We start from the raw sequence: 72,089 nt of genomic DNA on the forward strand, positions 1-72,089 counted from the left end.
ACTCTCCTTGGTAGACCATACCGGCCAAAAAGTACACACACTAACGGCCATGATTGTCACCTTCAGTGACTAATAAGCTTACTTTTACACTGCCCATCCTGGGCTCGACCCACAAGAATTGTATGCTTATGTTATAGTCGCAGAAACTAAAATGCTGCACAAAGACATGGCTGACCTGCTTGGGGAGATATCTGGGTTCAAGAGGTGAGGGAGGCTATTGAGTCCCTGGCAAGGGGGAAAGTGCCAGGGACGGATGGGTTACTAGTTGAATTGTTATTTGAACCGCTTGTTTAATGTTTTTTCTACAAACTGTTGCTTTCCAGATAGTTGGCGTGCAGCTGAAGTTGTGTTAATCTTTAAAAAGGGGAATAGACTGATACCCTCTAATTATAGACCAATTAGTCTTATGGACACGCTGCAAAAATTATATGCCAAACACTTGTTATTTCGGATCAACGACTGGCTGGAAGACTCCAAAATAATCTCCAAATTCCAAGCTGGGTTTAGGAGTAAGACCAGCACCATAGATCAAATATTTCGATTCTGTTGTTTGATCTGGAAGTACGTGCATATTAGGAAAGGTCACTTGTACGTAGCTTTCGTTGACCTAAGAGCTGCATTCGATCTTGTCCCTCGCAGCTTGCTCTGGAAAACGTTAAGTGAAGTAGGCCTACCAGGGTGCCTCCTGGCACAAATAGTCGAGTTGCACGCTGGAAACTTTGCAAACATCAGGTGGGGTCCAAATGGTGAGCTGACGCGCAACATTCCATTTGAACGCGGGGTTCGCCAGGGGTGCGTCTTGGCCCCTACCTTGTTCTCTCTGTTTGTTAATGTTGTCCCAGACTATTTGAATGGTTGTAATAATGATTCCCCGCAGCTAAATGGAGAAAGGGTGCCAGTGTTGCTCTTCGCAGATGATACTATTCTCATATCTCAGACCAAGAAGGGACTCCAGGCACTCCTTAACTCCTTCAGCCGATACTGCATGACAAAGGGTTTGGAAATTAATGCATATAAAACTAAATGTATGTCATTAAATCCCAGTAAACCAGACAGAGGGTTCCTGACCTTGAATAGTCAGAAACTAGGAACTGTGGAAAACTTTTCTTATTTGGGAGTTGCACTTGATTCGAAACTAAGTTGGAAAGCCCAGATTGAGAAAAGTAAGATATCATATGCCCACAATGTTAAACCGATTATATGCAAACTGAATGCTAGCACAAGTAAAAGTGTAACCCCTGTTTTAGAACTTTTTAAATTCAAAATTCAATCTGCTGTGTTATATGGAGCAGAGATATGGGGACCTTGGGCAAAAGATAGTTTCCAGAGCCTGGACAATAAATTTATGCGAGCCATTGTAAGGGTCCAAAATAGCACACCTTTAATACCCCTCCAACTTGACCTGAATTTTAGAAGAACGGATTATTTTGCCATTTTAAGACCACTAATATTTTGGGTTAGGTTATGGACCACCCCAGAACTGGTAGAATATAAAAATGGTCTACAAGAACTGTTGAAACTTGATTCTTTTAATTCCATCCAGTGGCTTGTGCATATTAAAAAATGGTTTACTCTCCTGGGCTTATACTCAATGTGGGAGACTCCTGACAACTTGCCGGCCTTTTCTAAATTAATAGTTAAGCGAGCCTTCTGGACTCACATGAGCGTCAAACTGGTAGATGGAAGTAGAGTTGGGTCCGCAGTTCAAGATTTCCTATCATTCAAGGATGAGTTTCGTTTTGAATCATTCTTGGACGAAATAGAGCCACCTATCGCAAAGTCCCTCTATTTAAAGTTTAGATATGGGATACTTATGCTTAACCATAATACAGAACGATGGTCACAGAAAAGACTGGGAGAACTGAATGTTAAAAGTGGGTATTGCCCTATGTGCTTAAACGCCTGTATGGAGAATGAGGCTCATATGTTCTTTATATGTAGTGCGTACATGAAGGCTAGAAAAAAATGGCTAAAACCCATGTGTAACCTTCTAGGAACCAGATCCTGTTCTATAGCCTATAGGATCATGAAAAGCAATCCAACCCAGTACATAGTATTTAGCATAAGCAGGTTCCTCTACTCTGTTTACATTATTCGTAAGAAACATGGTCAGGTACTCTGAGTAGGACCCTTGTATATGTTTACACAATTTTGTAGCTAAAATGAAATATGTCTTAAAAGGAGATTGTACAAATCATTTTTAACAATACTTTTTATTGACTGTTGTTATGTATGCTGCTATGATTGTTTACTTTTATGTGTACATGTGTCTTTTATGGCCAAATTGGCCGAAATAAAGAATAAATAAATTAAGAATTGTTATTGGCCTTCTTGGACAAATTAGTGACCCAATTAACTAAACTACAAATCCGTGAGGGAAAGTGGTGCCCTGCTTGTCCCACTCCTTAAACGGGGCAATGAGTAGGATCTGGTCTCCTCCTACAGGTTACTATCAATATTAAATGTGGACTACAAGTTACTAAGCAAGAACCTAGTCACTCGACAGCTGCCTTGGGTCCTGACGCTGATACACACAAATTGACAAGCAGCACAGTCCCTAAAATCACACAGCTTGTTCATATTTTACACTCCTTAAACCAGGAGCACCCAAAGGCCACTAGCGGTCGACATAGAGTAAGAATTCGACTTCATATTTTGAGACTTTCTATACATCGCCATGTCCTGTATGGGTCTTGGTAGTGGCTTGCGAAGATGATGGTTCTTCCCCACATGTTATATTTCTCCACTGCGATCTCCTTATGTGTGCTTCAGGCTGTCTTCCAAGAAATAGATGGGTTGCTGTTGACCCCGTTGTGTGGTGGTGGAATGCATGGGGTTTAATCGACCTAGCTCAAACTCCCCACTACCGAGGGCAGGTTAGCAGTCCCAGACTTTGAGCTTTATTACTTGGCCGCCCAGCTTGCATGGACAATGCTATGAGGGGAGTCTCCAGGGAGCACACCTGGGGCCAAGACTATAGAAACCCCTAGCTTCGAGGCCCTGTTTCATTTGCTTCTTCATACCACGAGAAGGCAACAGAATACTGGGGAGGGGGTGGAGGGGGGGGGGGGGTTCTACTCGCTACTTCCAAACACTCCTAAGCCGAAGTGCTTCAGTGAGCAAACACTCAAAAAATCCTGCTGTTGGCATTAACTGCTATACATCCGTTAGGAGATTGGAGTGGGTTGTGGGACTGGTCAGGTTTGAACATTAGCACATTGGAGCATCTGCTGAAAATGACACGCTCAAAGATCTCCAGGCCCATACTGATGAGTTTGTCCTCCCCCTCATTTCTTTTCATATGGCTCCATTAGACTGGAAACTTGGCTCTGAAGAACATCTGGCACACATGACGTTCAGATCACCTGCACGATGACTGGTAAAACCAGGGCGATTCCATCATTCTATAGTGCATTATTGCAGCAGACCAAGACTGACTTAAGAGAACTGGGGACTCGCTGGACTTTGGACATCCTTGACCCCAGTGGGGGTTCTAGCATTTTTGGAGCCCGGGAAAGAAAGGGAATGTGCGAGGCCCTTCAAATTTGCATACAACTTAACACATTCAGAGGTGTTTCCACCATTATGGATGGCCCTGCTCCTGAAGTTGCGTTATGCAGACCCCACCTGAGCTGCAGCCCCTCCCTCACAGCCCCCTACAAGCACCTCTTTTACAACTCATAAAGGGCTGAAGGTGTGAATTTTACTTGTAGGCTGATGGGGTTAAAACTGCTGGGGCACTTAACTATGGGAGAGTGGTGCCCTAAGGTGCCTCTGTTTGCACCGCAGGGTAGGAGGCCTGATTGCAGGATAAACCTGCAGAATGTGTCTCCTTCAACAGGAGACCATAGGAGGAGGGCCCTGTCCCCATGTCTCGCTTCGCTGCACCACAGCACAGAGGCACCTCCTATGGGCTCAACTACAGCGAGATGCCTTGCTCTCAATTAGATGAGCAAGAGGCCTGGTGTGCCATGTCCTGGCTGTGGCATAATGGTGCGGGCTTTATGTTGGTGGGCTGAGTGTGGGGCCCCTCCAGCCCTGCCTTGCCCGATAACAGACAAAAACTGGGATAGCATCTTAGTCACCACTCCACACATATCCAGAAACATCAGGTTCAAACTTATACAATGTTACTTCCTCCATAGGGTCTACCTCAACATGAAGATAATCAATGCAATGTTCCCCGGGGCACACGTGACATGCCCCAGATGCTCCACAGAGGGGGCAGACTATTTCCATATGGTTTGATCTTGCCCAGAGAGCCACTCGTACTGGGACTCTATGACACAATGCACTCCCATAGCCAATTCTGAAAAGCCCAATCTATTGCTTGCTGGGACTTTTTCTCAGACCCCGGGCAAAGATAATAACGATTAAAATCATAGACCTGGCATTGTTCATGGCATGACGGCAACTAGCAATGGGTTTACAAGCCCTCTGGAAACTAGCTTTGTTGTGTGACTGCCTGAGCGTCAGGGCTGGACTGGCCGTAGCGGGCATTGGGCATTTTCTCCAGAGACAGGAAGGGTGAGGGGCAGTTTTGCAGCTGTGGGGGCCTTTTTAGTTACTGGTTACTTATTATAGTAGCAAAAGCAGCAGTGCTTCACACTTGTACACTTGCACGCTTCGCCACACCCTGTGTGGGTGGCTGGCCCTACAAAAACATGAGGGCTGTTTCGGGTTCCGAGTCCGGCCCTGCCCAAGATAGAGGATTCACATTTTGCCCCCAAGAATGAGGAGGGAGACTCCGATTGATTTTGAAAACCTTACCACTAACTGAACTTTCTTTGCATACTTACATATTCCCCCTTCTGCCTGAGTATTGTGCTCCCTCCCACCCCTTTGCGCTCTCATTCTCAATGCAGCAGCAAGGATTCCACCCCGGCCATCTGTTCCATTGGACTCCTTTATCCCTTTCACCCCAGCAAGTTGATTATTTTAGCTGGGTTTTCTTTTTGCTGTTCTTTATTTATCTCTTGTGTTGCTTTTCTTGCACCAGTGAGTAAACCCCATACACTGAACCACCTCTGTTTGGTATGCATCTTGGGAACTCCGCTAGTCGATTAGGGCACCCTTATGTTGAGCCCTACTCTTTTTTTGCCAATGCACATCAGTTTCCACACACCCTTTCTGGATCAGCAAAAATGACCTAAAATTATTTTAATATGTGTACTCTATTTGCTGTGTACGTAGAGTTTCTTACTGTAAACATGACTGCCAGAAATAAGGAGTTATACGTCGAGGAAAGATGAACACATGATGCAAAACTTTCAGAAACCTCAAGGAAACCATTCCAGCAGTGACTTCTAGGTAGATTCACATCATTTTTTATTATTTTTTTTATGTGTTTTTTGCTGCAGTTCAACAGCTGCTAATAGTTTGCTATTCTCCCCTTGCAAGTAATTGGGTGGAGGGAACATCTGGAAGACCATGGATTTTTCTGAATCTCCGCCTAGGAGCAGAATGTGCTGGTCAAAAGGCCTCATGAAAAGGAAACACTGAGGTCAAGTTTCAAGCGATACCTCAATGCATTTCCTAGGATGTTAACTTTTCCTTTAGCCATTCTTTTGCAATACCTTTTCGACTCTGCAGACACAAACAGAGAACGTATTCACAACACGAGTAATGAAGTTAGATTACTTATTTATTGAGTGTGTTAATTTGTAAAGATTACATTGTGTGGGGTGATTGGCATCACAATTTTGGCTTTTAAAACCAATTCTGAAAATCATATTTTTTAACAATTTTTCACGTGAAACAGATTTATGTTGTGACATTTTGCAAATGAAATTGATCCACGTTGTTAATATCCATTTTCCCTATAATAGAGGGCTCGAGCAACAACATCACTCGCATAATCTTTTCCAGTGGTGTAGGTGTCCACGTTTTGGTTCACGACACTTCCAGGGCCAGCATTATATGCAGCAATTCCACCTAAAAAATTAAAAACATGAGAAAACAGGAAAGTGAGCACAAAACATTTTCTGGGAATTTGTTAATATGTAGACCGAACCATTAGAAAACATGAACAACACACAAGTGTAGAGTCTTATATTTCTTACAAGCTGATATGTTGTTGGTGGAGAGATACTTTTGTTCTATACACTGTTAAGGTATGTTTGTCCCACTACAACTTAAAACAAGCATTGGCATAGACAATAGGTCTCGCCTTTGGGACATTATAAGTGTTTAGCCATGCAACAGTTGATGTTGTTGCACCAAGGATATTGTGCTGGATAACTAAACACTTATAAGGTCCCAAAGGCGAGACCTATTGGCTATGCCAATGTTTGTTTTATTAATACCGTGTGTACATCCGCGAGGACCTGCATGCAAAATATAATTTGCGTATAGATGAGGGATGAAGCCTTGCTTGAACCATTCATGGTGTGTTAAAATGAGTTAGGAGCCTTTAAAATCTATCTGTTAAGTAATAGTGGTTGGGAGTAAAGTGGATGAGCTAGTTTAGAACACAAATTGAAAATGCGGTCCAAGTCCAAAGTACCACAGAATGTGTCAGACAGGTACAGATGCAAAATGTGCCTTCATCGTATGCAATTTACAAAAAGGGGGTGGTGATGAACAGAGTGTCTGAGTTAAACAGACCACTCTTACCCAGTCCAAAGATCAGGGCTTGATCCATCACCGTTATTTATCTCACTGCCCCATCCCAGCTCAGAACCTGGCTATATGCAAATCAGTCTGTCCCTGGCCCAGTGCATCATGGGAACAGGGCAGACTAAACTACCAAGCCAATTCTTCACCAGAAAGGAGACAAGCTACCGGGGACCGGTTTCTGGCATTTCAGCCTTCTTCGGCCCGGCTTGCTTGAATCCTGATGGAGCAGTGAGAAAGGGACTCATGTCTGAGTATACCCTGCCACACCTATAGTGGCCAAAAACGATTTACAAAAAGGGGGTGGTGATGAACAGAGTGTCTGAGTTAAACAGACCACTCTTACCCAGTCCAAAGATCAGGGCTTGATCCATCACCGTTATTTATCTCACTGCCCCATCCCAGCTCAGAACCTGGCTATATGCAAATCAGTCTGTCCCTGGCCCAGTGCATCATGGGAACAGGGCAGACTAAACTACCAAGCCAATTCTTCACCAGAAAGGAGACAAGCTACCGGGGACCGGTTTCTGGCATTTCAGCCTTCTTCGGCCCGGCTTGCTTGAATCCTGATGGAGCAGTGAGAAAGGGACTCATGTCTGAGTATACCCTGCCACACCTATAGTGGCCAAAAACGATTTACAAAAAGGGGGTGGTGATGAACAGAGTGTCTGAGTTAAACAGACCACTCTTACCCAGTCCAAAGATCAGGGCTTGATCCATCACCGTTATTTATCTCACTGCCCCATCCCAGCTCAGAACCTGGCTATATGCAAATCAGTCTGTCCCTGGCCCAGTGCATCATGGGAACAGGGCAGACTAAACTACCAAGCCAATTCTTCACCAGAAAGGAGACAAGCTACCGGGGACCGGTTTCTGGCATTTCAGCCTTCTTCGGCCCGGCTTGCTTGAATCCTGATGGAGCAGTGAGAAAGGGACTCATGTCTGAGTATACCCTGCCACACCTATAGTGGCCAAAAACGATTTACAAAAAGGGGGTGGTGATGAACAGAGTGTCTGAGTTAAACAGACCACTCTTACCCAGTCCAAAGATCAGGGCTTGATCCATCACCGTTATTTATCTCACTGCCCCATCCCAGCTCAGAACCTGGCTATATGCAAATCAGTCTGTCCCTGGCCCAGTGCATCATGGGAACAGGGCAGACTAAACTACCAAGCCAATTCTTCACCAGAAAGGAGACAAGCTACCGGGGACCGGTTTCTGGCATTTCAGCCTTCTTCGGCCCGGCTTGCTTGAATCCTGATGGAGCAGTGAGAAAGGGACTCATGTCTGAGTATACCCTGCCACACCTATAGTGGCCAAAAACGATTTACAAAAAGGGGGTGGTGATGAACAGAGTGTCTGAGTTAAACAGACCACTCTTACCCAGTCCAAAGATCAGGGCTTGATCCATCACCGTTATTTATCTCACTGCCCCATCCCAGCTCAGAACCTGGCTATATGCAAATCAGTCTGTCCCTGGCCCAGTGCATCATGGGAACAGGGCAGACTAAACTACCAAGCCAATTCTTCACCAGAAAGGAGACAAGCTACCGGGGACCGGTTTCTGGCATTTCAGCCTTCTTCGGCCCGGCTTGCTTGAATCCTGATGGAGCAGTGAGAAAGGGACTCATGTCTGAGTATACCCTGCCACACCTATAGTGGCCAAAAACGATTTACAAAAAGGGGGTGGTGATGAACAGAGTGTCTGAGTTAAACAGACCACTCTTACCCAGTCCAAAGATCAGGGCTTGATCCATCACCGTTATTTATCTCACTGCCCCATCCCAGCTCAGAACCTGGCTATATGCAAATCAGTCTGTCCCTGGCCCAGTGCATCATGGGAACAGGGCAGACTAAACTACCAAGCCAATTCTTCACCAGAAAGGAGACAAGCTACCGGGGACCGGTTTCTGGCATTTCAGCCTTCTTCGGCCCGGCTTGCTTGAATCCTGATGGAGCAGTGAGAAAGGGACTCATGTCTGAGTATACCCTGCCACACCTATAGTGGCCAAAAACGATTCACAAAAAGGGGGTGGTGATGAACAGAGTGTCTGAGTTAAACAGACCACTCTTACCCAGTCCAAAGATCAGGGCTTGATCCATCACCGTTATTTATCTCACTGCCCCATCCCAGCTCAGAACCTGGCTATATGCAAATCAGTCTGTCCCTGGCCCAGTGCATCATGGGAACAGGGCAGACTAAACTACCAAGCCAATTCTTCACCAGAAAGGAGACAAGCTACCGGGGACCGGTTTCTGGCATTTCAGCCTTCTTCGGCCCGGCTTGCTTGAATCCTGATGGAGCAGTGAGAAAGGGACTCATGTCTGAGTATACCCTGCCACACCTATAGTGGCCAAAAACGATTTACAAAAAGGGGGTGGTGATGAACAGAGTGTCTGAGTTAAACAGACCACTCTTACCCAGTCCAAAGATCAGGGCTTGATCCATCACCGTTATTTATCTCACTGCCCCATCCCAGCTCAGAACCTGGCTATATGCAAATCAGTCTGTCCCTGGCCCAGTGCATCATGGGAACAGGGCAGACTAAACTACCAAGCCAATTCTTCACCAGAAAGGAGACAAGCTACCGGGGACCGGTTTCTGGCATTTCAGCCTTCTTCGGCCCGGCTTGCTTGAATCCTGATGGAGCAGTGAGAAAGGGACTCATGTCTGAATATACCCTGCCACACCTATAGTGGCCAAAAACGATTTACAAAAAGGGGGTGGTGATGAACAGAGTGTCTGAGTTAAACAGACCACTCTTACCCAGTCCAAAGATCAGGGCTTGATCCATCACCGTTATTTATCTCACTGCCCCATCCCAGCTCAGAACCTGGCTATATGCAAATCAGTCTGTCCCTGGCCCAGTGCATCATGGGAACAGGGCAGACTAAACTACCAAGCCAATTCTTCACCAGAAAGGAGACAAGCTACCGGGGACCGGTTTCTGGCATTTCAGCCTTCTTCGGCCCGGCTTGCTTGAATCCTGATGGAGCAGTGAGAAAGGGACTCATGTCTGAGTATACCCTGCCACACCTATAGTGGCCAAAAACGATTTACAAAAAGGGGGTGGTGATGAACAGAGTGTCTGAGTTAAACAGACCACTCTTACCCAGTCCAAGGATCAGGGCTTGATCCATCACCGTTATTTAGCTCACTGCCCCATCCCAGCTCAGAACCTGGCTATATGCAAATCAGTCTGTCCCTGGCCCAGTGCATCATGGGAACAGGGCAGACTAAACTACCAAGCCAATTCTTCACCAGAAAGGAGACAAGCTACCGGGGACCGGTTTCTGGCATTTCAGCCTTCTTCGGCCCGGCTTGCTTGAATCCTGATGGAGCAGTGAGAAAGGGACTCATGTCTGAGTATACCCTGCCACACCTATAGTGGCCAAAAACGATTTACAAAAAGGGGGTGGTGATGAACAGAGTGTCTGAGTTAAACAGACCACTCTTACCCAGTCCAAAGATCAGGGCTTGATCCATCACCGTTATTTATCTCACTGCCCCATCCCAGCTCAGAACCTGGCTATATGCAAATCAGTCTGTCCCTGGCCCAGTGCATCATGGGAACAGGGCAGACTAAACTACCAAGCCAATTCTTCACCAGAAAGGAGACAAGCTACCGGGGACCGGTTTCTGGCATTTCAGCCTTCTTCGGCCCGGCTTGCTTGAATCCTGATGGAGCAGTGAGAAAGGGACTCATGTCTGAGTATACCCTGCCACACCTATAGTGGCCAAAAACGATTTACAAAAAGGGGGTGGTGATGAACAGAGTGTCTGAGTTAAACAGACCACTCTTACCCAGTCCCCGGGAGCTTGTTTCCTTCCCAGTGTAAGAATTGGCTTTTGTAGTTTGGTTTGCCCTGTTCCCATCATGCACTGGGACAGGAACAGACTAATTTGCATACAGCCAGGTTCTGAAACTGGGATGGTGCAGTGAGCTAAAAAACGGTGTTGGATCTAGCCCTGATCTCTTGACTGAGTGAGAGCTTTCTGCTTAATTCAGAGACTCTGTCCCTCACCACCCCTTGTTGTAAATATTTTTGTCCACCCTAAGCGTGGAAGGGTATTCTCAGATGTGAGACCCTTGCTCATTGCACCATCAGGATTCAAGCAAACCGGGCCGAAGACGGCTGTAATGCCAGAAACCGGTCCCCGGGAGCTTGTTTCCTTCCCAGTGTAAGAATTGGCTTTTGTAGTTTGGTTTGCCCTGTTCCCATCATGCACTGGGACAGGAACAGACTAATTTGCATACAGCCAGGTTCTGAAACTGGGATGGTGCAGTGAGCTAAAAAACGGTGTTGGATCTAGCCCTGATCTCTTGACTGGGTGAGAGCTTTCTGCTTAATTCAGAGACTCTGTCCCTCACCACCCCTTGTTGTAAATATTTTTGTCCACCCTAAGCGTGGAAGGGTATTCTCAGATGTGAGACCCTTGCTCATTGCACCATCAGGATTCAAGCAAAGCGGGCCGAAGACGGCTGTAATGCCAGAAACCGGTCCCCGGGAGCTTGTTTCCTTCCCAGTGTAAGAATTGGCTTTTGTAGTTTGGTTTGCCCTGTTCCCATCATGCACTGGGACAGGAACAGACTAATTTGCATACAGCCAGGTTCTGAAACTGGGATGGAGCAGTGAGCTAAAAAACGGTGTTGGATCTAGCCCTGATCTCTTGACTGGGTGAGAGCTTTCTGCTTAATTCAGAGACTCTGTCCCTCACCACCCCTTGTTGTAAATATTTTTGTCCACCCTCAAGCGAGGAAGGGTATTCTCAGATGTGAGACCCTTACTCATTGCACCATCAGGATTCAAGCAAACCGGGTCGAAGACGGCTGTAATGCCAGAAACCGGTCCCCGGGAGCTTGTTTCCTTCCCAGTGTAAGAATTGGCTTTTGTAGTTTGGTTTGCCCTGTTCCCATCATGCACTGGGACAGGAACAGACTAATTTGCATACAGCCAGGTTCTGAAACTGGGATGGTGCAGTGAGCTAAAAAACGGTGTTGGATCTAGCCCTGATCTCTTGACTGGGTGAGAGCTTTCTGCTTAATTCAGAGACTCTGTCCCTCACCACCCCTTGTTGTAAATATTTTTGTCCACCCTAAGCGTGGAAGGGTATTCTCAGATGTGAGACCCTTGCTCATTGCACCATCAGGATTCAAGCAAACCGGGCCGAAGACGGCTGTAATGCCAGAAACCGGTCCCCGGGAGCTTGTTTCCTTCCCAGTGTAAGAATTGGCTTTTGTAGTTTGGTTTGCCCTGTTCCCATCATGCACTGGGACAGGAACAGACTAATTTGCATACAGCCAGGTTCTGAAACTGGGATGGTGCAGTGAGCTAAAAAACGGTGTTGGATCTAGCCCTGATCTCTTGACTGGGTGAGAGCTTTCTGCTTAATTCAGAGACTCTGTCCCTCACCACCCCTTGTTGTAAATATTTTTGTCCACCCTAAGCGTGGAAGGGTATTCTCAGATGTGAGACCCTTGCTCATTGCACCATCAGGATTCAAGCAAACCGGGCCGAAGACGGCTGTAATGCCAGAAACCGGTCCCCGGGAGCTTGTTTCCTTCCCAGTGTAAGAATTGGCTTTTGTAGTTTGGTTTGCCCTGTTCCCATCATGCACTGGGACAGGAACAGACTAATTTGCATACAGCCAGGTTCTGAAACTGGGATGGTGCAGTGAGCTAAAAAACGGTGTTGGATCTAGCCCTGATCTCTTGACTGGGTGAGAGCTTTCTGCTTAATTCAGAGACTCTGTCCCTCACCACCCCTTGTTGTAAATATTTTTGTCCACCCTAAGCGTGGAAGGGTATTCTCAGATGTGAGACCCTTGCTCATTGCACCATCAGGATTCAAGCAAACCGGGCCGAAGACGGCTGTAATGCCAGAAACCGGTCCCCGGGAGCTTGTTTCCTTCCCAGTGTAAGAATTGGCTTTTGTAGTTTGGTTTGCCCTGTTCCCATCATGCACTGGGACAGGAACAGACTAATTTGCATACAGCCAGGTTCTGAAACTGGGATGGTGCAGTGAGCTAAAAAACGGTGTTGGATCTAGCCCTGATCTCTTGACTGGGTGAGAGCTTTCTGCTTAATTCAGAGACTCTGTCCCTCACCACCCCTTGTTGTAAATATTTTTGTCCACCCTAAGCGTGGAAGGGTATTCTCAGATGTGAGACCCTTGCTCATTGCACCATCAGGATTCAAGCAAACCGGGCCGAAGACGGCTGTAATGCCAGAAACCGGTCCCCGGGAGCTTGTTTCCTTCCCAGTGTAAGAATTGGCTTTTGTAGTTTGGTTTGCCCTGTTCCCATCATGCACTGGGACAGGAACAGACTAATTTGCATACAGCCAGGTTCTGAAACTGGGATGGTGCAGTGAGCTAAAAAACGGTGTTGGATCTAGCCCTGATCTCTTGACTGGGTGAGAGCTTTCTGCTTAATTCAGAGACTCTGTCCCTCACCACCCCTTGTTGTAAATATTTTTGTCCACCCTAAGCGTGGAAGGGTATTCTCAGATGTGAGACCCTTGCTCATTGCACCATCAGGATTCAAGCAAACCGGGCCGAAGACGGCTGTAATGCCAGAAACCGGTCCCCGGGAGCTTGTTCCTTCCCAGTGTAAGAATTGGCTTTTGTAGTTTGGTTTGCCCTGTTCCCATCATGCACTGGGACAGGAACAGACTAATTTGCATACAGCCAGGTTCTGAAACTGGGATGGTGCAGTGAGCTAAAAAACGGTGTTGGATCTAGCCCTGATCTCTTGACTGGGTGAGAGCTTTCTGCTTAATTCAGAGACTCTGTCCCTCACCACCCCTTGTTGTAAATATTTTTGTCCACCCTAAGCGTGGAAGGGTATTCTCAGATGTGAGACCCTTGCTCATTGCACCATCAGGATTCAAGCAAACCGGGCCGAAGACGGCTGTAATGCCAGAAACCGGTCCCCGGGAGCTTGTTTCCTTCCCAGTGTAAGAATTGGCTTTTGTAGTTTGGTTTGCCCTGTTCCCATCATGCACTGGGACAGGAACAGACTAATTTGCATACAGCCAGGTTCTGAAACTGGGATGGTGCAGTGAGCTAAAAAACGGTGTTGGATCTAGCCCTGATCTCTTGACTGGGTGAGAGCTTTCTGCTTAATTCAGAGACTCTGTCCCTCACAACCCCTTGTTGTAAATATTTTTGTCCACCCTAAGCGTGGAAGGGTATTCTCAGATGTGAGACCCTTGCTCATTGCACCATCAGGATTCAAGCAAACCGGGCCGAAGACGGCTGTAATGCCAGAAACCGGTCCCCGGGAGCTTGTTTCCTTCCCAGTGTAAGAATTGGCTTTTGTAGTTTGGTTTGCCCTGTTCCCATCATGCACTGGGACAGGAACAGACTAATTTGCATACAGCCAGGTTCTGAAACTGGGATGGTGCAGTGAGCTAAAAAACGGTGTTGGATCTAGCCCTGATCTCTTGACTGGGTGAGAGCTTTCTGCTTAATTCAGAGACTCTGTCCCTCACCACCCCTTGTTGTAAATATTTCATCGTATGCAGTCCTCTGCCTTCAAGCCGCATTACCTCTGCGTGGAGCTATGGCTTGCTTGTATACTGTGCTTCTCCCATGTACTCGAATTGGGATGCAATATTCAGAGCAGAATATGCATGGCAGCGGTCTAACCCGCTGCATTTGGGTGCCATGCAGAAGCCTATCTTCCGTGAGGAAATAGTGATCTACAGATGGCTGGGATGTAGTTGTAGCCCTAGTATAGAATCCCCACTGCATTGCCTTTGAAGTGGTTGGGGTGTGCATGAGGGAATGCTGTTTTCGAGTTGTGCTGTGGTACTTTGCTGCACGCAGTCAAAGCGGCTTGACTTTGATATTAAATGTATATAACATAAATACTCACTCGTCTTTGCTTGGGGCTATAAAGTTCGGTTTTTATCCCAGGTTAAGATGCCCAACAATGCACTCATCCACACCCTCATGCCACCTTGGGAAACTTCTTTTAGGGAACAACTTGGAGATATTAAACTTGCTTACCTTGGAATCAATCGTCAGACCTGATATTCCAAGCTACCAGTACCCAGGACAAATATGCCCAGATCACGCCATTTGAACGTTTGAGGAAGTCATAACTCTCCTCACTGCGTCGAAGAACAATTTATTCACAAGACATATTTCCTGATACTGCATTTATATTCGGACTCTGACCTGGCTGGACATTTTTTTCATAGAAAGGTTTGTGTATTTAAGTTTGCTTTTTAAATATCATCACAAGAATCCTATTATGCCGCTCTACTTTCCGTAGCTGTTAGTTTAATCCATGCAGTGTGTGCATTCATGTTTCTTCCTGTGAGCACATCTCGCACAAATATAGACCACCGGTAGTTCACAATCAGCAGATAGAATGGTATTATTAAAAGATGTATAGCGTCTCTACGATTGAGAAAAAGCTCAGTGGGCTAATGCCTCTGCAGCCAGAGTCAACGTAACATACTTTTTACTAGTTCGAATCCAGCAGTGCAACCTAAGCCTTCCACACTGTTTATAAAATGAGGAACATTAACTTGAGTGATAATAATATTTGTATTTACAGAGTTTCTGTATGCATGGATTGGAACACTGTGTAAAATATAACATACACATTACAGTTAATAATGTTGCCCTTGCAACAGTATTGATGAGAGATCGAGGGTGAAAATGTTTATTAACTTTTGGGATATTGTTCTTTGTATAATGTTTGTTTATGTTAAAAGTTTACAACTGAGACTTTTGCTCAGCCCTTCAAATACCGTAATCTTCTGTACCTACGTTTTGTGCATACAGCTCAGTGCAGCGTCAGTCGTGCATCCTAGAACTTCTGCTAACTTAGCATCTAAGTGCAAAGCAGTTTGTGGAAAGGCTAATGCCACAGTGGAGTAATTTACAAGTTTATAACAAGCGCAGCCACGCTAATTACACACACTTGGCCCCTGCACGCCTCTACTCGCTCCCGCAAGGTGGATGCCAGCACAAGCACGAGTGCTCGAAAAGGGCAGACCAATTCCAAAAGGTCATCCCCTAGAGCAGCGCATGCGCTGCCTAGGTGAGACCTAAAGAAAAACGTTAATCACTTGCTCCTGATTTTATAATTTCCCCTGTGTGAGCAGAAAGGATTTACAACTTCTTCATATTAGCTTTCAGGGTGTCTGTGTATGGGGACAGGAATTGCGCTGCTGCAGGGCAGACCAGTAATCTGAATCCTAGTACACGCACCCAGCACAGTCACTGCACCTCCTAGCTGGATTACTATGAGAGGGTGGAGAAGCTTTCACCTTTAAAAGGTCCCAGACAGTGGTGGAAGCAGGAGGGGAGGCGGAATGGCACCAGGAAAGACTGCAGCCTGCTGATATCCTGGTAGAATTTGTGTCAACGCTCCCCAATCCTTAAAGTGCCATCCCTGTGCGAAGAGGGGAGTCTGCATTGATTTTGCCAAAGCTTGTAAGGGAGACACAAGAGTGGGTGGTTCATAAAATGTGATAACATTCCACATGTTGTTCCATTCAGAACTATGGACCCTCTGCCATGATGTCATTTATGGCACTTATTTCAAAGGGATGTTCCTTACATAGATTGAGCTTGGTGTCCACCACCTTTGGAGAAGACATGACCAGTTACGGCTGGTTCAGTAAGAGCGGTGGGCAGGGTAGGGAGGTTGACAAAAGCTGACGGGGGGAAATAAAATGTAAGAAAAAGAAATACACTTAACTTGAGCTCGCCGCATTGCAGAGTCGACGATGTGGCAAGCGCAAGGTAGGTGGTTTTCTTCTTTTTTAATTTAATTTTCCCTCCTCCTCGTCTGTCATCTCCCCCCACCTTCTCCCAACGCTCTTACCTGCACCGGCCGTCACTGTACATGACTGTTGGAAACATATGACTGGCTCTCTGATTATGTATCACTAGTGTTCTATCCCTCTTTGGCTGGCATTGTAAGTGCCAGGAAGGTTTTGTGCCTAAAACTAGAGAGTTAAGTAAATTCTAGCAACTAATTAAGGAATCTTGTAAATTCTGGCAACTAATTAAGGGTGCATTTGATAGTAATATATTCATTCATTATATCTAAGACCTCTTTAGTGACACTGTTCACCCAGACTCTCCACATGTACTAGAAATATGGAGACTTCTGTTCCAATTTCACATCTTGACTGGCTGAAGGTAATCAGGTGACTAAAACTTCCAAAGCCTTCGTGCCTGATGATTAAGTTGGGATCACCTTACCACAATTTTTAAATTGGTGGTTGTCTTGTTGAGAGTTTATTTAAAACAAAGGATGCATTGTTGAATACAAATTTGCTTCATTTACTTTCTGTGTAAGGAGCTCTGATTCGTTAACTTGTCTTCTAACACCTCAATGTACACTCTTACATTTGAAAACTCCTGCCTTCAGCCTTGTTCTCACTGCAGGAGGCTTAAAGGATGATCCATTTTAAGGACACAATATTGGTCTTACTCAGATTAAAGTGCCTGGGGGTTCCTTACATCTTGGGGGGATTCCTATGCAGGTTTAGATTGGTCTTTAGGGAAATCTGCAGTGCCAGAAGGACTGGTCTGACAGGTCAGTGTGTGGGCTGCTTTTTTGGCTGCTAGTGGGACTGTTTATAGTTTGGTGAGTCCGTTTTACTGTTGATTTCCAGGATAAAACCATAAACATTGCCTACAGCACGCACACATGCATGTTTTTTTCATATCCTGCAACACACCTATAAAACAGGCCTTTACAAGTTCAAAACCGCCTTGATTTAAAGTTGTGAAACACTATTTAAGCTATCAAATTCAATACCAGGGGCTGATTTTTATATTGGTGCGTGGACCTCTTTTCTGTCCCAGTCTGACACTGTTCCTAAGTCTTAGGAAGGAATTGCAGTTACGAAAGATGATGCATTTGGTGTGTAGATGTTTACTATACTTACAGAGTACACAGCAATGGACCCTATGTGCAGTCAGAGCAAGGTCAGAGGCTTGTGGTGAGTAAAAGAGTTAATGCATAGGGCGTTCACATGGGAGTTAGGGGTTTCACCTTGTTACTTTTTTACAAGCCTTAACTTAACAAATATCTGGAAAAGCAGTCAAATTGCTGGTATTTTTTGTTTCCTGAAACACAAACCTAAAATAGCAATCACGTACAAATAAAAGCAATTAAAAAGTACCTGAGTGTTCTCTAATTCATCCCAGAATGATGATTGGAGCGAATAGAAAGATAATTTCCCTGTTACTAAAGAATCCTGTTTAAATACAACAAGATGATGAGGCTGGCTGATGAGGGGTGATAGCCTGAAACCAGTCCCAGGATGCTTGTTTCCATTCCAGGGAGGACTTGGCAGTTCGGACTGGACTGTTCCCATGGGGAGCAGGGTCCAGTCTAATTTGCATATGACTGGGTCCAAAATGGGATGATGTGGCTAGTAAAATATTGATGGATTAAACCCAGATCTGCGACTGAGATGAGTGCTTGAAAAGTTTCAACACTTCATCCATTATTTTCTTTTGTGGTGTTGCTATGTGCACCCTAAGTGGCTAAGGGAATGCCCAGATGTGGGTCTCTTGCTAGCTGTTCCCCTGGATTCAAGCTAGCCTGGCTGATGAGGGGTGATACCCTGGAACCGGTCCTAAGATGCTTCTTTCCAGTCCAGGGAGGACCTGTCTGGGCAGTTCGGGCTGGACTTTTGCCATGGGGAGAAGGGTCAAAACTGATTTGCATATGGCTTGAGTCCAAACTGGGATGGTGTGGCGAGCAAAATAACGATGGATTAAACACAGATCTGTGACTAGAGCTGAGATTTGAAAAGTTTCAACACTTAGTCCACCATTTTATTTTGTGATGTTACTAAAGAATCCTGACAATTTTGCAGGAATTATTTTTCACTTACCAGATCTTGGCTATTCCAGAATGGCAAAATATAAAACAAATGACAGGTATTATGCCTAAGAACTGTGGAATCCTGCCTAGGTAAAGCAGAATTTTGAGCCTTAAATTCTGTGAGGAGATGGGGAGTTGGAGCTGGGCAGCAGGATGTCTTCACATCACAGGGCAAGACTAGCTGCAGATGGGGACAAAATGCATTGACTGCAGTTAAAAGGAGTCATGATGAATGTGTGAGCATGGGGAACATTTACTCTGCTCATGTGCCCCTGCAAAAAGTCACGCTAACGAAGGCACAGTGGTGCAAAGTCTGGAAAGAGATTTAGTTCACAGCACTGAAAAGAGACCCTTTTCTTGAGGCAAATAACATTTTGCCCTGCTTCGCCCGACTTTACATCAAGGGGGTGTTAGATGGGTGGGAAGTGATCATTGCAGCACAAGCACCTATGGGCTTTGATGGTAAGCCTGATATACTAAGGCAGCCAGGTCATGCTTTGTGTAAAAAAATAACACATCTGTGAGGCAGGTGGAAACTTGGAGAAATGTTTTTATTTCTCCAAACATTTCACATATTGCATGTGTGAAGCACTTTACAGAGCACATCAACACATCCAATTTGTGTGAAATTATAAAAATTGGCTACGCTTAGGATTGTGCACAGGAAAGGTGTGTTTTTAGTACAAAACCTATGTTAGACATCATACTGACACCTGTTCCCCAATGGTGTAAAGGTGTGTGCATGGTGTTAAGCAACCTGTGCCAGTGCAGGGCAGGCCAGCAGCATTAGGTCATTATTAGGAAATGTGTCTCTACTGCTTTCTCGTCCTTGCTCATTTACGAGGCTCTAGTTGCACATTTGCGCCTCTGGAGCATCACTTTTTTGATGCTGCGTTGGCTCAATGTGCAGCATCATATTTACAAGGTCATGCAAAGCCACTTTGCATGCCTTGGAAATAGGTGCCCCTTTTACGCAAAATACAGCGTGAAAGGGTGCGTTCCATTGGTGAGGGTGTGAGTGTTCCCATGCAGCACCCATGGAATCTGAAGCATTCCCCAGGGGTCGCGTTAGGGAGCTGCAAGGAGGAGAAATGTCCTTATTTCTACTTGTTTTTTCCTCTTTCTATGTGTGCTGCATTCTGCAGCACACATAGAAGGAGGAAATTGACTCCATTAATTGATTTTGGCAAGAAAGGTTTCCCTTCCTGCAAAAAATAAATCATCCCCGTAACTCAGGCACCCTTGCCCCATGTTGCAAAGGTGCCTGCGTTGGCGCATGGCAGCCCATTGTGAGTCAGCGCAGGGGAAAAGACCAGGAATGCTCTGTATCTCATAGATACAGCGCATTCCTGCACTTTTCTTTTGATGCAGGTCAGTGCAGGAAGATTTGTTGTGGTGCTGCCCTGCTCCAAAGCTCTCTGCCTCATGACCTGGAAAATTATTGTGTCACAATATACAAAGGTAAAATACCTTTCATATTGGAGGGTTGGTGTGGACCTTATTCCTTAGGAAATACACATTTCATGAATGTTCTCACTCCTAGATGCCAGAGGTGGGTATTGGATTTGGAGTGAGGCCGAAGGTGAGCAGTGGGGAAGCAAGTCCTCACATATTGATACAGACCTTTCAATTTCTGCGGCACTGACCACTTCGGAAACTTCTTACTGATTGCCTTGATCATGCCGGCCAGAATCTCTATAGCCTGGGTAATGTGTTCTTGACTGTTCCAAGCACCTCTGGGTGTGTGGTAGCGTTTGTCAACCTAAAATACAAAGCAACATTGGTACTATGTATCTGTATGATCAGTTCAGACACACTTTTGGCGATTAGATGCTCAACCAGGGATACATATCGGATCCCTTCTCAGTGCTCTTTTGATTTCTGACCTGCAATAAACCAAATCCATTTCCTCCATCCCCGTATCCGTTCCTCAGGGCAGAGCCAGCACGGGATTCACGAGAAGCGAGTGCAGCAATGAGAGCGGGATCCACGCACAACTTCTTGCCTACCGCCTTCATCATTGCTTTGAATTTGTTCATCTTTACGAGGTCTGTCGCTGCCATCTGGCGGGATGCACGGACCCCTGTGGTGAATAAAGTAAAATAGTAAAGATTATTGTTGGCAATTTTGTTTAATAATTGACATTTTCCTGAGGCAGAATTCGTGATCCAATGGCAGGAGCAGGAAAACATGGAACAGTCAATTACCCCATGATACTGGCTGCACCAGCATTCGCTAAAACAATGACCAGCGTATGGCTGCAGGATTCGGGATGTGCAAGGCAGTCAGGGAAGGTTACTTGGAGGTAAGTCTCCCTACCCATTTTCATTTCCATCACCTGCAGTGGCCTATGAGGCGATGTTTCCTGCCTGCTTTCTGCCAACATCAGCTCCTTTCTTTGGAAAGCTGCATACACGCTCCCTCCTACTGGCAACTCTCTCCATGGAAACTCCCACCCCTCCCATTCCTTCCACAAGCAGCTTACTCATGGGTATGTTTCCTGCCTTATCTATGCCAACATCCACCACACATTGGGGGCGTTACTTTTCCAGTCCTCTTTCTTTACACATGCTTTCCATCTCGAACATTCCAGTTAGGGGGAATCCTATTCCAACATACCTCACGTTTTCAGCTCTTCATTGAGGAAATCTCCCTGCCTGCCACATCCCACTGTTAGATTCCCGACCAGTGAAATACACCTGCCTACTTCCTAGGGTGCCCAACCGTCCGTAAATTTCACAGACTGCCCATTATGTGGACCTCTTGTCCGTTGTCCATGAGGATTTCTTCCACTGAAGCCTTTTGTCTGTAATTTTGGGGATGGCAGCAAGCTGTGCTGTTCCCCTACCACAATCGCAGGCAGCTCGCACTTATCTTTTGAACACATGAGGCTGCAGCAGCCCCTTCCCGATCTCGCTCAGGCTGAGGACAGGCCATTGTCATTCTGATTGTGGATGATTATCACATAAAATATTACAATGGTCCTAAGGGTTAGGGAAGCACCTGCCATATCTGATTAAGTGTGGGTGTCACAAGGGTGGGCCAGATACGTTTTTCCTGGCCCTTTCTGACTTTGATCTGTGGCTCACAGGTCAGCATAAGGCAGAATAACAAATGAACACAGCAGAATAATCACCGTGATGCAGTTGTGGGGAGGGGCTAAAGGGTGCCAAAATAGCCAAAAGCGGTGACAGAAAGGGAAGCTTATGATTGTCTCAACCTCATATAAACTTATTTTGACGTCGACTTATGTTGGTTGTCTATTTGCTTACTTATGTACTATTGTGCGACATCCTCTGATGTGTCGGTAAAACACACCTTTTGTCCCGAAAGTGTGTCCTGAATTTTGACCTTCAGTCCTGAATTTATGTCCTGAATTTTGACCCTTTGTCCTGAATTTTTATGCTCACTGTCCTGAATTTGAACCTATGCCAGTTGGTAACCCTACTCCTCCCTACTACCACAGCATACAGGAAGCTGAATTTACTGCCTGGCTCCCTTCTATAAGCAGTTCACAGTGGGTTACTGCCTGTAGCGCAGACAGTTATGGCCACAGCTGCTGTTACCTCAGGCTTTCCTAGTGGGATCAATAGCTTCAGAGGATGCAGGAAAGTTGCAGCAAAACAGAAGGTAGAGGCTGGCTGAGTTATTTTAACCCTTTCTATTTACCATTATTCAATACTCAACATCTCACCAGTGAATAAGAGGGTACCCTGGTTTTTGAGAAGGCACAGTGTGCAGGAACTTTGACCCATTGTCCCTCCCTTACTACCTCAGCAGCCTCCTATCTGCTGTTCCGGAGCTGCTAGTGGAAGCAAAATATGGGATCTTTTCTTCCCTGTACCAGTTGGAAGAAATTAGAAAAACAAGCAGCAAAGGGAAGGGTTCTGATCTTGCAGGCAGATGAGTGAAGCCACACTTCCCACCTCAGCATATTCACAGACTCCTTGCCGTCTTCATCCTGGCCAATGTGAAAAAGTGCAGCCCAGAGATTAGGGGTGGACGTAACTCACGTAATTTGCTGTATAGAATAATGACGTAGATTTACTGCAGAATTATGCAAGATTCTGTGTGGTAGAAAAAGGATTTCTGGTTGGCTAGGGCTTGCGCCAAAGCCAGGCAGAAACCACCACTCTAGTAAGGGCAAGAGAGTTACATGCTGAAGATAACCCCTGCGCAGCCTCTTGGTAGCTTGGAATGAGCAGTTAGGCTTATCCCAGAGGCAATGGGTAAAGCATTTGCTCAACACGCACACACAGCAGCAAAACACTAGGCACACCACAAAAAGGAACTCCACTTAATGTTATATAAAAAATAGCCTTTGTTTTATCATAAACACATTAGAAAGATAATCACACATTTACACTGTGCCAACTGGCACTAGGCAATATTAACAGGGGATTATATAAAGGACCAGGCCAATCCGACCACGGTCAGAACCATCAGAACAGGCAAGTAAATGTAAAATACAACCAGTAACCACTGTTATCATAATTACCTAAGCATTATCACATTAGCATTAGACACCATCCTAAAATATCATAGTATGACATTAGGCATATCCACATTAGGCCCAAACCTCATCAGCATAAACACATTATGCATTAGGCTTCAATAGCATACACACAGTATGCAATAATCTCATAACCATAAACATCATTAGAGGCAAAAATCAGGGTGCAGAAATCACATCACATAAATCACATTATGCAATCAAAATCACATGAGGCATGAAACACATTATTTAGCTTTGTAGTGCCTGGTACTCTACCAATCTCACCCAGAATGACCCCAGGCCATCTGGCCTTTCACCTGGGCCCTAAACGCGCTTTGTCCAGAATGTCAGGGCTTGGCTGCCAATGCAGCAGAATCCCAAAGTGCGCAATTGCACAGGCTGAAACGTGGCAGCTGCCACTAGTTGCTGTGCAGCTGTGATGAACAGCAGGCATGGGCACTCACTCTGCCATCTGGGTGGGTCCCCACTGGGACATTCTAAAACAAATGTGCAAAATGTTGCAGCTGCCCGCACTGGTGTGGAACAGCTGTGAATGAGCTAAGGGCCGGGCACCACTGTCCCTCTCCAGCCCTACTGGGACTCTATCACAAAATGCCTCCATCGTTGCAGCTGCCCTCTGTCAGGTGGGGTAGCTGTTGCAAATAAATCAGGAGGCCCTGGCACGCTGGGGCCCGCTTTGGCGAAGAAACCACAAGGGGAGGGCACTGACAATGTGCCCGACACCTCTTCTTGTTCGGGAGTGAAGACAGAAGTGCCCCAATATTGGAGCAGTCCTCTATCAGACGAGGCCGCTCAGGAAATAGGCACCATCACGGTGCCTCTATCTTGCTCCCTCCCATGCCATCCCCACTTGATGGGCTTTCTGCTGTGGGGAAGTCTCCACTCATGTGCACATTAAAGCCCCACTCACTAGACTCTGAAGGGTCTCAGTGTGCACGGAGGCCGGGTTGGCTCCCGCTCTTCTTCCGGCACATTCCTCTGCGGAGTGGGCTCCCGCTTGGATTCTCCTCTTGGTTCTACCTTCAGCACCAGGGCTCCCAACAGCTCATGGGAGCCCCACTCAGGCCAGATGCTGGCTTACGGTCAGCTCCGCTGCCTCTTCCGCTCCAGCCACGCTGCAATTGGCAGCCACGATAATTTCACCCCGCCCTCAACCAGGAACGGAGGCCTGGCTTCCGGGCCGCTCCTGGAGCGGCAGCTCTTCAAGCAATTTTTAAAGTGCGGGGTGGGGTCCCCCGAAGCACACAATGCAGGGTGGGCACTCGCTACTTAAATAGGCATAAAGTAGGGTAGGCACACACTTGAAGGAGGAACCAAACAGCGGGGTGGACTCCTGCAAAGCACACAATGCGGGGTGGACATCCTCTGCTTAGATAGACATTAAGCGGGCTAGGCACCCGTTTCACTGAGGCACCAAACAGTAGGGTGGGATCCCGCCACAGCACGCCAAGCGGGTGGGCACCTCTCCTTGCCGCAACTCGGGGGACTACCTACACTGGGGATTTCCTCTCTCTCCGTGCAGGGCTGCAGACCCTCACAATGCTCCTTTCTGGAATGCAAATTCAGAGCGCTCATGAGGCGCTAGGGGCATAAAGTCCAAAGCATAGTCCTAGGTCCATGGGGCATAGCTGGGCGCAGGGAGGCCAGCACACAGGGCCCTCCAGCAGGGAGGCAAGCCCTCATGGCGGTTCCTCCTGGTCCCCCAGTGGCAGCAACCCCCTAGCAAGTCCAGAAACAGCACCTTTACATGGGGTCACAGTCCCTACATTTATATTAACATTTCATTTGTCTGCAGTTCAGGGAATTACGGGAACCAGATGCAACTCGTTCAAATGGGATTTGGAGCACTATGTTGAGAGAGTGCCTCTTCTCCATTGTTAGGTGGGGCCTCGTCATCTGACACACCACAGGGGGGCAGAGCCAGCATTCACTAGGGTGGGCAGGCACAATCCTATTAAAGGACCAGGGACTTCTCCTCCCACTACTCCAAATACAGATGTCCCATTCAGCCTAGCACTAACTCACCCTGCCCCTCCTGGAGCCGCACACACCTCCCAGCCCCTGTCACTCAAAAGCCAGACATGCAAGTCACATCAGGCAGGCAGACACATAGCACACAGAAATGCCACCTTCTAAAAGTGGCATTTCTAAAATCGTCATAATAAATCTGCGGAAACCATTGCGAAGCATTTATTATCCCTATTCCAAACATTCTAAACATGACCACTCTGTGCCTCTCACATCAGGAATTACCACTGAAACTCTTATCAGGGAATCCCCAAGACATTACTATGGAAGGGCAGCCCCACAGTAGTGATAAACCAAAATGGCTGTTTGTCACTTCCAGGACATGTCACACACTTAAGGTACATGTCCTATCTTTTACCTACAATGCACCCTGCCCATAGGTCTAGCTAAGGCCTACCTTAGGGGTGACTGACATGCAGTAAATAGGGGGTCACAGACATGGCACACACTTTAGGTGCCATGTCACAGCGACATTGACACTGTTCCCACAGGCCCTGCAATGGCAGAGGCCTGAGATAGGTTTGCAAGGCTACTTTGGTGGGTGGTGCAATCAGAGCTGCAAGCCCAGCAGTAGCATTTAATTTACCAGCCTTCGGTATATGAGATACCACAATCTTACCATTTTTCACACAGAGAGCACATGCAATTTACACAGGACAGCAGTGCTAAAGTGTCCAGAGTCCTAAAACCACCAACACCATGTCAGAAAAAAGGCTGGGAGAAACGCAAAGAGTTTAGGGATGACTGTTGTAAATGCTTATGTTCTTTAGTTTCCTTATGGTTCTTGTCCTTTCTTTGTGTCCATTCCCATTTATCTTCTAGAACTATAGAATGTTCTTTATGTGTTCTCTTAGCCAGCGGATTCCAGATCTGGCAGTTACCAGTCTGGTCAGCTGGGGAGTGTTTGCTGTTGCCTATGCTCTACAATAAATCCACACTTACCTGTTGAAGACTTCGAGTCCATCTATTGATTTACTTGCATTAATGACCCTGCAAAAAGGGCCAAGTCCAACACTGTGTAATTATATCTTATCTACGTTTGCAGAATATGGTCGCTGACCTCAGGGTATTGAGGTTCTTTTTAGATTAGGGGTCACCCTCTTTGCGTTCATGGCAGCTATCTATCTCCCGATTCCCTCTCAGGGACATTACTCAGGAAACACTAGGAATAGCATATATTATCCCTTCACATTGGCCAAATATGAAATACTGTTTCCACAGACTAAGGATTACATTGGCCTCTGGGGCCCAGCTCTTTCCACACACACACACACACAGCACCTTCCACTGTGTTATAGCCTTTACATGGGGACAGCCCCAGCCTGTCATAGATATTTTGTGACATCGAATTACTAGCTCTGTGCAACTCCTTCAGGGTGACATTTGGAAAGCCAGGTCTAACCATGCCTTTCTCAGGCTAGCATTGGAGTGTGACTGGGACATAAAGTCACCACCCCACACACACTGCACACACACATCCTTGGGGAAAGTGCCTTTATTCTTAAAGCTCCTTTTCTGGTGCATTAGCCTTTGACCGGAAGTGTGCGTAAAGAAAGAAAGAGCTGTGTGAATGTGTCAGTACTGGGATACTAGGATAAACTAGCATTCGGGTTGGTTAGAAGTACTCTACAAATATTTGTTTCAGTACTGCACCTATAAGGTGCGCTGTAAATCTCAAAAGAGGAGCGCTGTGTGAGGTCTCAGTACTCAAAACACTAGGGCACCACACATAATGCAACTCAAACTAGAAGCGCAGTTTGCAACCATTCTGGGTATCTCTGTTCTCCAATATCATGGTGCACTACAAACCATGGTAGAGGTGAACTAAGGGAGCAAACCATGGTAGAGGTGAACTAAGGGAGCTCTATGAAGATCTCATTGTTCTCTGGCGGGTTGTGTGATCTTTGTAGCTGTTTACATGAGGGAAGGTAGGACTGAGGTCCATTGAATGAACTCTTGTGTGAAGAGTTTGTTAGCTTATAATGTTGCTGGATACCAGGGACTACCGTAGGCATTTAAAACTCAAGTTAGGCATCTCATGTTCAACTTGGACATGTGGTGACTGTCTGACATATAATAGCTGTTCCTTGATAGGTGTTAGATGTGTCCCTGACATATTGTTGCATCAATCTAAATAATATATAGGTGTCTACTAAACTGCAACTTTATTTTCTCGGTGCCTCTTTCCCCATTTTCTCAATTTTGACATATGCTAGTTTTCACCTCTGGCTACAGACAGCTGATGTTACCTTCTAGCAGCACTAATGAGTTCCATACTGCCAGAGCCTCAGCATAATGCAGACAGATACATTTAGCAATCAAAAACCGTATGTCACAGGTGAAGCAGCTGCAGTCTCTTTCCTCTCCACGATGTCAAATGCAGGCAATAGCGGTGTTCTATGCAGCAGTGTGTAGACTGATGTGTTCTTTGATTTCAAAGCACAAATCAATAAAAAAAATGGATTATAAAGAAGCTGCACAGAATACAGGTGTAACCCTATGCCTAGTTTGTTTATTGCAGGGAAGCCTGACACGTAGGATATGCAAATGCTTAAAGAGGTTTCACCGTAAATGATGCATCTGCTATTCATGGTGAATATATTGTATTCTTTAAATATGCCAAGGGTCTTTAGTTCAACCATTGCCATTGGCTTCTTTGGCAGATAAACTTTGAGCCATTGGCTTGATACATTGTCAATCAAATCTTAGGAGTATTTTAGTCCCACCTTTTTAGTATTGGCTGTCCTGGCTTATCCTTCCACCTCCTCTGGAATGTACGATGGACTATTTTACATCTGAAAACTCCACTCTGTCATCACATATTTAATTCATTAGCTCAAAAATGAATTGTATAAAAAAGCGATCTATGTTTAGGTCTCACCTGCAGCTTTTGAAGACCTATTGGGTCAGACCCTTGCACATGATTTGATGGCTTGCTTGTCTATCTCAGCTCGATGCTTCTGCTTTGATGGCTCTCCAACTTAGATCCTGTACCATCATTTTGATTGGATAACATGTATCGTTCCACTGTTTAACTAATGGAACTTATTTTTCATTTGCGTTTTAGCACTGCATGGGAGCACATGGCTTTCCTTGCTATTTCTACTATCTTCCCTCTCCCAACTGCCTATCAGCACTCACATCCCCAAAGGTGCGTTTCTGTTGTGCTCCTCTCCTTCCAACCCCAAAGCATTGTTTTTATTAATTACGGGCCTCATTTATGAAAAGTGACGCATCGCTGCGTGAAAACAGCGATGCGTCACTTTTCACTGCGTCCTCCTTGCGAGACCAATGATGTGTCATATTAACAGTAAGACGCATCATGGCGCAAGGAGTTACAGATACGTCAGTATTTCTGACGTATCTGTATGGCGCAAAAGTGATGCATTGCTGGAGTGTGCCACAAAAGTGACGCAACTCCAGCAATGTGTCCTTTCACATGGGGCAATCCCCATGTGAAAGGGTCTGCGTCAGTCTTACGCCTGCTGTGAGGCAGGCGTAAGAAATTGACGCATTTGTGTCCTAGAAGTCGCGCAGTGAACTTTTATAGATTTCACTGCGTCACTTTTATGACCCTATCTTGCGCCAGAACGCCCCCTCTGCATACAATATACCTGGCGTAGGTATAATGTAGCACAGGGGTTTACAAAGTGACGCATCTACCTAGATGCGTCACTTTGTAAATATGGTGCAACATAGGACATATTTACGTTGCTGGTGCGTCACAAAAAGTGACGCACCAGCGTTGTAAAAGTGACGCACAGCCTCATAAATGATGCCCTTAGTTTTTTGCCAGGTTAAGCAGCTGAACATTGCTAGCAAGTTGCTAGCTTCCCTACTTGTCCGTGCATGTGAATGCAAGGCAGCTGTCTTCAAATGCTTCCCCATAAAGTTTGAGAAGAAGGAAGCATTGTAATTGGAATTGGAAGTGGATTTGTAGAGCGCGTGGCTACCAAGGGGAGTCCCAGAGCTGGTCTCGAACAATTTAGCCAGGGAACGGATGTGACCTAGGGGAAGAGCCAGGTTTTTAGGAGCTTACGCAATTTTGATAAGTTGGTTTCCCTCCGCATGTTCAGGGGGAGGGAGTTCCACAGCTTGGGGGCATTATACGAAAAAAGGCGTCCTCCTGACCGCGCCTTCTTGATCCTTGGGACGTAAGCCAAAAGGAGGTGATCAGATTGTATCTTCCTGTTGTCTTTGTATGGTTTAATCAGGGTTTTCAGAATCGGGTGCCCTTATTCTGGAGGATCTTATGTGTTATGCAGAGGGATTTGAAATTAATTCTCTCTTGGATCGGGAGCCAGTGTAGTGAGTTTAGGGCAGGCTTGGCAGAGCTTCTGTTTTTTGTGCCTGTTAGCAGCCTAGCAGCCAAGTTCTGGACAAGTTGGAGTTTGTTTGTGACTGATTTTGGGGCGTCAAAATAAAGGGCCTTCCCGTAATCTAGTCTGGAGAGAATGAGGCCCTGAATAAGAGTTTTTTGGAGTGTGGGGTAGGAAGGGGAGAATTTTTCGAGTGGTGCGAAGAAGGCCAAAGCAAATTCCCACGGTTTTCCTGGCTTGGCTTTGAAAAGTAAGGTCCTGGTCAAGCCAGACACCCAGAATTTATATTTCTTTCTTAGGGGAAGGAGCTTGTCCCATGCAGGTTGGCCACATCAGTTTGGGCGAGAGTTTGGATTGATTGCCTAGCACTAGGATCTCTGATTTGTCTCCGTTTAGTTTGAGGAGGGACTTGCTCATCCAGCTGGAGATTTCTTTGAGACAGAAGCAAAGGTTTTCTGAGGAGTGGTCTGTCTGTTCAAGGGAGACAGCAAGTTGGGTGTCGTCTGCGTACGTGACCAGCTTAATGCCAAAAGGGACTACAATTTCCTCTAGTGGGGACATGTACACATTGAAAAGTGTAGAGCTTAGGGAAGAGCCCAGAGGGACCCCGCATTGGAGTGGAATAGCTCTGGATCGAGTGTTGCCTTCAGAAACCTGAAATGTTCTGTTTTCTAAGAAGGACTTGAGCCAGGATAGGGCTGTCCCTTTGACTCCTTTGCTGTTTAGACGGTGAACAATGATACGATGGTCCACCGTATCAAAAGCAGTGCTTAAGTCTAGGAGGATTACTGCTGCTGATCCACCCAAATCTAGGAACGTTCGCGCTTCTTCTACAACTGCCAGCAGGGTGGTATCAGTGCCTTGGCCAGCCCGGAAACCTGTTTGCGAGCAGTGTAGAAGGCCATTAGATTCAAGGAAGGTGGAGAGCTGTTGGTTAACAATTTTTTCTGCCACCTTGCTAATTCCAGGTAGTAAGGAGATGGGCCGGTAGTTGCCCAACTCTAAGGGGTCCAGATGAGGTTTCTTTAGTAGTGCTCTTACTGTGGCTTTTTTCCAGTTGGGGGGAACAGTACCCTGTTCTAGTGAGGTGTTTATTAAGTTGGTGATGGGGGAGGTGATGGTAGGTGTCACCAGTTTCAGGATGTTAAAAGATGCAGAGTCACCGGGGGAACCACTTTGGATTGAATTTAAAATGTAAGGAAGCGTCTCCACGGTGAGGGGGGAGAAGGAGTCTAGGTGGCGGGTGTTGATTGCGTGAGTCAGGGGGTGGTGTCCTGGTGGGTGGCCGGGGGCTGGGAGGGTTTTTAGAATATTTGAATTTTGGTGGAAAAAAATTCCACCAGTTCGTTGCATCTACAACCAGAGGGGTCGGTGACAGGGGGTGGGTCTGAGACTTTCAAGAGTTTTTTAACGATGCAGAATGTTTCCATGGAGGAGTTGGCAGAGGCTTAAATTTATTCTTCGAAAAAGCCGCCTGGGTGGTTTTCAGGCTGGCTTTGTAGGACCTGATGGCTCCTCTGTATTCTATTTTTTTATTATTGGCCCAGTCCTTCCTCCATGAACGTTCAAGTTTCAAGTTTTTTACATTGTTTTTTTCAGTCGCGGAGTTCTGGGGTAACCCAAGGGGATTTGAAGGTACTATTATTTTTAGGTAGGATTTTTTTTGGCAGGACTTGGTCTAAAGAGTTTTCAATCCAGGATTAAATGTGCTTATCTGCTGAGAGTGGGTCTAATTCTAGTGTGGAGGTAGTTAGTTTGAGTTCGCGTCTCCAGTCTTCAAGGACTAGTTTTGACCAAGGGCGTTCTGGTAGGCGAGGTGATGGCCCATGGGGGGGGGGGTTGGTGATGGTTTGCCAGGTGAATGGTACTAGGAAGTGGTCAGACCATGGCATTCTGAGGTGGTTGCCATGTCTACATGGACAAGGCAACCATTTGGAGGAATAAAAGCATTGGCAAAGCCAATAGGGCTGCTCGCACATTTTGAAGGGCTAGAAGTACTGGATTTGCCAATTCTTGTTTAATTTGTTTTGCACTACAGCACATACTAAACTCTCACTCACAAGTTTTTTTAAACACTCAAGTGCAAGCATCAAACCTATTTCCCGTGCCAGTGCTTGTTTGTGAGTGGTGTCATTTTCTATGATATTACCTAGGATAACATTTGTGTAACATCATATGTGTTGTCAGAGTGGTGGCCACGTGACATCACTATCTGGGTTGTTAAAGGTTTCAAGTGGCATGTGATATAACTTCCACTACCCCAGGCATCTCCTTGAACCGACATCTATGGGAGTTACCATCAAGAATGCTCTCACACCCCTTACGTTAGTTAAACTCACTGATTGAAACCTATCGTTGTCACTTAGGGCTTTTCAACACAACAAACAGTATAATTAGGGCCACTGGATTTATACGATTATGCGGCCGATGCATTTTCTGCATATATATTTGAGGAATTTGCCACATCCTCCATCTTCTGCTGCATAATCTGCAGATTTTAACAAAAAAATGTTTCTCCTAAAAATTGATTAAAAGTTTCTAAAAAAGGAGCAAAATATGATATTCGCTGGGGAAGGTTCTTTGCAAAGGTTGACTGGGCATATTTTTGTTGCTTATTGCTGTATTTGGATGTCAGACTGGTACTATTTAGGCGGAACCTTTGCCCGGATAGTGATAACGTGTAAAAATGTCAAAATAATGAGGTAATACTACCACATAAAATGCCACATGAGGCTGCATTATTTGCCCTTTCTTGCTGCAGAATTTGAAAACCCTGCTGTATAATTTGGCACTCCTTGCCATGTATTTCCAGTGGTCCTTAGTATAATCCTGTCAAGTTTTCAGAATATTCATATGAATATCCTGAAAACACACTAAAATGTTAATATTCAGTGGGTTGACGAGACCAGTTCAAATGTAAACCAAAAGAACACCAGCATATTTACTTGTTTGTAAACAATGAATCCTCAGGAAGCAAGGACCCATATCTCATATTATAATCTTAAAGCTGAAGAGTAGCCAACCGTAGGTGTTTTGGAATAGCTGAACTATATTCCAAAATACAAGTTTTTCAAGTCACCACAAAGAAACGTTGGGTCAGCAGCTGTTGCCTTTGCAATAGGTTAACCTGATACTGGCTGAGCGTTACCTTAGAAATTCCATCATCCTTCTGAGGCATGGTACTGCTCAGCTGTCTCGCTTTTCTCCTGCCGAGAACCTTACATTTGGCCTTTGCACGCCTGTTTTGCTTCTCCCCTTTCTAACTCTATACATCTGGGCTTTGCACTCCATTGTGCTTTGCTCTTGCATAGAACCTTACATCTGGGCTATGACGCCTGCCTTGCGTTGCTCCTTCTTAGATTGATACATTGAGGCTTTGCATGTCTGCCTTTCTTTGCTCCTCCCTAGATCTATACATCGGGGCTGTGCATTTCTGCCTTGCTTTGCTCCTCCCTAGATCTATACATCTGGGCTTTGCACGCCTGCTATGCTTATTTATTTATTTATTTAAGAATTTTGTATAGCGCGAACGTGACCCTTGGGTATCAGAGCGCTTCACATTACATGAGGTGGTCTAGAGATACATCTTGTATAACAGACATTCCACAGAAACATCAGGTAGCTTCATAAAGAGTCATACCTGTTAGCCTAACATACCTATATGAGGTAAGTATTTAGATACATCTTGGCAAGGAAGGAGTACTGGGATTTTTAGTACCTAATAGTTCTGAAGTGTGATTTCTCTAAGCACTCTCCCTCCCTGAGACAGTTAATGTTTCTCTCCAATATCGCTGGTGATTTTCTCTTTTAATTACAAGGCTGATCTGTTTCGTAACATCTATGTCACGGTGCTAGTGAAGAGCTGTCTTGCCTATGGTAGAAACTTACTCATAAGTAAGATCTTAGATTCCCTTTTCAATGTTGCTGTGTTAGGAATTCTCCTAATGTTTGGAGGGAGTGAGTTCCAGATTCTGGGGGCTGCTCCAGAGAAAGCCCTATCATATGTTTTCTTCCGGAAGATGGGTGGTCGTAGCAACAGCTCCTTGGCACTCCTGGCAGGTCTGTTTCCTCCTGATAACTCAATTTTCTGGGCCAGGTATCTCAGTGAATTGTAGTGGAGCGCTTTATGGGTAATACATGCCATTTTTAGTTGAATCCTGGCTTCATACGGTAGCCAATTTAGTGCTTTCAGGTGTGGCGAGATATGGTCGAATTTCCTCGATCCGGAGATGAGTCTTGCAGCTGCATTGAGGCATGCTTTTAGAGGTGCTGTTGAAATGTTTGGTAGTCCTGCTAAGGTTGTACATCCATACTCGATCCTTGAGATAACCAAGGATTGGACTGCCATTTTGAGATCCGCCGTAGAGATGAATAGTTTCACTTTCCTAATGTAGTTTAGATGGAAACTGGCATTTTTTGCCATATTTTTGATGTGGGTTTTCATGTTAAGGTTCACATTCAGCGTGATTCCTAGTGAGTTCACTGAATCCACAAGAGTGGGGGTGCAATTTAATGCTGTGATCAGTTTGGTCCATTCCTCTACTTCTGTGTGGTTCTTTGGTGGTGAGATTAATAGGAATTCTGTTTTTTGTGCATTTAACTTCAGATGATTGTAAGTTAACCATTGTAGTCACGTTTTTAGTGCCTCATTCATTAACTTGATGTCTTTGGGAGATGTGATCTTGATGTATATCTGCGTGTCATCAGCGTACATGTGAAAGTCAATCTTCGAGTTTCGGAGAATTTCTGTGAGAGGTTCGACATACAAGTTGAATAGAGATGGAGATAATGTAGATCCTTGGGGAACTCCAATTGTGTTAGGGCAGGATGGTGATAGTGTCTGGTTGACCAGGAATCTTTACGTTCTATTCTGAAGGAATGATTCAAACCATTTCAGCGCATTTCCAGACATTACCATCCTGTCATGAAGTCTGGTTAGTAGTTTTTCATGATTTACCGTGTCAAATGCCGATGACAGGTCAAGAAGGACTAGCAGACATGTTTGATTCTGGTCTAGGGTCTGTAGTGCGTCATCGACAATATGTAGGATCGCTGTTTTTGTGCTCTGTCCTGTTCTGAAGCCCGACTGGCAGTCGTCCAATAGCGTGAAATTGGCGATGTGATTGCGCAATTGATTCTGCACGCATTTCTCAATTAATTTGGCAAGTAATGGGATATTGGTAACTGGGCGAAAGTTATTAGGATCTGCCGGGTCCGCTGTAGGTTTTTTGATGATGGGGACTACTTGGCCAGTTTAAAGGCAATCTGGCAGGATCCCTTGGGAAAGAGAGGCATTTATTATTTTTGTCCAAATTGGAATGATGATATGGCTGATCTCTTTCAAACATTTTGAGGGAAGTGGGTCGTTATAGTGGTTATTAGGTTTAATGTCCAGAAGTGTTTTGGCAATGGTATATTGGTCATACAATTTGAAGGTATTCCACTGAGCCTTGTTTTTGTCCTCCTATGCGTTTTCCTAAAAGTTTGCATCTGGGCTCTGATCACCTGACTCGCTTTGCTCCTGCCCGGAGTCTCATATCCTGGGGGCTGCCCCCAGGTCTTGCTTTGAAACCTGCTAGTCCCTCGCCCTTTCCTAGAACATGTTGGAGGTATTTTGCATATGCACCAGGAACCAACTTTCAAGGCTAATTAAGCTGGACTCTTACCCGTTATGGGGTATACTGGAGAAGAAAGGAGAAGGATCTGGTCATTGAAGTGCCATTTCAAGCTTTTTAGGACTATGTGTTTGTGGTGTAACGTCTCTGTGCAAACTGTGAAATCGATTTGTACAGAAGGCAGAATTGGCTGTAGGGATTTAAAAGTAAGGATGCTAAAACTGTTAAAATCATACGACTGATGAATTTGGTGACTCCCTTATACCCCTGACAGATGTGCTCACTAAAAGCATATGCAAATGAAGCGAGGCAGAGAACGTGCCTGCTGGTTTATGATCTTCAGGAATAAAATAGCACCTACCACAATAACCCAGATTGTCTTGCTTTGCAGTTCGACAACTAGCCCCTGTTGTGCTAACCGTCTTGATATCTCCATAGCAGCCAACTCCGGTGGAGAGACCTGAAGAGAGGAAAGAAAAAGCGTCACCTAACTCAAACTGCATGCAAAATTTTAGATTTTTGATTGATCACGTGGTGTCATATATTTACTCTCTGTGGACTGGCCATGGGTCAGATCATAGCAAATGATTTGTACACGAGGAAATTTCATCATCTCTGTGAAATTTCCTTGTGAGCCAACTGCATTTGCAAAATTAAAATCCTGACATTCTTGATTGTTTGAATCTACGCCAGGCTTCTCCGGCGAATACCTCGTGAGCTCCTTATAGCGCTCCTTCTACCTGGAAGTAGCTCCCCTGTTTGCAGCCACCACACTGATAGAAAGTTTAGCTGGGTTAAAATAAAATATATATATATATATAAACTGAAAGGTGTGTCTTTGCAATGAAAATGTGTGTGTTGCTATAGCTCATAAGCTGATGTTTAGAGAAAATGGATTTTCAAAGTAAATGTAAAGCTTATGTTTGAGTGATAAATCATGCAATATTACTAATATAACCCTGGTGACTGGGCCATTGCAACAATTACTGCCTAGTAGTACCCATGTAGAAGAATTCCAAATGGAATGTTTGTCTAAATTAGTGCATGGTGCACTGAAGTGATCACTGCTGGTAATCTTGCATGGGGTGGCCATTTAAGTTGTCTTATCTTTTTTGGGCACTATTACATTATTAATGCTCATAAACAGTTCAGGTGTATCTCTGGACACTGCAGTTTTGCATCCAATCATGCATTGCACACTCGTGGCCAAGAGTGTGCCAGTGATATGTCCAAAATGAAGTGTGCCATGGTCATGAGGTTAATAAACAGCTGCAGGCACAGGCTTCTGCAGGCCCTGACACTGAACAACCAGCCTATCTTGGTGTCCTTTTATAAGGTACTCCTCCCACATGCGCCCCACTCACAATGGGGCTGAATAATGGCAACGAACTATGGGATTTTGCTGGACACCCCTGCCATGCAGCAGAACCTAAAGGAAGCAGACATATCAGGAAGTGCAACTTAAAGGCAAGTGAGGAGCACAAGGTCTGATGCTAAAACCGTGGAAGTTATACCTGCTCAATCCTTAGTTAGTGAAGCAAAACGACAACGCAACTGACTGCACAGACAGTCTGGCCAAGTCCACCATAAGTCTGAAGCAACCAAGCTGACCCTCATTCTCATTCCTTTTATGTTCATGGAACGCCTTCCTATCTTGCAATATCCTTATCATTTACGGTAGGGGGTACTTTACCCCACATATTCTAAGTCACTGAAGTAGTGTGTGCCCTTATTTCTGTAGATGCATGACCACTCACTATCCCTGCTCCCTGCCAGTGTCCTACTCTCATTAACCACTGCAGCTCTAGTTTCTTAACCACTTCGATGCTAATGACGAGCTCAGCTCGTCATCAGCTACGGCGCTCGTATGCTGATGACGAGCTGAGCTCGTCATGTAACGCGGTATTTTAAAAAACGCCGCACACAGCGGGAAAAGCCGCCGCAGCGATGCGGTTAACATATCTATTATCATCCCAGGCCCTGCATCTGTCTACCCCTAGCCCCTGAGCAACAATGGAGTATACCTCTACACCTAGGTATTGACTTGGCAACCAACTGGTCACTGACCCAGGTTCCAGAACCATTTGAATTGGCTCTCTTATTCCTACCATTCTGAAGACTCTTACTCTGTATTCCAGTAAGGCTGCCCTTCTTTTTGTGTTTGTTGATATTTTTACCACCTCGTTCCTAAGTTTAGAGACGTATTCATTTGCAATGATATGGCTCTTTCCTAATGCTGAATTATTTAAGTGCAATGTTGTGTACCAATCGGTTTCTGAGCTCGAAACCCTCTACCACTTCATGGAGTTAGCCTTGATTGATCACTCTCTACTGCTTCAATCAATACTTAAATTACTCTCCACTGCTTGAAAATCAACCGTACAAAAGAGGAGCTTGGTTATCCAATTGGACTGCAGTAGTGGCACCACTTCTAAGTGACTGTGCAGTGCCAGCCACTGATACTCACCACTAGCCACGGGCTGCCTATGGCCCATAGAACATGCCTCTCATGATTCATTTACATTTTCAGGAAGTAATTATGGGAGGCTGCTGTTCCTCCCCCTCCTCTTGACTCAGAGATGAGAGTACCAACTCAGATCTCAGGTAGGGCATCTGCACTTTCCCAGGTGCCAGCTCGCAAGGTCAGGGAGGATCTGGCCTCTTCTCCCTTGATGGAGCACTGCTTTCCATAGTTAGAGATCCCAAAGTACATGGTAAGGATCTTTATGCGTTCAGTGCTTCAGATGGTGTGGCAGATACACTGAAGACAGAGCAGTTTGCAGAATGGATGCTCGAGGCAGACGTATTTATTTTATTGTAACCAACTCCCAAACACCAGTATACAAGCAGTGGCCTCCTTAACCCATGGTGAGTCTCCACGTTATGACGTGCTGCAAGACATGAAGACCACACCCAATAGGATTGGTCATAGTGGTGCTTTGGTGAATATTAGTGTGAAGGAGATGGAGGGGAGGGTGGACAGAGTAGAAGGACAAAAACTTTGGACAGAAAATGCTGAAGTTGGGATCTAAAGAAGATGACATTTGAAATTAGGAGACATTTTTTAAAAAACATGCAACTAGTGATCCAATGGAGCAGGAGGTGAAATGCAGTGACACACTGCCAGAACTGTGCAAATAATTCAACTAGACGTTCCTGATTATATGAACTGAATGATCTCCCGGTGATTTTAATTTGCTTTTTCAGATATGTCTTGAGTAATGAAACCCCCACCGTGAGACTGGGGGTGACATGAGCAGCCTCCAGGAAAAGAGACTTGAAATGTATGTATTGTGAGAGACTACTGAGCCATGGGAAACAAATGAGGAACAAAGAGCTGCAAGCTATGAAGAAAGAGATGTTGGCAAACAAATTTGTGGTTTCACACTGGTTCGCAGACAAGCCTCTGTGGTTTATGGGGGCAGAACCTACTTTTTATGCGACTCCAGTCAGCTTGTCACGTCAGGGATGCTACAAATCTTGGCTGGGGTCTAGCGTGACATAGAGGACCACAGTGCTTGTGGTCTGTTTGCCTTAGTAAGCTGTCTGATTTTGTGGCCTGCCTCATCCCGAGGCTCTAGAGAGGTCCATGTGTCCTGTTTTATCCATTGCTTTAAATGGGTCAGTACTCACAGGTACTGAGTACCGGCACTTCTTATTTTTATCACTCTGAGCACCGGCACTTCTGTACTGCTGAGGAGACTTCCAGAACTCATGAAAGCAGTGGCTTACCTGGTCATTGTGCTGCCCGTGCAGCATGTAAGAGTGGGAGGTGCTGGCGATCTTCTCATGAGCGGGGGGGGGGCACCACCCCCAGAACTTATACCGCCTCCCCTAGCTATGCCACAGCATGAAAGGTAGGCTCCCTGGCTGGTGCTGAGCAGCACTAGACTGTCAGAGTGGAACCTGTCTCTGACAGGCAAGATGCTTCTGTAGTCCTGAGCTGAGTCAACATTGCACGCTTCAGTGTGGGCTCATTTGCATAATGTCCCGGTGTTCGCCATTGCGCTGTGTTTGACAGAGAAGTGTCCATGCAGGCAATGTGCTGTCAATCACATTATTACTAAATGTGTATTTGTGCAAACACAGGAATTGAGGCAGCCCACTGATAGAGGCAATTAAGAAAGCCATCTGAGGTAAGGAGTTAAAATGGTCTTGCAAGAGTGTCTGCTTATGTCTATGTGTTTGCCTGCTTGTGTGTGCATGTTTTTTATGAAAGAGAAAATAAAGAGAAAGAGGGAAAGAATCGGGACGCTCTCAGGAGGTATTTTAAAGGAAATGTACAGAATGCTTTGTGGTGGAGAAGTGTGGCTCACCGGTTAGAGGAGGCAGACCCAGAAGTAGAGGTCGTCCCGGGACCAGGGTTCAATTCCTGAAGCGTCAGGGTTTGGAGCCCAAATGTCCACAGACCTGATAATTCTCGCTTCGGTGCCTACTTGAATCAGGGGTTCACGCTCTGCAACTCTGGGCAATAGCTTGCTCAATCTCCACTACGGCCCCCGCGGCGGGGTGCCTGGCTTTCACCTTGGGGGTGCCTAGCTGGGCTATCCCACAGGGAAGAACCAGGACGGGTTCGTTGGTGTTTTTTCTATCATACCCCGCACTATTTCCCCGTCTTTTTTCCCGTTTTCTTTAGCACCCTTTCTGATGCGAGCGGGAGTAGGTTTCTCTCAATTTTGTTTATATGAGGAGCTTAGGCTGAAAAAACAGGTAAGTACACCCCTTGTGCTTTTGTCTCGTAATCTATTCTTCAATAAATTAGATTTTAAAAGAGTTGGGTGATAATTATATTCTGAGACAGTCTGCTGTCATTCAGGTTACATGTAAACACAAACTACTTATATGTGTATCCACTAGCACATTAAATCATATACACATATAAATATAACTATTAAATATAAACAATGTGTACTTCTGCATAATTTTTAGGGAATTTGGCGACTGCAGAAATGTGTCAGTTTTTAAACCTATTGTGAACTTTGCGCATTAAAGAAACATCTCATATTGTGGATCTCCGATCTATCAAGAGCTGTCACATAGCTCGGGCTCTAGCAACACGAGTTCGGGAAGCACATTCACAATTCTGAAATTCCAACATTTTCTTTAAAAAATGTTTTATCAAATAAGCAGAGTACTGCTGTTGGCCATTTTCTTCAGCACGTCTCTACTTCTGTGGCGGAGGGAGATAAATCTGATGGACGACAGCTAATTGCATATAACCAGGGCAACTAGAAATATGTGATTGGCCGGTCGCAGCGATTTTCACGTAACTATAAATTTGCCGCATTTACCACATAATCCATCATCTGCTGCATAATCTGCATATTTTAACAAACAAAAAATGTGTTTCTAGCTCAAGCGCTGCAAAAGTTGCTAAAAATGCAGCAGAGCGTGATGCCTTGCAGTGGAATGCCCTTTGCAGGGCAACTAGAAATTATGTGATTGGTCGGTCGCACCGATTTTCAAATAATTATACATTTGTCGCATTTACCACATAATCCATCATCTGCTGAATAATCTGCTGATTTTAACAAACAAAAAATGTGTTTCTAGCTCAAGCGCCGCAAAAGTTACTAAAAATGCAGCAGCGGGTGATGCTTTGCAGTTGAAGGCCCTCTGCAAAGGTTGACTGGTCCCTTTTCCATAGTTTATCGCTGTGTTTGGGTGTTAAACTGGTAATAATGAGTTGCATCTAATGCCCAGGCAGTCTCACCAAGTTTAACAAAATGATGAAGTAATACTATCTCAAAATGTGCAGCATGATGCTGCATAATTTGCCTTTTCTTGCCGCATAATTTACTCAACCCTCCTGCAAATTTTGGTCCTCCCCTACTGCATAATTCCAGTGGCCTTGCATTTACCTATCTGAGAAGTAAGAGGGGTGAGGGCCTCCGTCTAATAGGGATACGCAGTGCTAAACCTTGTGAACTTGTACCTGTACTTGTACTTGTACTTGTACATTTCCTGAGAGAGAGAGAGAATGAGAGATAGAGTTTTGAAAACAAACCATTTAGTGCATAAGAAGACAAATCAGTTTAGAAGTGTCTATTTAAGTTACTGTAAATCAGATTTTGGCTCTCATGATCTGCTGTTTATTACATACTATTTAATAAAATCGAGGAAACAACAGGATTGATTAGAGTTGATTTGTTTTAGTTTCTGTTTATCTGGCTTTGAACTTTAATAATAAAACAACTATTTGCCTCCCAGGCCAGATTGAGCCGATAACATGACTAGTGACAGTATCACTAGCCAAATATACAATAACCGTATAGTCCACTGGCAAGTGTGATACCAGTTGTTAAGGCCCTGAATCTGAGTTATATGCCTGAGTCACAGTGGAGAGCAAAAAACAAGGGAGAGGGCATTTAACAAGCAGAAAGTCCATCATGGTATTGGAACATTCCACCCACTAAGGGCCTATTAACGAGTCTGGAGGTCTTCAGACCACCAGACTCATAGTGGCATGGAGGTGGCGGTCCAGCCACCGCCCCACCAACGGTCTGACTGCCCCATTACGCCAGGGATGTCGGACCACCATGGGACCGCCACCAGGAATCTGCTGTTCCCTGGCGGTGGCACAGCAGTCATAGGCCGCAATATGCATGTCGAGACCGCCTTGGTCCCATCAAGCATATTAAGAGTTTCTATCCGCCAGGGTTTTCATGGCGGTTCCTCTGCAATGAAAACCCTGGCAGAGAGGAAGCAAAGGGAGCCCCACAGGACACCCTTCTCCCTCTGCACATGGGGTAGCAACTTGTGCACCCCTGTGGGCATGCACACCAGTTCCGGCACAGCATGGTCGTTACCCTCTATGCCGTGAAGGAACCTTGTGAGGTAGTCCCATTATAGTACCTTTCTCGAAGGCACCGCCTCCTTTTAAAGAAGAATCGCAGAGGGAACAATCATGCCGCCCGCCAGACTACAGAAAACTTGTAATCCGGCAAGCCACAACTCTTGGTGGTGCGGGAGCACGGCAGTGGCGAGCCGCCTGCCTCCATACCACCCTTCAGGTACAATGTACTGAATTAAAAAGGGAGAAACAGAAAGACAAACATTAGATTGTTGGAGCGGAAGGCTTATAGAAGCCATTATAAGCCTGGAGCTACTTCGTTGTCTTCAACGAAGCTCTCAACAGGGCAGTGTTCTAATATTCTGTGCACCAGTGTAATGAAATATTTAGGGAAGTCATCACCTCATGAACACTTTAAAGCTCTATATAAATAACTAATACTGAGTAGTTATTTGCTTGAGAGTCCATAAAGTGCTTCGGAATTTTACGGGAAAGTAAAGTGCTCTATAAATAGTAATACAATATTATTTTTTCTTTTATGTACAATTTGTAACAATTCAGAGAGAGTGAGTATTTTTTCTCTTTCTCTTTTCAAACTTTTTTCTGGGTCAATACTTTTGCTAGTTCAAACTTTTTTCTGGGTCAATACTTTTGCTAGAATCTCAGAATAAATGGAGCACACAGTACATTATCACGCTGAATAAAAAAGTGAATTCCATAAATTTGCTCAAAAGTAGCACTTACCAATGGAGCCAGCTAAGCAGAGGCACATGAATACAACCAACATTGCGCCAGTTGTTTTTTGAGCCGCCTAAAAACCTGAAGAATAAACAACACAAAAATAATTAATATCATGGATGGTATAAAAGAGTTACCTGAAAATGCACACTGCTGTGACATGACATAAATAAGACGAAAAATAGAACATTTACCAGAATACTTGGCTTATATAAATGTGTTTGATGGCATGATGGCAGCCAGACCAATTTGTGAGCTCTTACGTTTCCTAAGTCGTTGAAATTGTAACTCGTCTGGTCCAAGACTGTTCCATGAGCAACAGAGTGCAAGGACAAAACCTTGCCTGGATGAGCTACTCATACACAGATAAGTGGGAAACCTGAGATAATTGGTCAGTTATGTAATTCTAACTGTCACACTAATTCCAAAGTACTTGCATCACACTCTATGTAAAGGTTCTGCTTCTCCTGTGGCTAGTTCTGTGCTATGTAAATACACTCATAAAATACATAAACAGAAATCTAAACATTTGAATCATGTTTAAACATCCTATTCCCGCTACAATTGGTCGAGTAGGATTGGATAAAACAATAAATCTGCCTCACGCAATCGATTCCAACACCTGCCTCCCCAATGACTAATTGGTTGTTTCAATGCAATTGTTCATCTTCACTCCCCATGATCAGTAAAATCTGATTTTTGCTAAATCAGTTGCCCACTCGGTCTACCGGCACCAGCCTACCTGTATGTAGGATTGTATTCTTTGAGCTCTTTCCTTCTCCCTGACTTGACTGCTTGAGAGGAGGGCTTTATAAAGGCTGCTGACTGGCACCACTCACCCTTGTTTATGAAGAGATCTAATTGTGCAAGTCCCTATTGAGCAACAGGGAAGTAAAACCATCAAATGTAGGTCATCCCAAACGGACGTTAAGAAATCCCCCTGTTGTGTGCCTGTGGCTTCCTGAAACTGACAGACCGTTTAGAACCTCAATTAGATAACGTCACCTGATTGAGAAACCCAACCCGATTGTCCAAAATACAGCCTTGGCTAGTGAACACATTACTTTGAGCCCTGCACTGGAAATCACTCCTGGCAGGTAAACATGGCAAGTTAGGGTGACTGATGTGTGTGAAATGCACATGATGAGAACAATGGAATACCCAAAGTGACTCATAGTGTGGCAAGATGGAGCTGGCAGAGGCAAAGCTGCCCAACTCGCACTTAGCAAGGGGCAGTGTCACATCAGGGCCATGGTATGGGACTATCTGCTAGGGTGTTGATTTTAGTGTTAGTTTTGCCTTACACCTTCCGTTGATGACATTTATTCCCTCATATGTTTTCTCCTTTTCTCACATCTTTGCCCAAACATCCTGCTTTGCTGCGAAAGATATGTGTGTGTTGAGCTTCTTTCAACTCCTGCCTGAACCTGTTGTATTTTCCTGTTTTCTTTCTCTTGTCATGCTGGTCTGTGTTCCAGTCTCCTGCTGTCTGATTCAACACACCTGCAAACCTTCATGCCTCCTTTCTCCATGACTAGAAATGTTTTCTGTATTAATTTTCCCCAAACTAATCATATCAGCCTCTCATCCTAACTTCCCTCTCACTGAGCTGTTTTTGCTCATCCTATAACCTCTGAATATTTGAGCTATATTGAAACATGTTGATGTTTCGTGTCCTGTGATGATGACACCTCTCAGCTTCTGTTTACATTCTGCGTGCCAAAAATTTCACTTACATCTGAAAACATAGCAACCAATTACACCAGTTGGATACTGTGTTACAATCTGTCTGTAAGGAAATGACGGTCAAGGCAAAGTCCACCTTTAAGCCTAGTTTTACTCACATACTCTGTACATCTCCATGAAAACCGGCTTGGTGGAGTTTACACTAAAGATGACCATGAATAAATGATTAAAATATGAAAGTGTGCACCCTCATACAGTTTGCTCTCTCTGTTCTCTATAATTTCCACCATACATAAGGGAAGGCACATTGGGCAACGTGCACAAATATTTTTTCAGGTAGCAAACGGCCTGATTCGTTTGTGACCAGAAAAAAACCTTTTTACGTGTACCAAACCTTATTTTGTGATTCGGTAATGGCTTAGTGATTTGGAATTAGGAAATGATGGGCCATATTATCAAGAAAGGGCGATAATGGGCTTGATAAAAGGCCCTTGTGAATTCCCATAGAAGCCCAGGTTAACACCAGAACCTGGGCTTCTATGGGAATTCACAAGGGCATATTGATAAGCCCATTTTCGCTGCTTTATCGGCAGTTATCTGCCAACAAAAGCGACTATAATGTATCGCCCTTTCTTGAAAATATGGCCTATCATTTCCTAATTTCAAATCACTAAGCCATTACCGAATCACAAAATAAAAGTTGGCACATGTAAAAAGGAAGGCAGGAAACTGTGCTTTATCGGCAGTTTCCTGCCAATAAAGTGGCGATAATGTATCGCCTTTTCTTGATAATATGGCCCATCATTTCCTAATTCCAAATCACTAAGCCGTTACCGAATCACAAAATAAGGTTTGGCACATGTAAAAAGGAAGGCAGGAGACTGTGCTTTATCAGCAGTTTCCTGCCAATAAAAGTGGCGATAATGTATCGCCCTTTCTTGATAATATGGCCCCATGTGTTTAGGGAATACCTTCCTAATAGTGACTCGCAGTGGTGTGTATGGACATTTTGGAACCCTTTCTCTTTGTGAATGTAAGCAAAAACTTTTCTGAGAGCAGGCAGAGGTCCCAAGGACCACTGCCAACTCTTAAACAAGCGTTTGCAATGCAATAGGTCTCACATTACTAAATGTTTGAACTATTGGCATTGCTAATAATAATGCAACGCCAATGGCTCAAACTTTCAGTAATGCGAGACCTATTGCATTGCAAATACATTACAACAGCTGTTTTAACAGAATGTTCCTGACTTTAAAAAAGAGGGATGCCTAAAATGTTGGCAGGGAGGCAGCATGCTGAATCTAGGCCATATGAATGTCACTTCATTGTTTAACTGAAAGAAGAAAAGCTGAACTATACCCAACTCCTAGCCAACTCTGCAACAACATTCTGCCAGCTAGGCAAGCTGAGGAAGAGATGCAACTACTGCAAATTTATAAAAAATAAAGGATACCCTAAATTGTACCATCGGTACACTACATAAGGATACAAAACTGAAATGTGATTGCTTTATGTAACGAGAAATATTTTATTGCAGTGATGCACAGTAAACACACACAACGTCGAAAAGTAAAAGCCAACTTCAAATGACGCTGTGTTCTGCCTGTATTCTAACGACATTTTAGCATCTGGCGACTGCGTGTAAATATACGAGTGAGATATAAAGGTAACTGCTATAAAAAAGAAGTCTTTAGACGCAAAGAAACACCAACCTCAACGATGCGTTATTATAATAATGCCCCACTTTGCACCCAGTCACTGATCATTGCAAGCAAAATACCTTCTAAGGGGCAGATTTACAAGCCCCTTGTGCCACTTTGCGCCACTTTTCCCATGTTAAAAATGACGCAAAAGTGGTGCAAGGGGCTTATAAATCTGCCCCCAAGTGCCTGACTGCCTGTTGCTGCAGAGCCGGGCTCCAGCTCCCTGGGAGGGCCGGGTGGCTCTCTCCGTGGATAACTGCGTTAATCACCTGCTGATTACATTTAAGTCTCCCACAGCCAAGGAACAGAGTGGACAAGACCAAGCATGTGTCCAAATGGTTGATTAAGGAAGCCTTGTGGCGCACCTGGGGCATGCCCCGCCGTCACATACATGTAAATGCTACACAAGCACACAGCTACAGTGTTGGACTGGGATAGAAATGATGCCCAGGCACTAAATTAAAAGTGGCCCTCATTCGCATATCAGGGCAGTTTTGAACTTGTAAAGACAAGCTGTGTAGATAGTTTGCAGGGGAAGGGAGACTGCAAGCATATGTGTGTCAATTTCATTGTGTTAAAGCAGTGTGGATCACACATTTTATAAAGTATCATTACAAACACAAATCAATGGCACTCCTTGTGTTGACTAATGTAGGATAAAAGGCTGAGCCCGCCCATGGATTTAAATCAGTAACCTCAATGTCTCACCAACACCTGCAGCGGATGCCACCAAACTGAGCTACCTTGTGGTCTTCTGTTATGTCACCTCTTTGCTCCAGCTCACACCCTGGAGTAAGACCAGTGGTTCAAACCGAAATGTAGAAACGAGAGTGCACACCATCCCCACAGCGCCAGTCGGGTACTGCGAAGTGCCTGCCCTGCACTCTACCTTTGAAAGTATTGCAAAAATACACCAGACGGGCACCTGTATGGGTGGTGGGCTACGGTATAGCAATTACTGCCATGGACACAGTAAAATTGGGAATAAATGTTTTACCTGCCAGGAGGGAGAGCAGAAGAAGCAGTTAGTACAGGACCCCACGTAAGACCCCCAGCTCCTGCACGGGGGTGATGTGGTCACCCTTAAGGTAGGCTCTCGGCATTGCAGCCCAATCAGGTGGCAGCAGAGCAGCCGATAATTCAAAAGAAGAGGAGAGCTTCCCATTCTCCATGTTGTACTGTGAGATACATTGTAGGAGCATTGTTTGGGAGAGGCTAAGAGCCACTGGGGCTAGGTAAATAAGAAGACGGAATGGGAGGGATGTATAAATGAATTGGGGAATGGGGCCACCGACATAGACTAGATGGTAGGAAGGGGATGTAGCGTTTTGCATAACGCTATATATGCAAATAGCGCACTCGCGCTAATGAACACAGGAGCCGGTAATTTGGTTGTACATGCGGCTCTGACTGCCGCGCCGAGGCCACACCCTTTTATTTATATGCGCGAGCGTCTGACGTCACGCGTCAGCGCTCGCCGTCCCCGACAGCGTAGGTAGGCTGGAGTGCCACCTCGCGTGTCGGAACACTACATTCCTTCCAACCTTTATTAAACAACAAAAACTTATCAAAGCATAGTAGACAATCAAACGATGGATCTGTTACCAGTCTGCCAGCCTTAGTCCTTGACGATTACACCAGACAGTCGGCCAGTTGAGAAGATGGTGCTGGGTTCCTTCTCAGGCCATATTTGGACTGTCCGCCTCAGGTCAGAGCCACCTCCGGGGACCTGCGCTCGGGGGTGTTGTGCTCCCTCCTGGATGAGGGAGAGTTGGGCAGGTCACTCCTGGGAGTGGCAGGCAGGGACTGGGTGTTGCGGTCTATCGGATCTTCTTCGTCCTCCGGGAACTGGTCTGCTTCCTGGTCTCCACGCTGTTGACTCGGGGGCAGTCCTTCCGGTTCAGGCCCAAGGCATGGAGGTGCCCCGGGATATGCTCTCTTGAAAAATGATACGTCTCTGGTGACGGTTTCAGTTCCTCTCTGGGCGGTCACCATCATGCCAGTCCGGCGGGTGACAGTCCATGGTCTGTGTTCGAAAGGAAGCCTGAATTTGCTTCCTGGATATCGATCCTTGACATAGACTTGGTTTTGCAACTGGATATTTGACTCTTTGGCTCCTCTCCACTTGCTGGCTTGATCATTTGAGCGAGTCCTGTTGGCTAGGGTCTTTTCCTCGCTGGCTAGTGCCGGGATCCAGGTTGGGTGGTGTGGGATCGTGTCGCTCACTGCTCGGCCCATGGTTGCCGTTCCCGGAGCTGCCTCTGTGGTGATGTAAGGGGTCATCCTGTACTGTCTTAAGAAACTGTAAATTGCTCTCTCCATGGGAGATCCATCCGCCATGGCAATGCGTAATGTTTTATTGAGAGTATGCATGAACCTTTCCACTTCCCCATTTGCTTGGGGCCAGCATGGGGTGATCTTGCGATGATAAATTCCCCACCCTTTTAGGTATTCTGCAAACTCTTGCCCCTGGAAGGGGGGTCCATTGTCCGTTTTGACCACCCACCTCAAATATGCCATGTGTGGCGATGGTTATCTCAAACTTGGCGATCACTTCAGGGGCTGTCTGGCTTCCCACTATTTCCACTTCCGGGTACTTGGTAAAATCATCGATGATGACTAGTGCATATCGTCCATCCGGGAGGTGCCCAAAGTCCGCACTCACGGTCTCTGTGGGTTTTTTTCCGTCGCCACTGGGTGGGGGCGATCTGGCTGTCCCGCCGCTTGGCACCAGTTGCAGGTCTTCACAGTTTGCTCAACCATGGCATCCATGCCAAGGAACCAGACCTTGGCTCTCAGTCTGCTTTTAGTTTTCAACATTCCCTGGTGTCCTCGGTGCGCTAAGTCTACTCCTGCTGGGTGAGGCTGGTCGGCATCACCAATCTGGGGCGTCGTAGAAGACATCCTTGGCTGTCGACAGACAGTTCTCCTTTGACCCTTAGGATGGATTCCAGTGTCATCCTGGTTTGGGGTGTCTTCCTGCTCTGCGAATCTTGGATAGCCTTCCAATCTCCTGACTTGACTGCATCCGCAGCTACCTGAAGGCATTCGTCTCCTTTTGAGGCTTCAACGATGGCGGCTAGGCTCCTGGGAAGAGGTCGGGATCTTTCAGTCACTAAACAGATGTATTCCTCTGTGTCCTCCGCCTCTTCTCTTTCCTCCTCGGTGGCTTTTCGCGGGTGCCTGGACAGATAGTCCGCCGTATTTGTAGATCCCGGTTTGAATTCCACTCGGTAATCGTAGCCTTGCAGCTGGAGTATCCATTTCTCGTTTCTGGGTGGTGGTTTTGAAGCCGACCCCTGGAAGAGGGATATGAGTGGCTTGTGGTACGTTGTCACTGTGAGGTGGTGGCCATACACATATACATGAAAATGTCTGCAGGCCCAATGAATGGCGATGGACTCTCGCTCAATTTGCGAGTATCTTTGCTCCGTTTCAGTCAGGGATCGGCTGGTGTAGGCGATGGGTGCCCACTCTCTATTGTTCTGAAATTGGGCCAACATTGCTCCCAGACCATAGGGGCTAGCAACCACAGCCATGTTGGTGAGCTTCGCAGGATCGAAGTATGACAATGTAGTGTCCGCCGACAGGGTTGCTTTTGTTGCTTGGAACGCTTGCTCTTGTTCAGGGCCCCACTGCCATGTGGTCTTGGACTTTGTCAGTTCCCTGAGAGGCTTGGTAAGGTTGGAGAGGTCCGGGATGAAGCGCCCACAGAAATTTACCATGCCCAAGAAGCTTCTTTCCTCTGAGATGTTTGTCGGACGGGGGCCTCTTGGACGTCTTTTACTTTGTCCGGATCTGGGGCCACTCCTTGATCAGAGAATGTGTATCAAAAGAAACTGATTTTGTTCTGCAGGAACTGACATTTTTCGCGGTGTAGAGTAAGGCCTGACTCTTGGATTCTCTTGAGGACTCCTCTCAGTCTCTGGTGGTGCTCCTCCACCGTTGACGCGTAGATCAGCAGATCATCGCTCACGTTTAGTACTCCGGGGAGGCCACTGAGGACCTCTCCAATGGTATTCTGGAATACCTCTGCTGCACTTGAGATGCCGAAATTCAGGCGCCAATACCGTCTGAGGCCTACATGGGTAGAGAAGGTGGTTATGTACCTCGAGTCTGGATGGAGTGGCAGCTGGTGATAGCCTGATCGTAGGTCCATCTTGGGGAACCACTTTGCCCCATTCAACTCCCCGAGGATATAGTCGATGGTGGGCGTCAGGTGTCGTTCTCTTTTTACGCCAGCGTTGGGGAGGCGCATGTCCACGCATATACGGACCTGTCCTGGCTGTTTCGGCTTTCGGGCAATGACGATTGGCGATACCCATGGGGTTGGACCGCTGACTCGCTTTATGATGCCTTGCTTTTCTGGAGCCTCCAGCTCCTCTTCAACCTTCCGCCTTAGGTGGAATGCGATTCGCCTGTGCCTTAGCGCCACCGGTTGGACAGATGGGTCGATGTGTAAAAACACCTCTTTTCCTTTCAGACACCCGATTCCTTTGAACACCTCACCAAACTCCTCCATTATGGTGTCTAACTCCTCCTCCAGCACTGCCATGGCAAACGATCTCAGCTTTAGTGCCTCGGCTGATTGTCCGCTCAACAGCATGCCGCTACCTTCTTCAGTGACGTAGATGGTGGTGCCTATCTTCGTTTCTCCATGCTGTACTTCTGTCTTGAAACAGCCAATCAGTGGGATGGGCGTCTTTTGTCCGTATGCAAATACTCGGATCTTTGCCTCTCGAAACTGAGGTTTGGTGCGTAGTTGGTGGTATTCGTTCATTAGCTCGATTGATCCCCCGTATCGATGGTCGCCTTTACCTCCTGTTGGTGGATCTTGATGCGACATTTCGGGAGGCGGCGCTTCTGTCTTTGCGACTGGTTAATTGCGAACACATAGTGGACTGGGTACTCTCCGGTATCATCATCCATGTCTTCGCTATCCGGCTCTTCTCGCACCTCATGTGCAGCTTCTTTCTTGACCCTGGTGGATCTGCATACCGTCGTGAAGTGGTTCATCCACCCGCATGCACTACATTTCTTTCCTTTTGCTGGGCAATCCTGCATGCGGTGGGGCTGGCTTCCGCAGTACCCGCATTCCTTCTTCTGGGTGTCTGGTTGTCTCTTTCCTCCGGTTTGTCGCACCTTGGGCCTCACCACATTCACCTTCTCTGCCACGTGGGCTTGCTCCGTCTTGACGGGGAGGTGTAGGGCTGCTTCCATATGCGAGGCTCTCGCCTGTGACAGCTCCTTCGAACGGCCCAATGTGAGGATGCCTGCCAGGGGCTTGCCGTCTTCTTGGAGGATGGTGACTCAGAGTTTGGATGAGTAGCACCCTTGGATGATCTATCCTCGGATCTCTTCCTGCTCATCACGGAACCGACATGTGCTAGCTAGCTCCTTTAGTCGGACATGGAACGCATCTAGAGACTCTTCGGCCTCCTGCTTGGCTTGGCAAAAGATAAATCTTTCGTAGTCTTTGTTTGCCATAGGCTCGAAGTGGGCATTTAGAGCGGTCAGTAGCGTGAAGTATGTTTTGGGCGTTGCTTCCGTGAGGGTTTTATATATGCGGTGGATATCTTTTCCTCCCAGGTGTAGTAGTAGTGCTCTGCGCCTTTCTCTGGATATGCCCGCCGCCTCGAAATATATTTGAAGGCGATCGGTCCAGTCTCTCCAGCGCGGGGCAAGGGATGACGGGGCACCATCAACGATGAACGGCTCAAGGGCGGGGATCGACGCCATTTTGGCACATGCTCAGCGTGCTGCGTAGGCCTCGTTCTATCCTTTTGGCGGTCGTGTCTCACAGCGACGCACCACTTGGGGATAGTATGTAATTAGAAGCGAGCCCGTAGCATCCATCCTGGGAGGTGGGGTGGGGTGGCGGGAGAGGTGTTGGAGTGGGATCTGACTGCAGGCTCCCAACGACAGGCAGCAGGAGAGGAGAGGCAGGAGGCGACGGTGGGGCGGGGGATGAGCGAGGAGTGAAAGGGGTGTGGAGGAAGGTGATGATGAGGGTGGGGACAAGTGGGTGTCCATGCTATGCACACAGGGGGGGCTTTGTGCAATGAAGTCTCTTCAGAGGGGGTGGGAGTGCTCCCTGGAAGGCAGGTTTTATTACACTGAAGCTGGGAGGGTTAGCTAGGCTCGCCCGTGTGATCTCCCGAGTGTGCAGTGCCTGTGTGTGCGTGTCCCTGAAATAGCAATGGCCCGCACACTCAGCACTGCACCCCCTCACCCTAGACACGTTCTCCATTCAGCGGTGGTGTCCCAGCCGTGGGGCAGGTGAGACCCAGAGAAGGGAAGGGTGCGAGCATGCCTGGGTGACGGGAGGCACATGAGGGAGGGAGTCAGAGAGGAAGTGGGGAGTGCAGAGGTCCCACTCTGATGCCCTGCTCCCTGGTGTTATTGGGAAATGGGGTAACGTGTCACTTTATCTATTTGTTTATGAGGTTGGACCTCCATCGAGTGTGCAGTTGAACAAAGGAGGTGAGGAAAACAGGGAAGTGCAAGGGGGAAGGGAGGCAGAGAAAAACAAGTTACGTGTGCTCAGGGGGGGACGGGGGACGCTGAAACGAAGAGACATCAGTGTGCAGGGTAGTGGCTGCAGACTTTCATATATTTAGGGGGCGCATCTATTCCTAATTAGCATGGACTTGCTAAGGCCATGCTAATTAGAAACAGATGGCCCCCCTAAAGATAAGAAAGTGCTTCATGACAGGCATGAATCAGACGACCCAGTCCAGATGGCCCGGAAGAAAGGGAGAAAGGGCAGTGGCCCAAAAGCATCCTTTTCAATGGGAAGCCAGCATTTAGCATAAACGCTGACGCGACCCAATGAAAATTATGGGCGGGGCTTCAAGTCCCCTTCTGAAATCTCCTTGCTCACTTTAGGTCTCGCCGAGATAGCAGTGCATGCGCTGCAACGCTAGGCGAGACCTAAAAACAGCTGACAACAAAGCTGAGCCAGGAGCTTACGCCGCCATGCATGGAGCCGGGACTGCAGGGGTGGCAGGCAGGCACGCCTACTGCTCGCTCAGGGGGGCGCCGTACTGTGCTTAGCCCTTGTTCTCTGGCTCGCAGGGCATGTCTGCTTCATGCTCGAAGTTCCGGCACCGATGTTGGTGCGAGGGTAAGTCTGCAGCTTGTGCAGCTCCTTGGAGAGCTTGCCCAGCAGACAGACACTGAGGTTGGAGCACTGCTTGCACACACGTCTATGCAGGCTACAGGGAGAGAAAAAACATTGCCGCAGGAGTAAGAGAATGCATGCGCGTATGCACTTCTGAAAAGTACTTCTGAATATAAAAGGTCACATACGTCCACAATGTTTTTGTAACAGGATATTGTTCCCCGGCAGTCAGACTTTACTACAAGCACATAAACACGTAGGGCACTGGGGGGTTACGTAGGTATACCTTGGTAGTAGTCTGTTTTTTCCCCAGGTTTTTTCCTGAATCAATCTTGACGCACAAGGGCGTTGTATTGATTCAAAACATTTGCAACAAAAAGTATGAAGATGCTTCATACGTATGTTTGGGTTCACTGATGAACCTCTATTTAAATGTGGCATTAAAAAATCGAATGAAACATTTTCTAGTGCTCATGGAAAGCGCTACGAAACTGAGACAAAAGGCCCCCAGAGGGAGTGAAGGCTTTGCCTCAGGACTGATGTGCATGGTGGTGAAGCACTGACTCAGCGTCTCTCTTGAAGTGTTGCTGAGAGTATGTAGTAAGTCTCTCCCTTCTATGGTGTTATATAGGGCAGGATCAGTGGCTCTTGCCTGTGCCCTGGTGGTGGTGTGGTGTGCAGCAAAGAATGTCCGTCTCTCCAGTGTGGTGTTATCAGGCTGTCAGTATTTAATTGAATTCTTTCTCAAAATCTGACAAATGCAGGTTTTCTTTTTTGAATATTTATATAGCATGAACTGACCCTACGCATTGGCACCCTTTACATGAGCCCCAGTTTAATTAAAGAGGGACACATTTATATTTTTGAGGCACGGGGAGATTAAGTGATTTGCTTAGAATCACAGGATGCTGAGCCAACGCCGAGCTTGAACCCGGTTCCCCAGCTCCAAAGTCAGCAGCTCTGGCTGTAAAATAGAAAGCATTGATCGATATTGGTGGAATGGTGGGGGTGGAGACCACAGGAATAAGTGCAGGCATCCGGAGACACTGGCATCTGTTAACTGAAGCCCCCTTCCGACTTTTTTAAACAGATGAAGGCCTGCAGCGGGACCCATTCATCACACAGGGTAAGTGAATGTAGGTGTGCTAGATGCACTTTGTGCAAAACAAAACAAAGGTGCAGCCGCCATCGGTGAAGATACGGCTGGGCATGCCTGCTCTGTAATTTTTTTTTAAAAAAGAGCTCTCCGGAATTTTAGAAAAGCAATTGAAGTGGAAGGGAAACTGTAGTTGAGCGGTGCTCGACCTAAAAATGACAAGAAAGCATTTCATTTTTGTTTTCAAAACTCATCCCATTTACCTTTAAGGAAACAGGCTTCATTTTTGCTTCATCTAAAAGCAAACACCTACATGGTGGTCAGCTGTCCACAGCAGGCCACCATCCATGTGTTTTTAGCAATTCCTAATGGGTCGCAAATTGCAATCTACCCTATGAAAATTAATGAGGTAGGTCATTTGCGACCTACTGGGAATCGTTAACAGTGTAAAACACACTAATGTACATAGCTGTTTGAGATTTTCTAATAGTGAATCACCAAAATTCGCAGTTAGCAAATCGCAAATGGAAGTCCATTGTTCTGCTCCAAAGATGAAGGATGCACATTCAGCATGTTGCCCTGTATCTATGTATCTAGCGGTACCTGTATAATGTAATGCTAACCATGGAGCCTGGAATTTGGCTGCAAATTGGGGCCCCAAATAATTTCACATAAATGCAGGGCAAAATAACATTGGATACATTAAGCTAGATAATTACAGGTGGGTTGAGAGAAGTGTAGAGAGCAATCTAGTATATTTTTGTTTTCCCCTTTAATTCAATTAAGCCTGCCAGTGTCAGACCTCGGATATAGAACTGTTAACTGCAATTGTGGGAGGGTGAGGGCCATAGTTTAAGGGATGTTACTTTGAGCATTTTGATGCCCCTTATATGACTGATGTCAGATGTACATAAGCCTAGTTTTGCTTTCATCTGTGGTTGGTACAGCGAGCATCCCTATACAAACAGTTGTCACCACCTCACTCAATGAATCAATCAGTAGAAATGTAGAGCCCTACTTGTTACCCATGAGGGCATCCAGGCGCTGCCTCTCTCACTCTTACATGAGTTCCTGAATCCTGGATGTCCTGGTTCCTCTGCCAGTAAGAGACTGGTATAGTACCTGGGCTATTAGTAAGGTGATGTATTCCTTGTTAAATTAAGGGTAATGCTGAGGCCTTCTTATATTCACAGGTGCAGAGGACATGACATGCAACACCCCCCCCCACTACCTTTGTAGTGAGGAAGATGTAAAGGGCACAATCTGCCAAGGGAAAGGCCATGGAATTCCTGTGTGCTAGATCTACAGCTTCCTGGCAAAACTGCTCTGTTGGGAGGCAGGCAGAAGACAACTTTTTCATGGATTTGTCCCATCAGTGTGCTGAGTGGTCCGCTGACATCAAAGCCAGGGGCATAGCTGCATTGGTGCATCAGCTGTAGTGGCATCAGGGCCCAGAGCTATGGGGGTCTCATTGAACCCTGACCACCTCTGTATTTTTACTACCCCAACAACAGTAAAGGGGGCATTGTCCTTGATTGCACCAGGGCCCATGAAATCTCTGCCCATTGCAAGTCCCTAATAAATGGTAGCCCTGTTACCTAGGGCATTGGGACTGAAGAGGGTCCCCCAAGGCAGCAGTACGAATTGTCCCACCCTAGCGACTCCTCACCAAGATCATGCAAACTGCAATTACAGGCTGCGTGTCTTGGTGCAGACAAAACTAAACAGTTGACATAACACACAACCCTGTGTGCCATGCCTACAGACACTGCATGAGATATAGGTAAGCCACCATTATAGCAGGCGTTACAGCCCGAAAGCAGGGTGCACTATATCCTATTTGATGACACATCTGCCTGAGCAGATATGCCCCTGCAATGCCAAAGTCCGCCTTTAGACATTGTAAGTTAACAGGGAAGCCGTCCTGAGTACATAGACTGGACACTTGTCATTACCAGGTCCCGAACTTCATGATGGCCTCACTGTACCCCAAGATGCTTGGTACCTAACATTTCGTCTTAATCAACCTGCACTGATGCCAGTGTCGAATTTATTAAGGAATGCACACATAGGGCGCCTCAAAGGTTCCTCCTGAAAACCTACCGACTTCCAGTGTGTTTGCAGACTAGTCTTAACCATCCTGCCATCATTAGACATGTCTTTGGCCTCCTGGGGTGAGGGCCTTCTCTCTCAGAGGCCGGAAACAAAGCCTGCTCTGAACAGAGGTGTTCACACCTCATCCAAGAGGGACTGCCTTCCAGGGTGAGAAGCTTTGAAGGCCATGCCGCCTTTGAAATGTGGCCTAGGCCTTTCCAGATAGTGAAAGACTTCAATCCCCCTATCCTGACCCCACTTTTCTCCAGGAGGACAGCTAGAAAACTTAGTTAGATTGGTAGGTGGACCCACTCCTAGCCAGCACCCCGAAACTGGGCCTAGGATGCTTGGTTCCGGTGCAGGGAGGACCTGGCCTGGCAGTTTGGGCTGGACTTTTCCCATGGGAAGCAGGGTCAAGACTGATTTGCATTTGGCTAGGTTTAAACTGGAATGGCATGGGGAGAAAACAAATGATGGATTTAGACCCAGATGTCTGTAGTGTGGTGAATGTTTGACATTGTTCAGCATTCTGTCCATCAATTATTCTTGTTAAAGTTATCACCCCTATGTGGGATGGGTGTGCCCAGACGTGCGTCCAGTGCTCTCCATGCCACTGGAGTCAATCTAACCTGCCTTTGAGGAGTGATACCCCGAGACGGGTCCTAAGATGCTTGTTTCCGGTCCAAGGAGGACTGGGCCTGGCAGTTCGGGCTGGACTGTTCCCATGTGGAGTAGGGTCAAGACTGATTTGCATATGGCTGGGTTTAAACTAGAATGGCATGGGGAGCAAAAACATGATGTATTTAGGCTCATATCTCTGTACTGGGGTGAACTTTTGACTATATTCAGCGGTCTGTCCATCGATTGTTTGCATATGCCTACAGACACTGCATGAGATATAGGTAACCTGATTCAAGTAGGAACTGCCTTCCAGGGTGGGAAAGTGCAAAGGCCATGCCGCCTTTGAATTGCGACCCAGGTGTCTCCAGATAGTGGAAGATGCCAATTCCCTGTTCTGACCCAATTTTTTGCCAGGAGCACAGGTGGAAAACTTAGTTAGCAGAGGGGGTAGGCCCACACCTAGCCAGCACCTGCCCTAAGGTCGGGAAGCAGATGTGGGCCCCACTTTTCCAAAACCTCCATCTTGTGTTGGAGAGACTTAGCCTATTAGGGTCAGGGTTATGCCCACTTCCTAAAGGAAGTGGTCATATAGAGAGCATATTGTCACCCCGAGGTATGTAGCCTAATGGCTACTACCTTGTACGCCACTCAACGCCCCTCGATTGAGAATTTGAGTGGCACTCCTCAACCCAAAACTTCCAATTCAATGGACCTAAAGGAGAAACTAACAAAGAAACGCTGCTGAAAACAAGAACTGAATGCCTGCTGTGGACTCTTGGCACAGAACCCTGTCTGCCGCTCTAAGAATCAACCATTGTAATGAACTCTCTTGTCCTGCCACTGTGAGACCTATAAAAACCTCAGAGGACCTCCAGACCATTGTGATTCACCGAAGAACTCCCTTGGGGTAGAGGAGCTACTCCCTTGTAGATTGCAGGAACCGAACCCACAGAGTCTGGTTTGCGACTTGCAACTCTCCAGGCCCGACCAATCTTGAAACAGCCCAGGAAGAGGTATTCATGCTCTCGAAGGTCAACTCTGTCTCCCAACTGAGTGTGAAGACAACAGGACCGACTGAAACTGTGCCGTACAAATCCCCTGGTACCAGACACCCAACAACCAACACCGACCGACAGAGTCCAATCTGGACTCCAGCTGTCCAGGAAACAAGCACCCATCGAGGGACATCAAGACCCCTGAGATATATTCTGTGAGTGGCCCAGCAGTCATGAAATCATCCCAGCAAGCTGCTTTCCCCTGAACGTGAAAATCGCCTTTGTGCACAGAGCCCGGCTGACCAACCTGCTCAGCACCCAGCTCGCTGGCTTGGGTAACAATGAACTGGTTGTGCTCCCATGCTCCAGATGCCCTTATGACCTGAGCCCTGTTTGGGAGCCCTCAGACTTGCCTACAAGCCTCCATTGGCAGCCTGTTTTTAAGTGTCCCTCCGTCTTCATATCGCACCAGTACCAATGCCTGCAGCACCCTACTGCAAACTGAATCCAGGACTCTCCTTATGAGGCCATTTGAATGCCAGCCCTCCCAGGGATGGTGGGCTGCTGGACTCAGCAGACCCCCATGTCTGGGACAGCTTTTTATCAAAGCAGTTTAAAAAAAATGCAGCCCGTTTTCCTTAAAGGAAAACGGGATGCATTATGAAAAAAATGGTTCTTGTTTAATTCTTTAAGAGCAGGCAGTGGTCCCTGGGATCACTGCCTGCCTTTAAAAAACGTATTTTGCAGGCATTTGTAAAGGGGAAGGGGTCCCCTGAAGACCCCTTTCCCTTTGCAAATGCATTACCACCTACTTGAAGTAGGTAGTAATTGAGAGTGTTTTGTGACGCCAATTGCGGTTGCAAAACATTAGTACATTGTTTTGAGACTCGCTATTTGGAAGGGAATGCCCCTTCCAAATAGCAAGTTGCGAATCCTATTTAGGAGTGTTTAGCGAGTCACAAAAAAAAGGCTATGTATATTGGCCAAATATGTTTTTACATGCACAAAGGGGTTGGCAAACCCGTTTACACATGCAAAAACTGGTCTTACATCTGGCCCTAGATGATGACATTTCCACACATTATTGCTTGTACGCTGTATACTTTTATCAGTAAACTGTATGTCTGTTCAAATGTAATGCTCATTTCAATTGAAGATGTGTTGTCTGTAATGACAGTGCGCTACCACAACTATGCACACTCCACTTTAGCATACTCCACTCTATTCTATACCACTCCACACCACTCTACAGTACTTCCACACTGCGTCTCCGCACTCTATTCTGCACCACTCCACTCTACACCACTACCCTCTATGCTTCTCTACTCCACTATGCACCACTTTACTGTATGCTAATCATGAAGCTGAAATTTCTCACGTACTGGAGTCGTGAAAGAATACAGTAGTAAAGAGGGTATTGACACATTTACTCCTTCCTCATGAGAACCCGTATGAGAATATTTGTAATGCTCTGCCTTATTCTAGTCCCTAACACCAACATTCTATACAGCACGTACTAGGAAGCTGCCCACGAGACACATAAAGGCAGGGAGGGGAAGAAAAGTGGGCATAACAGGAATATGAACATATAATTTATGTGAAGGGCGTGGCCTTCTATTTATTACCATTGTTGAGAGTTGGGAGAGGCCACGCATGACTCACGAGAAGGAAAACCCCAAGTGAATCATGATGTATCTCCTACATTTGCATATATGATCCATGCCATGGATTTTTTCATGTGAACGTGTTTCATCAAAACGAAGATGGAAGGATTTCAAGGAAATTAGTAGGCACAAAAGAAACTATGCCTATATATATATGTCTGTGTGTGTGTATACATAGAGATGTGTGTGTGCGTGTGTTGGTATATAAATAGATGGCGGATGGAAAATTATATTTGATGAACATTCTAGACACGCCACATTACCAACTTTTGTCAGGCCAACATATTGTGACCGAAAAAGGTCAAGGACCAAATCACCCACAAGGAAGTATTTGTAGCGCCCACTTTACACGTGCCATTTGATAGCCCAGAAACAGGCCAATAATTGTATTTGCGATTTGTCTGACCATTGCTCCTATAACTTTGACAATATTCGTGTTAAAATAGAAGATTTGAAGTTCACCCACAACAGGTGTGCAAATTTTAGCCAATCCTGGCTGTTTAGTGCTCTCCTCTTTCCTTTCCGTTTCTTGTAAAGTTTACCATTTTAGATGCAGGGGTAAAATTAGCAAAATAGAAAGCGATGTAAGTTTATCTCTCATCTAACTGTATTCTTTTACCCGCAATGCTTTATATTTTTGTACTTTGTATGTGATGCAGGGTTTGATACCTTTGATCGGACAATCATACTTATTTTACTGACAATGAAGCAGTCTCATCTGTGCATTTCTTACACAGGTCCAAGATAGGAAATCTAATACTTATTCCTATGTAGGGTTTAATTCCTCACTCCTGCTGTTTTTGGGAGCTTTAAGTGTCCCCTTTAATGGCATTCAGTGTCCTGACTTTAGAAGGATAGGAGAAAGTGATGGTATTTGATTTGTTTTGGTACCGATGAGGCTTTTGCCATCAGGAAATGGAAAGTACCCGGAAAATAAAGATGTTTGCCATAAACAACAGCAAGCTGGAATAACCGTGTTGGCTAATGGAGGGGAATGCTGCAGCCAGAAGAGATTATGCATGAGAAGAAGGAAGTTTCCCTCTTGTTCTTTTCTCTCTTTCTCCGCCCAACAGCTCTCCTGACAATCGATGTATTGTATTCAAGCCTGGGAGCACAGTGTTACGGCGCAAACCTACCTTGACTTAACTGTTATTAACATGTGCTTGTCATAATGTGGAAATGTACAAAGCAGGATTGTTATGTCAGTATGTGTCCCTGAGGCTGCCTGCACCTTCCAGATTTCTCTTTTACACTGTTGTCGAGCACGGACGTTGGTTCAGCAAAATGTAGTGGCAGAGGAAGGGACATCACTTGACCTCAAAGACATCACATGGTGTGAAATCACACATCCTATGACCTTGATGGCATCAAATGCCATTTGTCTTTGAAGGCATTATAGGCATAACAGGAATTCGCGTAGCTAACACAAAGTACATCATATGCAAGATCTAATGACAAAAACGTCACTAAAGCATACAAAATAGGTAGTTTAATTGCCTCTTGAACATTACAAAGGGAGCTGAAAAATATGCCAAGTGCAGATGTAACATTATAGACAACAGTCTAATAGAAACTTAAATGCCCGATTAGAATCTCACATGTCCAAGTGAATTCTCACATTTCTGGAATTAACTATCATACACGCCGTTACAGCCTCATATGTGCAAGCAGACACAATCAATGTCTCTAAATAGCAGACAAGGCTTCAAATGGCCAGAACCACCTCAAATGCCCAGGCACAACAATCATATACCCAGACACAACCATCACATTTTGGCTTGTACAACATATTCATTTCTGGGTACTGACACATTTATTGAGCTGTAATAATGCACAGTTATTTTAAAATTCCCTAACCACTGCAACATCAAGAGAGGTTTTACGATGTGCATCAATCCTGACATACATTAGTTCACCACTGTCAAGACATCAGGAGACCTCGTGCAATGCAGCCATCTGGATTTGCATTGTACTCTGGTCTCCAAATACTAAAACCTTATGGGCCTCATGTATGAGGTTTTGAGTAGGGCAGTGCTGCAAGGAATCTTGCTGCGCTGCACTACGTGAAAACAAAAGGGAAAGAATGTGCGTATCTATGTGATACGGCATATTCCTGTCCTTTTCCCCAGTGCTAGCACACAATGGCTTCCATTTGCCAATGCAGGCACCCATCAGCTCTTTGTATTGCTATAGCCACCTAAGTGGGAAGCGTATGCCCAGACGTTAGTCCAGTGTTCACTATGGCACTGGATTCAAGCTAGCCTGGCTGATGAGGGGTGACACGCCAAGACCAGTGTCAGCATGCTTGTTTTTTGGTCCACGGAGGACCTGGACTGGCAGGACAAGCTGGACTGTTCACATGGGGAGCAGGGTTGAGACTAATTTGAAATCAGCTGGGTCCAAACTGAGGTGGAGTGGTGAGCAAAAAAACATGGATTTAACTCAGATCTATGACTGGGGTGAATGTTTGACAATGTTCAGCATTCCTTCCATCACCTATTTGTGTTGCTTTAGTCTCCCTAAGTGGGAAGGATACACATAGATGTGGGTCTCATACTCCCTATCCCTTTAAATTCAAGCTAGCATGGCTGGTGAGGGGTGCTCCCCGGAAACCAGTCCAAGGGTGCTTGTCTTCCGGTCTAGGGAGGACCTGGCCTAGCAGTTTGGTCTGGAGTTCTTCCAGGGGGAGCAAGGTCAAGACTAATTTCCATACAGCTGGGTCAAAACTGGGATGGCATGGTAAGCTAAAAATATGGATTTAACCCATATCTGTGACTGGGGGTTAATATTTGACAATGTTCAGCATTCTGTCCAAAAATCTTTTTGATGTTGCTATCCCAGATGTCTCCACGTCTCTCTCCCTCGCGTCATGCCTGCTCAGACCCAAGACTATACACAAAATCTCAGAGTGGGCAACATAGTGCATCAACTAGTTAAGCAGTTTATACCTAATGAAATATCATCAAAGTGAGAGCTGTTCAAAGCTACTGGCTTACTTAAAACCAGATCACGGTAAGTCTGTTCCTCACACTTCTTCATCTAATACACTGATACGCTCTGAGTCCCATAACACGATAAACACACTTCAGTGGTCATCACACACAACATAAAAACACTTTTCACATAGGATCAATACAAAGATATCATCGTTCCAACCATACATCCCACACATGTAGCGTGGCACTCATGTAGGCAATTACTTTAGTGCCCCACATTGAGGTAGTAAGTACTAGATCAATGCTACAATATAATGCAATACAATGTTTGCTATTTAGCCATTGTCATGGTGAATACTACAGCTTCTTTGCTATTTGCGTGTCCTCTGACCACATGGTACATAATCACTGTTATTTAGCCACAGGCCAGGTAAATAGTACAGTTTCTTTATTTTTTGAAAGTCTCCCATCCAAACAGTGCATAATCTCTGCTGTTTAGCCAGAAGATGGGTAAATACTGAGCTTCTCTTTCTATTTGCATGTTTGCCAGCCAACCTGTGCAGAATCTCAACTACATAGCCAGCGGCTGGGTAAATAGTGAAAGATTTCTTCTATTTGCAAGGCAGTAGGCCAAATAGTAAATCATCTCTACTATGTAGCCAGTGGCGGGAAAAATAGCTGAGAAAATTCACTATTTGCCTGGTGGACAGCTAAATAGAGACTGCCTAAATAAAAATAACGTGGGAAGTTGAATGAACCCACTGAGCTGGTCTATGGTGGTCACAGAAAAAAATCCTTGGCCCCTTAATAGTTAAAAAAAATGCACCTTTAAATGTAATACAGAGCAAGCCTTCCATACTGTAGCATTTTTTTAAATAATAAATATTTATTAAAAAAATTCTTCTTGGAGAACTCATTGAATGGGTCATTTAAATAAATCATGGCCTGATTTGCAGACATTTCTAAATTTCTGAGTTTCCTGGACAGACTTCAAGCTGCTGCAGAGCGCAGTTTAGAGGCGACGGATTCACCTTCTTCTCCACCAGACCAATATACTTTATTCACTTTCCCCATGTCAGGGTAAGACAGTGAAGCGGTTTTGCATGACCTTTGATGTGGGCAGCAATAGCGAAAGACATCAAAATTTATATTAAATTTCCTCGCCAATACTTATAACATTTTTTTAGAGATACATTAAAAAAGCAGCATGGAATTCTTTCAGCCTTTTTTGAGATGAAACATGTTTGCACTGCTTGTTTTCCAGGACCAGGATGTTCCATACTCTGGCTCACAATACTGCTCTAGTTTACTGTTTTTTCCTCCTTATTAGTTTGACGCTTTGGGCCTTATATGCGTGTTATTGCACTTTATAAATAACAATACCACGGGGTAAGTTACTCATCGGGTGCGATAAAGCAAACCTATTAAGAGTTGGTGGGGACTACCATATGGATTTTGGTGTTTAGCCCTATTAAACTTGGGCAGGCTTGATGAAGATTGAGGTCTTTAACCATCCAATGATTATCAGATGTTTTAAATACCTACCAACTTTTAATTCCAACCCGTGCATAAACAGGGGTTTCATGCATGGATCGGAATAAAATGACCAACTTGTAATCAGGGCCTACATGTAATAGGAACAGAACCTATGATTCAATTCACTCAGCTGCCTAAACTGTTGTTTTCAAAATCTTGGAATATGGGAGCTCAGGCAGAAGATCTGAAACATTGGCATTAATTCACTTACTCATCCAAATCTTGAAAATGATTACTTGTTTTTATGCAGGAGTCTGCCTTTTTTCTAAGCAGTACTAAATGTTTTGACAGCGGAACAGCTGCACTGAAAAATTATAGTTAATTTGCTCAGGATCAATCAATATAATCAAATAGAAGCAAGATTAGAATCTAGCTCTATTAGTTGCAGTCGCCGACTGGCTAGAAGCCCACATCATCGCCTCATTGAATGTCTCAGTACTAAAATATTGAATGTACTGTATGCCAAGATTGAGGTGTGTGCCCAGGTACCACTGTTACAGATGATTTGGAAATATTGCTTTGCCCCTATTTGCCCTAATTGAATATTCTTGGTGTTACAATGCTGAGGTGCCGGGTATGGATCACTGTCCTAGTAGTGACTTTGTGTTTTGGATGCTTCCAATGTTAATGCTTGTAGCACGCTCACTCACCCTAACAAGCATTTGCAATGCAAATAGGTCAGGCTTTAGAAGAATGTTGTATGGTGATGAGAAACATTAAAAGTAAAGAACATGAGAATGCATTTACGTGGAAGCAAAGAACTGTAGAATAACATTGGTGTAGGTTAAAGGTCAGGAAACAGTTGTACTGTCAAGCCAGACCTAATCATCCATGTAGGACAGGGTTCTCCACAGTTAGTCCTGGAGGGCCGGATCCATGACAGATTTTTAGCATATCCTCATTTAGATACATTTATTTATCTTAAAAATCTGACATGGATCCGTCCCCCAAAGACTGAGTTTGGAGAACCCTGATGTAGGTTAATGACTGCTGTCCTCCCATGCGTGCTGCTGCCAGAGAAAAAACATAAATTAACTAGTTATCTAAGACTTTTTATTGGCACTACAATGCCATATGTGTGTCCTTGAAAGGTCAAGCTCAGGCTGCTGGATAAATAAAATGAACACAGCTGTGTGGAAGATAAACATTTTTTTGGTGGACGCACACAACTTCTGCTCAATCGAAAAATATACTCTTGGCTAACAACATGTGGGAGGAGCCAGAGCGCTTCTATAGTAATTCTCACATAATTTTCTGATGACAGCTGTGTTGGCGAGCCAGACCATAAAAAGGGTATCCTAGCATTAGGGGAAGGTAGCCTGACAGCAACCGAATGTAAACAGGGCTTCAATAAACCGGGTTTGATCTTATTTCTGAAAGTGGAGAATGATTTAGTCAAGTACAGATGAAGGGGGAATTGGTTCAACTTGTGGGTTTCAGATAAGAGAAGGATCATCCTTTGCATTTGGAGAGATGACTATAAGGGACATCTGCCAGTAGCTGATGCAATGAACACAGTAGTTTGGCAATACATTATTCTATCTGATAGATACCATAGGCCGGTATTGAAAAGTTCCATGTGAGCATGGCAAAGATGCTTGAATAGTGTTTTTTTTCCAAAGAGGAAACCAGTGGAGGGCCTTGAGAAGGGAAGATAATGAGTATAATACTGGGAGATTCAAAAAAAGCTATGTTGCTCCATTTGCAAAAGCGTTTAGTCTTTCAGTCAAGTAAGCAGGACTGCCCAAAAGGAGGGCATTGCTGTAATCTAGACAGCAAGTGACAAGGGCCTGAGTTACAGCTTTGCGAGACTTAATGTAATTCCAGCTAAATACTTTGAAAAGCATTTTCAAAAACAGGATGCAGAGACTGATGTAACTTGGTAAATCATGGACAGAATATTGTCTAGGACTATGCCTAGTTTTTTGACAGACTAGGTGGGCAATAGGGTATCCCCCAGCTCAGAGGGACACCAGCCTTGTGCATGGTAATCTGAACAACATTGCCTTAGTTTTTTCAAAATTCAGCTTAAGGCAGTTGGGGTGCATCCAATAAGACACGTGGAGCTTGCAGGCGTTATAATTAGTTAGAATAATGATGTCTTTCAGAGATGAAGGTGATGAGCTGGTTATCGTCAGCATAAGGGAAGATTTTAAAGCTGTAGGATCTGATTATGTTGAGAAGGGGGGGATTTGCAGATGCTGAATAGTATTAGGCTCTAATCATGATACAATCTTTGTTGAAATGCTATTAGATCATACATTAATGGCCTTACCTCATTCTGACTCAGCCCAGCTTTCCACAGCATCAATAAACATCAGTGTTAGAAACGGGGGTAGGTACCTTTGACCAAATAGGGACCCTTGCTTTTAGTGAGGGTAAGGGGGATGCACACTTTGGATAACCCCTGCTCACCCCCTTGGAAGCTTGGCATGAGTAGACAGGCTTAGCCCAAAGGCAATGTGTAAAGTATTTGTACCAACACTCACAGTAACACAGTGAAACATGGCAAATGGACACCACACCAGTTTAGAAAAATAAAATCTCTTTATCTAAACTAAACTAGACCAAAACAACTAAAATCAAACATACAGTTACTTACAGCCTGATTCATGAAAGACCCGTTTTGCGAGTCTCTAATAGCGATCCATAAGGAATCGCTATTACAGGCTCGCAAAATGGGATTCATGTAGGAATAGCAAAAAAAAATGCGATTCCTACTAATTCCTTATTTGCGATTAGCAAATTGCTAATCGCAAATAAGGAATAACTCCCCATTCATTCCAATGGGCCAAAAAGCCCATAGGAATGAATGGGGAGTATTCCTGATTTGCGATTAGCAATTAGCTAATCGCAAATAAGAAAGCGATTTAAAGGGTGCCAGGGGTGTCCAAAGGACACCCTGTAGCACCCCTTAAATGCAAATTTAAACAGGTGTTGCACACACACATGTCCAAAGGACATGTGTGTGTGCAACATGCAACTTAGAAAAATGCTTTTAAAAGCATTTTTCTAAGTTTTCGCTATTTACCACGAGGTTTGACCTCGCGGTAAATAGCGGCCCGAAATAGCGAATTCGCAAGTTGAAAATGGATGATGAATTTCATTTAAGGAATCTCTAATAGAGATTCCTTAAATGTAATTCCTCGCAAATTTGCGAATTCGCTATTACCGATTTTTGCATTTGGGATGATGAATCCCAAATGCAAAAATAGCGCTTGCAAAGGGCCAGATTCTCAGAATCTGGCCCTTTGCGAGCCTATTTCGGCTTGATGAATTAGGCTGTTAGTACTTAGTAGAATGTCTTTAAAAATGGTTGTTGCAAAAATAAACTTGTAGATGATAAATGCGACACTTTAGTCTCAAAGTACCTGGGATGTGTAATGCAAAACAAACAAAAGGGGTGCAGAGAAGGTGATGCGTCGATTCTTCCTGTGCTCCAGTTCCGATGCGACAAGATGGTGCCTTGATGCGTTGTGACGAGCTGGTGCGATGCGGCAAAATGGCGTCTTTACTGCAATGCGACAAAGAAGAGGTGATGTATGCACGCCCAACGGCCGTGTGGTGAACTCAGTGGTTTTCTGGGGCGTGACAGGCCCAGCAACACACTTCCCCAGTGATGCGATGGCTCTGCAACACTCTTCTATGGTGATGCAACGATAATCAGCAGCAGCGCACTTCCTCAGCGATGCAACGCCTAGCGACATGCTTTTACGGTGAAGTGAGGACACCCTCTGTGCGGCGACACGCTTCTCTGGTGATATGATGGCGAACAGCGGCAGCAGCGACACGCTTCCTCGATGCTGCAATAGTGTCTGCTGCTGCGGAGGCACTCTTCTCTTGTTGCGTCGCACTTCCAGCTCCTTTCAGCAAAAAGGCCTCACACACAGTTGCAGGCCCTCCTGGCAGACTGGAACTCCCAGCAAGGAAGTTCAGGGAAGCTAGGTTTGAAGTCCTTTTGTGCCTGGGACTTCAGAAATCCTCTTTGGGCCTTGGAGACTTTTCTTCAGAGGGGCACAACACACAGCACAGTCCTTTTTCAAGCAGGGTACCCAGCACAAAGCAAAGTCCTTTAGTTCTCTCCTCAGTAGAAACAGCAAACTGCAGGCCAACCCCAGACACCCAGCAAGGGCAGTACTTCTCCTTAGTCTCCTCAGGTGATTTTCCTTGGCAGAGATTCCTCTTGATCACTAAGTAGTCTCACTTTCAGGGGTTTCAGCTCTCATATTTATACCCCAAATGTATTTTTTCTCTATGTAGGAGGGGTCCTGGATCCAGTCCCAACCAGTTCTGGGTGCACTCTGCCAGTGCACAACTTCTTACTTTGTCAGTGTGGGCCGGGGTCATCAGATGCACCACAGGAGGTGGAGCCAGCATTGTGGAAGTCAGGCACAGCCCTATTCACGCCCAGGTGCTACTCCTCCCAAATGCAGATAGGTCTATTCAGCCTAGTGCTGACTCACCCAGACTCCTGGAGCCACCCCAGCCCCTGTCACTCTCAAACCAGAGTCACCATCCTGCTGTCACCAAATGAGGTATCAAGATCTGTGGATCCCTACATAACACAAGTCCCAGACTAACATCTGGGCACTATGGGGCCAAATCCTGCAAGTACCAAGTAATAAAGGAATGGGCTAGCTATCTTCCGTATACATCTATCTACTACGATCCTCTTAAACAAATCCCCTTGTTAAAGAATCTGACCATACACCTTTTGGAATCAAGTATCCAGAAGTAGTTTAGCCTAAAATTTAGACAGAATCCGAGATACATTTAGACTTCAATATCACCCTGCTTTTTACCATCAGGTACAAATACCCCCTTTTTTTTTGGGTGAGCATCTGTCGTGTTTTGATGAATTTGCATTTTCTTATGAATAATTTACTAAAGAAACCCAAATGTTTTCTGAAACATTGGCAAAATGTGCAGTGCGGGCTATTTTCACTCATATAAAGTGTTCTGACAAACGACTTATCGCAGACAGGAAGTAGGGCTTTCTGAGCACAACTTTCAGCACAATTAGAGTGGCCATTTTGAGATCACGTATACACTATAGTCTTTAACAAAACCAGCTCGCCAACGCGCAACTGGCATAGACAATCTCCTTCATTATTTCGATTTTCTCAGAGCCACAGGATAACAATTGTTCTCCCTTTCCATTACAAACAAAGAAGTTGCTATTTTTCACTGCGTATTTATACATGGCATAGATAACTCGTATGGAGTACTCGGACACAGGAAGTGGAGCATGTTCTCACTTCGGGATTTTGCACAAAGTAAGCGGCCATTTTAGCAACAGCTTATGCTCTAGTGCATTCACATAAGCCGGGTCGCGGCGTTTTCTTCAATTAAACACAAGAAAAATACCGAGTCCAAACTCTCCCTCAGCAACACACGGAGCAGCACGGAGGTATTTGCAGGAGAGGGAATTTCCTGTTTCATGTAAGTAAGACTTAAGCCAAGTCTTTAAATCCCGCTCCCTCACTCCCTTTAAATCATACTTAATACTTCACGGAGAGATCATTTAATTCTTTACCCGATCTCTCGTTTTATCAACAGTGACTATAATTGAGGAATCCTCCCCTTCGGTGCAAGCTTATGGGGCCTGATCACCATTCCAAATAGTGTATGCATTCCTCTCTAGTGGCATTTTATATGTTTTCCTTTGTGATTTAAGAATTGCCTTTGTTTCCCATTTTCTAGATTTCAGAATATGTCAGTCACCTACAATACCACAATACCACATTGTGTGATAACTCATGTATGTGTGCATGTCAGTCACCATCAATACCGCCATACCGCAATACCGCATAGTGTGAGAATTCATGTATGTGATTCATGTGGTGGTTTTGTTAATGTATTGTCAATTCTATGGGGCTCATTAGGATGGCGGACGGAAGTGCCTCTGCAGCCCCGGAGCATGCGGAACATGCCTATTCTCCGTCCGCCCATCGCGGACACTCCGTCCGCCAAATCAGGATAGGAAATACGGGCCAAAATCTGTCCGCGGCGGTAGATCACGGTCCGCCGCACAACCACACCCAACCACGCGGCGGAGGTAACCTATCCAGAGACTCCGCCGTATGGACTGACGTCTAGGACCGTTCTCCAAATCAAGATGGTGGAAAATACACATAAAAGCGCTGCGGAAAAACAACCTGCCTGAACACTGCGGATGCCCCACAGCGACCATACCCACCACGAGCCGCTCGCCGACATGGACCCTGCACTACACGCTTACCCGATACTCTTCGCAATCCACCACGTCCTAGTCTTGGCCCACCATCGAGGACGACGCAGGTAGGCAACAAACCATTCGCTGTCTGGAGAGGAGTACCTGCAAGGGCCGTGATGTAGGGAGGGGGGAGTGACATGTACCGGAAACCACTGCCTTGAAGTAAATACAAATACACACCAGCATCACACACGCAAGAATGACTCCGACAACCCACGACACATGATTGACAATTTTATTTACACATAATCGGGGTAACATCACAGTCTAGGCTCGAGCATGGGCAGTGTGGACACCAGAGCAGGTACATCAGAGGGCATACATCAGTATCAGAACAGCAACAGGGCAGTGTGGACACCAGAGCAGGTACATCAGAGGGCATACATCAGTATCAGAACAGCAATAGGGCAGTGTGGACACCAGAGCAGGAACTTCAGAGGGCATACATCAGTATCAGAACAGCAACAGGGCAGTGTGGACACCAGCAGGTACATCAGAGGGCATACACCGGTATCAGAACAGCAACAGGGCAGTGTGGACACCAGAGCAGGTACATCAGAGGGCATACATCAGTATCAGAACAGCAACAGGGCAGTGTGGACACCAGCAGGTACATCAGAGGGCATACATCAGTATCAGAACAGCAACAGGACAGTGTGGACACCAGAGCAGGTACATCAGAGGGCATACATCAGTATCAGAACAGCAACAGGGCAGTGTGGACACCAGAGCAGGTACATCAGGGGCAGCACATGACAGGGGCTAAGTGCACCAACAGTCCATGGCAAGGCACAGGTCCATCAGAGGCAGTACATGAGAGGGCATACAGCAGTATCAGAACAGCAACAGGGCAGTGTGGACACCAGAGCAGGTACATCAGGGGCAGCACATGAGAGGGGCTAAGTGCACCAACAGTCCATGGCAAGGCACAGGTCCATCAGAGGCAGTACATGAGAGGGGCTACGTGCACCAACAGTCCATGGCAAGGCACAGGTCCATCAGAGGCAGCACATGAGAGGGGCTAGGTGCATCAACAGTCCATGGCAAGGCACAGGTCCATCAGAGGCAGTACATGAGAGGGGCTAAGTGCACCAACAGTCCATGGCAAGGCACAGGTCCATCAGAGGCAGCACATGAGAGGGGCTAGGTGCATCAACAGTCCATGGCATCGAACAGGTCCATCAGAGACAGTACATGAGAGGGGCTAAGTGCACCACCAGTCCATGGCAAGGCACAGGTCCATCAAATGCAGTACATGAGAGGGGCTAAGTGCACCAACAGTCCATGGCAAGGCACAGGTCCATCAGAGGCAGTACATGAGAGGGGCTAAGTGCACCAACAGTCCATGGCAAGGCACAGGTCCATCAGAGGCAGTACATCAGAGGGCATACATCAGTATCAGAACAGCAACAGGGCAGTGTGGACACCAGAGCAGGTACAACAGGGGCAGCACATGAGAGGGGCTAAGTGCACCAACAGTCCATGGCAAGGCACAGGTCCATCAGAGGCAGTACATGAGAGGGGCTAAGTGCACCAACAGTCCATGGCAAGGCACAGGTCCATCAGAGGCAGCACATGAGAGGGGCTAGGTGCATCAACAGTCCATGGCATCGAACAGGTCCATCAGAGGCAGTACATGAGAGGGGCTAAGTGCACCAACAGTCCATGGCAAGGCACAGGTCCATCGGAGGCAGTACATGAGAGGGGCTAAGTGCACCAACAGTCCATGGCAAGGCACAGGTCCATCAGAGGCAGCACATGAGGGGGCTAGGTGCATCAACAGTCCATGGCATCGAACAGGTCCATCAGAGGCAGTACATGAGAGGGGCTAAGTGCACCAACAGTCCATGGCAAGGCACAGGTCCATCAGAGGCAGTACATGAGAGGGGCTAAGTGCACCAAC

At 45.8% G+C, this 72,089-nt stretch overlaps 1 protein-coding gene across 1 annotated transcript; it reads right to left on the reverse strand.

The window, feature by feature from the left end:
* Nucleotides 1–5,626: 5,626 nt before the first annotated feature.
* On the reverse strand, nt 5,627–43,366 carry LOC147697177 (lysozyme g-like). The gene is made up of 6 exons (XM_086934235.1): nt 43,240–43,366; nt 42,504–42,578; nt 35,328–35,426; nt 20,375–20,571; nt 20,112–20,250; nt 5,627–5,934 (listed from the first exon to the last, which is right to left on the reverse strand). Exons 2-6 carry the CDS (start codon nt 42,544–42,546, stop codon nt 5,804–5,806), a joined length of 609 nt encoding a protein of 202 aa, XP_086790361.1. The 5' UTR covers nt 42,547–42,578; nt 43,240–43,366; the 3' UTR covers nt 5,627–5,803.
* Nucleotides 43,367–72,089: the final 28,723 nt, after the last annotated feature.

Source organism: Lissotriton vulgaris, chromosome 8 (genome assembly GCF_964263255.1).
Source record: "Lissotriton vulgaris chromosome 8, aLisVul1.2, whole genome shotgun sequence".
Lineage (NCBI taxonomy): Eukaryota > Metazoa > Chordata > Amphibia > Caudata > Salamandridae > Lissotriton > Lissotriton vulgaris.

Coding starts and splice junctions, on each gene's coding strand:
- LOC147697177 (XM_086934235.1), bottom strand. CDS start 42,546: ATGTTGGTTGTATTCATGTGCCTCTGCTTAGCTGGCTCCATTG. Junction 35,427..42,503: donor CTGCTTAGCTGGCTCCATTG/GTAAGTGCTACT, acceptor TCCTCTCTTCAG/GTCTCTCCACCGGAGTTGGC. Junction 20,572..35,327: donor AGACAATCTGGGTTATTGTG/GTAGGTGCTATT, acceptor TATTCACCACAG/GGGTCCGTGCATCCCGCCAG.